Source organism: Bombus flavifrons, chromosome 14 (assembly GCF_040668555.2).
Source record: "Bombus flavifrons isolate JBK064 chromosome 14, iyBomFlav1_principal, whole genome shotgun sequence".
NCBI lineage: Eukaryota > Metazoa > Arthropoda > Insecta > Hymenoptera > Apidae > Bombus > Bombus flavifrons.
The window spans coordinates 9,752,030-9,820,203 of NC_138455.1; the positions used below are offsets into that span (position 1 = coordinate 9,752,030).

A 68,174-nucleotide genomic window follows, 5' to 3' on the forward strand; every position below is an offset into this window, starting at 1 on the left:
CCTTTTTATGTTATTTATCTTTCCTCCTTGAATTTAATTCCAATTAAGATCGAATTTTAAAGAAGCTTCTTTAAATTCCAATAATTTCCATCCACCGATTCAACGTCCTTTGTAGACTTTTTATTGAAAGAATGTTAATTATTAGTATTATCGTTTCAGTGTGTAGCAAGATTCTTTTTCATACACGTCTGACGCGCCATAGTGTTCGTAAGAACGCAGTGTCGCATATGTGACACGCATAGTTTATCATTGTCTGATCGTACAAATAAATCAAGTCTACGCTGAAATACCTTAACGATAGCAAAGTATCACACACGTGTCTCATTATATAACATGTTTGTGTCTCCAATACACGTTGCGCATACAATTTTCCGACGCATTATCAAAGCAAATGATAAAATTCTAAAATATTACAAACATTAGTGACCCAATGACATCAATCGAGAGTTAGAAATTCAATTGAGAGTTAATATGGTGGACAAGTTTCCTTGCCATATTAAACGTAGCTATTTAGCGTTGTGTACAATTAAACGATCAAACACATTTGCTGCGTTATTTCTTCGATATTTCCAAGAAAACGATGATCGTGACTGGAGTGAAATTATTTTTGCAAAGGGTGAATTGAACGCTACAAGATATCAGGACACGTGACATGGTAAATTATTGCCTTTCATCACTGAAACGGCAGACAAAAAGACAACTTTTTAACAACACAATGCTGCTATTCATATGACTGCCACTGTAAAAAAAACTGGTTTCACGTTTTTTCGTAATGGAATTATTTAACATGGTCAGCATCGTGTCTTAATCTGAACGCCATCGACAACCCGTGGGGAATTCCAGCGAGAAGATTTTACGACCAGGGAAAGCCACCTATAGGAAATACAATAGAATTTAAAAACAGACTAAAACCTGCGAATGTTCAGAACGAAACACTAAATAAGCTAGCGGATAGTGTACATAACAGATTCAATCAAAACATAGCAAACAAAAATAAAGGAAAATTCATTAAACGTTGAATAAAAGCGTTACAAAGTTAAGCTCGAGTTTATGTCTCCTGACAGCCGAAAATACAGAAGAAACAAGAGAAAATTACATTTTCTTTTCAAAAAGAGACAATTTTTGTGCTTCAGTTTTACTGTACATTATATTGGGCTGGCAATTAAATGATTGCGGATTTGTCAATGCCACCCAATGACAAAATCCGCAATCACATAGTTGCCAGCCCAATAGTATGAAATTATACAAACGAGTCTGTCAACTTTTCTTTCCATGTTGTAATCGTAGTGTTTTACTGTACATTATATTCGGTTAGCAACTAAGTGATTGCGGATTTTGTCATTAGGTGGTATTGAAAAATCCGCAATCACTTAGTTGCCAGCCCAATAGTATGAAATTATACAACCGAGTCTGTCAACTTTTCTTTCCATGTTGTAATCGTAGTGTTTTACTGTACATTATATTCGGTTGGCAATTAAATGATTGCGGATTTGTGAATTCCACCTAATGACAAAATCCGCAGTCACTTAGTTGCCAGCCCAGTAATATGAAATTATACAAACGAGTCTGTCAACTTTTCTTTTCATGTTGTAACCATAGTGTTTCACTGTACATTATATTCGGTTGGCAATTAAATGATTGCGGATTTGTGAATACCACCTAATGACAAAATCCACAATCACTTAGTTGCCAGCTCAATAGTATGAAATTATACAAACGAGTCTGTCAACTTTTCTTTCCATGTTGTAATCGTAGTGTTTTACTGTACATTATATTGGGCTGGCAATTAAATGATTGCGGATTTGTCAATGCCACCCAATGACAAAATCCGCAATCACATAGTTGCCAGCCCAATAGTATGAAATTATACAAACGAGTCTGTCAACTTTTCTTTCCATGTTGTAATCGTAGTGTTTTACTGTACATTATATTCGGTTAGCAACTAAGTGATTGCGGATTTTGTCATTAGGTGGTATTGAAAAATCCGCAATCACTTAGTTGCCAGCCCAATAGTATGAAATTATACAACCGAGTCTGTCAACTTTTCTTTCCATGTTGTAATCGTAGTGTTTTACTGTACATTATATTCGGTTGGCAATTAAATGATTGCGGATTTGTGAATTCCACCTAATGACAAAATCCGCAGTCACTTAGTTGCCAGCCCAGTAATATGAAATTATACAAACGAGTCTGTCAACTTTTCTTTTCATGTTGTAACCATAGTGTTTCACTGTACATTATATTCGGTTGGCAATTAAATGATTGCGGATTTGTGAATACCACCTAATGACAAAATCCACAATCACTTAGTTGCCAGCTCAATAGTATGAAATTATACAAACGAGTCTGTCAACTTTTCTTTTCATGTTGTAATCATAGTGTTTCACTGTACATTATATTCGGTTAGTAACTAAATGATTGCGGATTTTGTCATTAGGTAGTATTGAAAAATCCGCAATCACTTAGTTGCCAGCCCAATAGTATGAAATTATACAAACGAGTCTGTCAACTTTTCTTTCCACGTTGTAATTATATTGGTCCAAGGATTGTTTCATCGTTTCTTCGACAAATTTAAAAATAGGATCGAGTTTATAATTATCCACGGCAGTGTAGCGTAACTATATTACACGACACGCGTAATCCACTGACACGAACTTTAAAAATTCTTCAAAGACTAAACCCTTTAGCCTTCGTCAAAGCGATTCAACGGTGATCGCTTGCATCATCGGTAATTTAAATACTCGCGGCGAGAGATCTCACCATTTGATCCTTTCCACGGACTTGCACGTTCGAATTAACATTTATCCATATCGAGGATGACGGACGTGAACCGAATAATCCTCGACTCACGAAGCCGCTCTCATTCGAACCGAAAGGTATCGCGTTCTGAAAATAAACATCCATTAACGGCGTGAAGAAGTAACAGCATCGGTTCTTTTTGCTTTCACAGGTGTTTGCTACGCGATCGTGGCGTTAACGCCAAGTCGATTAAAAGACCGCCTCCGTGGCCCTTGATGAGTAGGAAGAGAATCCGTTCGACTTAATGCCCGATTATTCAGCGCGCAAACGAGTCGGAAACATCGATGCTGGCCATCTTCCCGGTCATTAATCCAATACGGTAATGAAGTCGGTGGAAAAAACGGACAGACGAAGAGGAGAAAAAAGTAGAGTATCGGAAGATGCTCACGAAAACGATCGCTTCATGACTCGTGCAATCGTGCACGTGTTTCTTCGCGGTTTTATCGCTGTCGTAATTTAATTACTTCATAGACCAAATGATCGAATATCCGCAATTGTCTTGGCAAAGTTTCGCATTTTTTTATTACCAGACACGGACAACGTTTACGCAAAAATTCATATTTTTGTGAGCAGAGGTATAATGAAGTTTGAACAGTACTTTGTTTCGTCTCTTAAATGCTATAATAATTAGACTACGAGGTTGTTGCGTTTGTAGAAAATTGTAGGAAAGTGTACCATTGCACGGAATACACGCAACTTGTATAAAAAAAAAAGTATAGTATTATCTATAGTGCTTGATAGGTAAAAGAATTTCCTATCGAAAATTTACTGTTTTAATTATACGTTCAAAGATGTGAATTTGCATAAAATCCACAGTCTGATAAGAATTATTTTATTTTGCATGTTGTATATGTACGTTTTTGAACATCATGCACGTCAGGCGTATTTCCTTTGAATTTATTTTCTTGCAAATTATTTACAAGAACTGTACTACTAAATTTGCAATTATTTCTTATTCTATATTTCTGTTATTCTACTTATAATACTTATTCTACTGTATTTGAAAAAGATTGTACATATAATAGAAAGATATCTATATTATGAAATTTGAAACAAAATATATTCTTCGAATGAAAAAGCTATCGAAATTCATAACAAGATTCGTAAAAGTGAGAACTCGACGTGAGTCTGTCTGAACGTAAAAGTAATTACTATGCAGGAATCGTATTAGTACCCGCATACCACAATAAACAGTGTACCTTTATCTTTATATTTTTTCCGAAATAACCAGATTTTCCCGATTTATCCGTCAAGGTTCCAGTGCAAGCTGTTTCCTACAAATCTCGTAACAAGTTCGAAGGCAACGGATTAAATCCGGACGCATAAATATTTGTCTGCTAGTTTGTAAACGACCGGTATAATGAAACGTTTCTGAATGTTTCTGTGTCGTCATGGTTTAATCCGTTCATAATTACCACCAGTTCTTCGCTGCAATATCGGACAGACTAATTTATGTAACTTTTTAACGACTCGACTCATCTGAGAAAATCACGAGGTTTTCAAGATTACTTTGGTTGACCATTTACGTTTGTGCATATAACAGTTGCTTATTAAATGGAAAAGTGATAAAAATGGATGAAATATCGCAGAAGCGTTTCAAAAGTGGTGTACACGGCTCAAACACGTTTTCCAGGAAAAGTAAAAAAAATTATTTGCAAGCTTATAAAAATGTAGTTTATTAGCAATAAGCACGCACTCGGACAAATATTATTTTTGCAATCGAAGCTTACGTTGATGAAGAAAATAAATTTATACAAAAATTGTTGCTCAAAATTCATTGAGAACTTTTCTTTTTCAAAATTATTCTTTTTATCTCCTCTGGCGGATAATAGATCTTATTCTGTAAAATAAAATTATTTCGTTTCGACTGTTTGCAAAATATTATAAAATAAATCCGTGACACCGTTGAATAATTGCAATTGCATCGAGGAATACGCTTTTCCGTGCTGTATCGCGTTGACACGACCAAAGTTGACATTCGCAATGAACCGTGAAAAATCTAAAGCAACCGTAACGAATCCACTTAACCCACTGTATCGTTCGACCTAACCCTTTCGACGTTCAGCTAGTCGATAACAATCGCACGCTTCCATCCAAGCATAGCCCGAGTGACCCATTTACCGTGACGCCTATAGGCGTTCACAGCACGCTCTGCACTTTTAGCGAACGAATTCTCCGCTGCAAAAAGTGCACGTCGACCGAAACTTCTCTGAATCGTTAACGGAGAAACTTGATCTAATATACGTGTACCGAATGCCGACAGGATTAGAACAATAGTTTGATTAAATGAAATGAAGCGAGATTAAGTCGAATTAAACTTAATTAAACGAACGCGAACGACGCAAATGCAAATGCTACGTGTTACGTGACAAATATTGTGAATTATTTATCAGATATGCCATTGTTCCAATAAAAAGGGAATATACATGTTGCAACACGTCTGCCTTTGTTAACATTTGCATTAGTTAACGAATGGATCGTCAATTCTTATTCTCTCGAAGGAAACCACGCGATCGGCTAATGTTTTATAAAGAAAAAGACTAGCTATATAAAATAAGTAAACGGTATGATAAATCAGCAATTTGCAATAATTAGAACCAATTATTTATTGAAATACAACAGAAATGACTTTAAATAAACTATTAAATTATTACTAAACCACACTATCGGCTAATATTTTATAAAGAAAAAAAGACTAACTATATAAAATAAATAAATGGTATGATAAATCAGCAATTTGTAATAATTAGAACCAATTATTTATTGAAATACACGAACAACAGAAATGACTTTAAATAAGCTATTTAAATTAAACTAATTAAATTTAGATATGAACTTTTGTTATATATTTTGATATAAAAATGTGTAATAAATTGTGTTGTAAAATGAGCTTACTTTCAAATATGCGAGGAAAAAGGTACGCAGAAGCCTCGACAAGATATTAAATTTAATTATAGCGATGTTTAATAGACGCTTAGATAAATACGTTTTAATCCAACGAAGCTATCAAAAGTGGTGTAGAAACGTGTGAATGGAGAATTAGAAAACTGAGATGTAAATAATACGCAGTTAGTAAATACGACGCATCTCGAGCAAGGTAACGCGTATTAACGTCGAGATTTTCGACAGTAGAATAGCACACAGCGTCACAGACACGCGTCGCGAATTCGGTGGGGTGATGTTAGAAGCATGCACGAACAGAAGTCGAACGACTTCCTGGAAAATTCTGATAGCTTAGAGAATGTTTACAAAAGAACATTTTCAACCGTGAGAATATTTACGTATACATCGTCTAACGTGCATGCATTCTACTATGTTTGCTATTTAAGTATCACCGCATGTATTAATATCGCATGTTTAACAATTATCATTTTTGTAGTTTATAATTCAGTTTCGAGATAAGGTAGTCGTCAAGTGATAAAACGATTCTAGAAAATTTCATAATTACGCGCAATTATTAATAAACATTCTACGTAATTATTACTCACGTAACTACAATGGGTATAATTCTCGCTAAAGAATTTACTATCGATACGTCAATACGTTAATCGCTAGACGCTTTAATGAAAAATAGCATACTAATCACCAAGTATTATACCACTACTTATCGCGTTAACAACGTCACCTATTCGCGACACGAACCAAGAACAAAAGAAATTAATCGATTAATCTGCGAGGCGCTGTTTCCCACTCGCAACCATCCAAGCGTCCCTTTAACCCTTTTAACCTTTGCTCGCTTCCCACAAAAAGATTTACACACAATTACCGATTACCATACCACGGCTCGTCCAAACGCAATCTTACTAGCAACGCCGTCTATTCGTAGCACCAAACCAATCTCCCAAGATCGGAAGAAATTAACCATCTTCGAAACACTATATATCAAAGGCAACAACTCGAGAGTCACTCTGAAGGAACTCTACCCTTCTACACCTTCCGCTTCGTCGTTCACATAGATTCGGATTATGAAGGATCCAGCGCGATGTCAGTCCGGAGAATCTGCCGTATAAAGGGGAATCATAAGGAGGAAGAAAGCAAAAAGAATACAAGGAAAAAAAAAGTAGCGAGCGAAGCAAGGAAGAAAATAAGGAAAGGGGATCGTCGGTCGGTGTGTTGGGCAGGGTGCCGACCGAGATGTGGGCAACAATATGGCCCGTGCTCGGTACAATAGCCTCGTATTATGTGCACAACAAGCGGCAATGGGGCCACGCTAAGGTTACATTACCGGGCCAGGTTGGCTCCTCTTCTCTTACAAAGAGGACTCACGGCTCGGTGCACAATGCGACCATCCAAGTGCAAGAAAGATACGAGACTCCTCTCTCTGTGTTCCCACATAAAGAGCATTCGCGTGTATGTGTATTTGGCCAGCGTATCAGCATACGTATACACGTAACGTACACTGGTACAATGGTGTGCGCATGCACAAAGGCCACGCAGACGGTTGCGAACGCGTGTTCCTTGCACGTGGTGGGGACGTTCAGGGCTTCCTCAGGCCTGAGAATCTTCCCACGTTTCTCGTAGCACGAGCCAAGAGTGTACAAGCGAGGAATTTCGGAGGCGAGGCGGCTACCCATTCTGCGGTGAAAGAAGAAGAGAAAGAAAGGAAGAGAGAGAGAGAGAGAATCGTGAACCTTGCGTCGGGGGTTCGCCATTCGACGAGGATGGGCGAGTCGAACGACGCGCGATTTAAAGCGAGAACGAACGATCTACAAGCGCTTTCGGTGCGAGAATGAAGAAGAGGGAGACGAGGAACAGTGCGGAACCGTTTCGTATACCAGCACGTTCCGAATTAGCGTCGCTGAACTGCTGCCGATGGTGGTGCGCCGGGTCGCTGACTACTCTTCTTCTTCCACCTTCTCTGCCGTGATACCGTGTCCCGGCTTGATTGTCTCGGTATATAGTAACACCGAACGTTAGACCAGAAGAGGGAGAGCCGAGCGGATCGAAGACGCTCTGCTGCTTTTTCGGTAAACATGCTGTTCCGGCGTTCGATGCCTCCTCGTACGTGCACTGGCTTCGTTGGACGATATTGATTGCCCCTTTCAGGTAACTCACTTACTTAGGCTCCTCTCCCGCGCTCTCTTTCTATCGTGCTGGTCTTTTTTCTTTTTTTTTTTTTTTTATTCTTTGTCTCTTTTTGTCCACGCAGTTAGTCACGCATCTTGCGTTTCTGCAACCTGCATATACCATTTCTGAATATTTTTGGATATTTTCGAGTACTCGGAGAAAGGTTCGAGCTACTGTTATGGTTTTCGAAGTTTAAAGGATATTTCATTTTTGTATGGTTACTTAGGACAGTCTTTGTACACCTTCTGCAAGGGAAATATACCAACGGTTTAGACAAATGAATTGTGCAGTATTTATTTATTGGCAGACGAAGCAACAATTTTGAATGATCGATCGTTAAACATTTTATTGGCCGATCATTCGAATGGAATTTAACATACGATAAGAATGTCAACGGAAACGTGACGATACGTATTTTTAGCTATATGTACGCTGCAATGTTAAATACTTAAACACAAATATTTAAAATACTTAATGCTTATACTAGAAAGATTTAAGCCTATTTGTTATATATACGTAATACGCCAGACTAAGGGGATTTGGATTTACTAGTTACGTAAGAGTCTTATCCTTACTTAAAGGATATATCTATCACATCACATAAATTTTACGACTTCAGAAAAATCCCTCTACTGTACTTCTACTTGAAATAGAAGATGAGAAGGAGAGCAACCAACAATTTTTTAAAAAATCTGAATTAAAACATCTCTTCGAAAAACGATATTAACAAGTACCATTCACGCATATACGATATTACAAAGTAGAGGATTAAATAATGTACAAATTGATTAATTTTTAATATTTCAACAAAGTTCTTCCTAATTTTAGAAAACTATATTCTTGGAAAATGCAGGAGAAACGAATCGATCCTTCGAAACATCTAAATTGGCATATCTCGTTAAAAGACGATATTAACATTGTACCAACTATCGTCTCGTACGATATTACTATATAGGGTGGTTGGTAAGTAGCGGTACAAGCGGAAGCGGGGTGATTCTACGCGAAAAAAGAAGTCGAAAATATAGAATACAAATTTTTTTTAATTTTCTTTTTTTCTTTTTCTTTTTTAATTTTTCCATCGGGACAACGATCTACAGTGAGATCCGTTATATCGTACCGCGCGCGTACCGAGCGAAAATTCAAAGTCGATTTTCTCGAAAGCAAAGCCTCAAACGAAAAATTTCTATTCTATATTTTCGACTTCTTTTTTCGCGTAGAATCACCCCCTTTCCGCTTGTACCACCAGTTACCAACCATCCTGTATAATTCACCTACTCGTCAATTTTTAATATTCCAACCTATCCCCCGAGCGTTTATTCTGTACGTATATAGCTTCTGGCGATATAATTTCGAGAAGCTATACCGGTGTAAAATAAAAGGGAAACGAGTCGATCATTCGAAAGATCTAAATTAAAATAGCTCGTGGAAAGAAGGGAAGAATAAAAGTGCCTGGCGAAGAAGAGGTTTGAATCCGATCGGCCGTTAGCATAGTATCACATCACTGCAGGGTCGTTAATACGATTAATAATAACGCAAGCCAGTGTGTCTCGATGATACCGGCGTGCCATCGCGGATAACGCTCGTTTTGTTCAGCTTAACAGGCACACGGTCGCGTGGACGCGCGCGCGCGCGCGACCAGCCACCACATCCGGCTCGGACGACCAATCAGTGTAATTATCCTACCGGTCTCTCTGCTGCTACGCACTCATGGTAATGCCTCGTTTTCGACGTCGCGTCGGCAGCATTATATCAGTCGACCTGGAAAAAGAATCGCGTTTCATCGCGATCCGAACGTTTAAAACCCTTTCAGTGGAGATCTCTTAGACCGGGATCGTTCTGTCACGATGAAATTAATGACGACGCGTGCACCTGTTTCGCGATACCGCGTTTAACTGCAAATTGATGTATCTGCGCGGTTTTATTGTAAGATCCTTCCCGGTTTTCAAGGAAAGGAAGCGAATGTACACTTTATTTTTGATACTAAAATTATTGGAGTGAAACAAACGAGCGATTCGTAATTTTTCGTAGAAATTTTTACGAATTTACGATCGCGCTATCCTGGGAATTTTATTAATATTCTTTAAAGATCGTAGGAAACCACAAGTATCATTCTATTGGTTTCTTCGATTTTAGTGCCGCTTTACGATTAACCCGTTAACGCCCGCTGTATTCGAAAAAGTTCACCCGATATATAGCATCGCGATAATTCCATACTTGAAATGGGCTTTTAATGGATAAATAAAGAATATTACGTAATTTTTCGTAGAAATTTTTACGAATTTACGATCGCGCCATCCTGGGAATTTTATTAATATTCTTTAAAGATCGTAGGAAACCACAAGTATCATTCTATTGGTTTCTTCGATTTTAATGCCGCTTTACGATTAACCTGTTAACGCCCGCTGTATTCGAAAAAGTTCACCCGATATATAGCATCGCGATAATTCCAGGCTTGAGATGGGCCTTTAATGGATAAATAAAGAATATTTTTATCCTAATGGCTAAACGTGGAGAGAACCTGTTAGGCTCCAAGATATAGTCAAACGATTTGGTTTTATAGTTATGCTTTGTGTTAATGAAAGATTTTAATATCTTCGATATTTTAATATTACGACGATGGAAAAATGGATGGAGAAGTATGCGTTCGGTTTTCGTGTCAAACAAATGGACAACTTTGATCGCCGATCGATATACTAAATTTTAGATATACTATTTCCTTATGAAAAATAGAAAATGTAACTTATCGTCTTCTTCTTCTTCGTCTTTTTTATAATTTATATACCTTTCCATACATCTTACATTCTAGTTTTATTGATGTGTCAGTGCAAGCCAAAGCCGTTTCTTCACCACGAAGAAATTAGTCGCAAATATACGTACATTTTAGTTTCTTTGAAACGAGTTTCATATTATAGACGCTGTTGTCTAGAAGCGTTAATTTATGCAGACTTTGATTTATACCGAGCAATTAGAGATTTCTGTTAGTTTTTCTATCTTCGTTTTAATATTAATGTTACATCGCCTGTACGTGTGTGATTAACGATGACGTTCTTTCTTTTCTTTTTTTTTTTTAGACATTTTTCACCATTAATTCATCGATCTTTTGTTACTTTATACTCTGTGAACGTTTGTTGCGCAATATATTGGATCTTTTAAAGATTTTATTCCTCGTAGAAGCTTATGGCAGGTAGGCAATCGAAGTTTCCTTCTGAACATTATATTCGATTCTTCTTCGTTCTCTGTAAAGATATTTCTCCTCGTTATCGATGTATCATCTTCTTGGAACCAGTGAAACATTAAGCAAGCGCAACATTGAGATATCGTAGTCGTCCGTAAAACGTTAAAATAAAATCGATCTTAAACTGGTTCGATTATAAGAATCACGAAACGCGATTCGAAGAAAGCCGTCGTTTTGATAAATTTCATCGCGTGATTCAGCTCGCAGTCTTACGTTTCTATTTTCAGATTTAAATTCATGCAAAGACGATTAGTCAGTCGATAACCGAGAATTCAAGCCGTAAAGTACTCCGATACTCCCGTTGCCTAAAAATTAACGCTCTTTCGATCTCACTTTCAATTACGCTTCCTCGAATTACTTTCCAGGAAAAATATTTTTCAGGAAACGATAGACGAATTACGTATCACGACGTTTTATTAACATTAGCATATCAACGCCGCGATCAACAAAATATCAGACATTGCGCGAGCCAAGGCATCGTTACAGGCATCGATGTTTTATTTATAAAAAGCAAAATGAATCATCGACCCTCGATTAATAAGAACGTAGCAAGTACGCGCTCGTAATCGACGAATAGAAAAAGATTTTAAAATTAAATTTGCAACGATGATCGAGTGGGCCATTGATGCGGGCGCATTAATAATAAGTAGATGACACATCAGTACGCAGTTGACGAAATTATTTCAGCGTAACCGAGCGTAAGTCCGGCACAATGCCAAAACGAACGCGAAAATATATTGTGGCGGCACCGGCACAATTGTATCGAACACTCGCGTGTCATAGATAATAGAGTGCAAGATAGGAGAGCTGAGACAGTGTTTCTTTATCTTTGGTTGCTCCTCTTGGTGCTCAGAACGCGTACGATACCTGTGATATGTGTATTTCCATATTTATAGAACACTATTCTACGATACAGTGATAAATCGTCTATCTTTTAATTTCCTGACTGGCATTCGTCGTGGAAGAGATACGAAAGGTAATATACTTCTGAGTAATATTTCGATGATTTTTTTAATATTTAACTCGCCCGACGAAGCTATTGATCGTGTACGTTTAACATCATCGAAGAGAATTTTTTAAGTTTATTTATAATTTCGTTTGGAGGATAGGTGAATTTGTTTAGGTGTCTATGTATTTTGTGTTTGTGTAGTATGCGTGTATTAAGTACACGTATATGTAAACTACGAGTTGCTGAAAAATGTGAGATACGAAGGTAAAACGCAGGTTATTATGTAACTGAGAAATAATTCCGCTGAAAGTGTCGACCTTGCTATTTCCAAGCAGATATTGCCATTCCTAGTTGGAGGAATCGAAAGATCGATATTTCGCTATACATGTTGCGACTCTCTCTGTAGCAACGATAATTCTACGCCTCGTGTTACTTTGTCAAAATTTTCTTTCGCGGTATTATCGTAGAAGCGATAACGACGCTTATACAGATTAAAAATGTCTTATCTTCGATCTCGAACTTTGAAGTAGAACACAGTCATGTCGAATGAAATTGTAGGGAAAAATTAATACGTTTATGCTATATTTGTCCGTTGCATTCGTTAAGTATAAATACATTTTGTGAAAGTATTTTGTCTTTTGACGTATCTTACTTCGTCAACTTTCTTTCGTCTATCGCTGCGTACGTTCATCAAATCATGTCGAACCTCTCATTCTAATTTTTCAATTTAACGCACATATAGTATATCGTTCGACGTTGAAACCAGAATCCACGCGAAGAGAAAGAGAATGAAAAATACGAGCGCCAAAGGATGAATTTCGACTGTTTCATATTTTCGAAACAAACTCTATCAGCAATCTCGTTTTGCAACAGAGACGTTTCTCTTGAAAACGATATACTGTCGTACAACGACTCGTAAAACGAAGCCGATCGCCGGTTTAAAAGTCCATCTCGTCCAGGTGTAGGAAAAAACAGCAGCGAAATTCTTTAACGAACGACAAACGGACACGATCGTTGCGGCCGATCCATGGCTCCACGAGATCGGCTTTCGCAGTTTAGAGGTAAAGCCTCGTAAATACTCGGCCGGCCCACTCGGACCCGTGTTTGGCCTATCGGTTTCCAAAAGGGCTAAACACCTCGTTAAGTCCCGCAAGCGAAACCTGTCCAAGCGGCCTGCGCCAGGGACGGGCTGCTGCTGGTCATTAAGATCGCACGCTTAATTCGAAAAATCGGCTGCCGAGCTGCACGATCCTGGCAACCTGGAAACCGGTTACTCATACCACAACCACGGCGAATCCTTTTCTAATGCCGGTCAAACGTGTCCCAAGAAAGTGAACCGGTCTTCTGTGGATCATCGGTGGTGCAAGCGGAGAACTTGGATTATCGTGCAATACACTTGGTGTTGTTTCTCTAGGGTTGTTTCCTAAGGGACGTTTAACGCGAGCTTGTCACTCGTAGGAAATTCGTGTTGGATGGAGGGTAGAATTCTGTTTTGTTCATTATTATCGGTATTATTACAGATTGTTACTGCTCGCGAATTTATGGAGAATTTGAAGAGCAGAAATATCACAGAATGCATGTCACGTGAAGATTATTCATAAAAATATGATTGTTTATAAATGCGTTATGCGTAGTTACAAATGCATAAATTTGACGCTGACAGAATTAATGTTGCCTTTTACTGTGACAAAAACATGAGGATATTTACGTATGCTCGTATCTAAATATTCATATTTAAAATATTTATGAGCATAACTAATGGAACAGCGCTTAAATAAATATGTATTTCTTATGCACTGATGAACTCGAATACGCAAATTCTATTGCACATTCATCTATATACAAGTAAATCTGAAAATGCGCGCCAGTTACGAGATATTTAGCTCAACGTACAACGTACGTACTTCAACGTCCAAATTTTCTACGATACTTTTGTTAAATTCGCCTAGCTATAATTACAAAACTATTAATTTTTTAGGAATTTCTCTAACAAAGAAACAAAGGACACCCTGCGCTATACGTACTCCTGTTCTCTACTAATCTTTCATTAAATAACTTACAACTTCTGCACGCATTTTCGGATCATCAAACTTGACCAATGCAACCGAGTCGATCGTATCTCATTACGACATCGATGAAATTCGGAAAATATTTCGTCTCGAGTGTACGATACGAACATAAAGCTTCGCTGTGATGAATATCGAAATAATTTCGCGAGCTAGTGTACCTCGTGCCAAATATTTTACTCAGCTGGTAACGAAGCTCGACCAGCACGAAAGAGGACGCGTAGCGATCACGCGACTATTTCAATTGTTCCACATCGAGTAGAATAGAAACTGGTCCAGCGCGGTGAGGTGCTCGATCGGCTCTCGGCTCCGCCAAGTCGTGATTCAGCGGCGCGGTCGGAAGCGGCGAGTGCCAGGAGTGGTGGCGACACGCGCGTACACGTGCTCCGCGTCGGTGGTATTCCAGTGAATCAACAAGTGTCGTGGCTCTAGCCGCGGCGATGCACCGCGACAACGCGTCGCCCGGATTCCGATAAACCGGTCAAAGCGACCAGGCTGTCGTCCGCTTAGCTTCTCCGCGTCGCAAAAACTACCGTCCCAGAGAACTCGTTCCTTATCGAAAATTCGATGTCGAGCGCCTGGCATGCCGACAAGTGCCACGTACTACTACACCGCGTCTCACGAGACGCTGCTTTCCCAGCGTCGTAAGATCCGCAGATCGCTAGATTAGATGGGAATGGCAATGACGTATCGCGAAGATCGTTTAATCATTTAATCGTCGAGATTAATGGGTAGAACTTTTTTTTTGAAGTACAGAGAAACAGAAGAGAATCAAAGAGAGTCGTCGTAAGATACGAAAAATAGGGACACGTTCCGTGAAATTATTCGGTTGGTAACTAAGTGATTGCGGATTTTGTCATTTGGTAGTATTGACAAAATCGCAGTCACTTAGTTGCCAGCCCAATAGTATGAAATTACACAACCGAGTCTATCAACTTTTCTTTTCATGTTGTAATCATAGTGTTTCACTGTACATTATGTTCGGTTGGCAATTAAATGATTGCGGATTTGTGAATATCACCTAATGACAAAATCCACAATCACTTAGTTGCCAGCCCAATAGTATGAAATTATACAAACGAGTCTGTCAACTTTTCTTTCCATGTTGTAATCGTAGTGTTTTACTGTACATTATATTGGGTTGGCAACTAAGTGATTGCGGATTTTGTCAATACCACCTAATGGTAAAATCCGCAGTCACTTAGTTGCCAGCCCAATAGTATGAAATTACACAACCGAGTCTGTCAACTTTTCTTTCCATGTTGTAATCGTAGTGTTTTACTGTACATTATATTGGATTGAATTAAACGGAGAATGGTATCGTTCGCGAGTATACGGATACTTTGATGGATTTCCAGCAACGATGTTTGAACTTGGTCAAAGTGTACAAATTTATAGTTGGGCCTCGATTTTGTACGCGTTTATGAGACGTTTAACGATACAAAAGCCGCGAGATATCGTGGTATGAGAGACAAATAGATGGCATTTTGTTCGTTCTATAGAAATGTGTGTTTGCATGAATATTCAAAGAGTAGTTTGAATGTTAAACTCTGGAATACCTCGCATACCAGTAGGAACGTAACGCTATTTTTATCAGTTTTGGAAATTGTTTAAGAAACAGTACAGAAATGAAGGAACCCGAAGGAAAAGATTGTTGGTGAACCGACAGACAGTTAGTTTCACAGCTACAAATGACAATATTATTATTGAACATTGATTTTTAAGAATTAATTTTATTCGAAATATTCTCTTAGACGTGAATGGAATTTACATTATAACTTGAGGAGTCAGTGGCTCTTGAGCTTCGTGCGTGAAACGTCTGGCTATGTTTTTTGTACGGGTTGGATCGTAACCTTTGGAAGGCTGGTCGTTAACCCTTTTCCTACGGTGCGCATAGTCGAAATTGTTTTGAGAAGGCATGTTATTAACATGATATCGTGTCTTAGGGATTCAAATGAACTTATGATATTTAATAAACTTCGCGACTAATTTATATCGCAGCTCTGAAGGAAAAATAAGGCGAAACAAAACCAGAAACGTTCAAGTTTCTAGCAAACATTTAACTTTTGCTAGTCTTTGTTGCGTTTTAAGCATTAATTATCAGAAACAGAAAAATGGGCATCGAAGAACAGCGTACAATTTACATTGCGATATGAATCAGTCGTTCCTTTATCCTACTTTGCAACGTCGATAATTATATAACAATATTTAGTTTATGTTTAATTATCAGGCAGTAAAATCTAAGAAAGCCGTGTAATTTTTCTCCGAAATTGAAAATCTGCTTGTCCAAGTAACCCAAGGACGTCGCTTCCGTCACAGACTTCATCCAACAATAACAATTTAGTCAAAATAATATTCATCCACGATATTCATTAAAAACTTCTTATTTAATCAAAGAATCTTCATAATAATAACAATAATAACGTATCTTTAGCGACCATTCGCATAATACACGTAGCCATAAACAGCGGCGAAGGACATTATACCGGTGTTCCGAAAGAGGCGAACGATTACCGCGAGCCAACGTTGCACGAACGTGTAAATTAAAAAAAGACGAATATTTCACGCGTTGCGACGGAATATTTCTTGCGAGCCAAGCTATTTGACGAGTTAATTACCACATCGAGTGGCTGCCAAAGGAAATGGATTATTCGTTGAGCGATACACACCGAAGATATGACAATTTTTAATTAACCTCCGGCGAAAGCGTTTTCGTGAAAGTCGCAAAAATATTGCCCACATTTTTCTTCTTTTCGTTCGAGTTACGTATTTCTGGATATCACCGACTATTTATTAAGAGGACATCGTCCCTTATCGATCGTGTTTGAAGCAAAAGTTAAGGCTCGTCGATGTTCGTTTCGTGTAATGAATAATCAATCAATCAACGCATTTCCCATGATAACAGTCTGACGTTGATTAACAAGTGTTTAAAGAAAAATAGAACGAAGAGATGGAAACGTGTAATGGCCTGTGACGTGTATTTCCACCGATACATACAGGTGTATGACTCTTACATGACACGAGAAAACAGAGCACTATCAAAATCAGCAGATGGAGAGGGAAAGTGTTTCGCGAGTTTCTTCACGGCCATATGAAATTCAGGATATTTTATTCATGAACGACGATCTTAAAAATAAACCGGCTAGTTGAAAATTTAAAATGCTGAATGCTTGATTGCGTTGTGCTTCGCGAATATTCATTATCGCGGTATTTTTCAACGACTATAAATGTTTTGAATAAAACTAAGAGATAATTGAGTGAAAAGAGACGAATTTACGATTTTATTCATATGCTCGTTTACCGCGAAGAAATAGCACAGCCAATAACAAATCTTACAAAATGTTCATCATCTTTTGTTACTTTCCAATCTCTGGAATATCATCTAAAAAAATTTCGCCAAGATCAAACTCATCTCTTTCGACAAATCTCTATCGATAACTTCGTGCGTTTACGGCTTTTCATGTGCAAAACAAATTTGTTACTGTTATACATTAATCTACTAGAAATATGTTAACGCATAGATGGATTACTTCCAAAAAGAATGTAAAAATTCGTTCAAATTTGAAACAGCTTTCTTAAGCAGCTTATCCTCTATCAATTAATACGGATCAAATGTTAAACGCTTCTCCCACGTGGGCTGAAATTCTATCCAAAATCGCATCCGCGAGCGTATTCGCGCTCGCGCGATAGCATCACCAACAATATCGTTCTCGGCGGCGACGAGGAGCACAGAGGCTCGAACAAAAGCGACGAACAAGAGAAGCGGCCAGAAAAAGCAAGAAAAAGCAAGAAGAAGAAGTAGAAGACGAGGCGAGCAGTAGCGGAAGAGAAGAGCGAGAGAAAGAGAGGCTGCGGGAGAAAGAGCGGGAAGATTGGAGCGTATCGCGCGGGTCGTCCTCGTGCTGGTCGCGCGTCATGGCGTGTGCTCGCCGCTTCTTTTTTCCCCTGGTCTTGACTGCCCTGCGCCCCGTATCGACGCGGGGGCCAGGGGTAAGAGTAGTAGGAGAGAAGCAGAAGCAACGACAGAGCGGCAGCACATCGAAGAGATGCCCATTCTCCTCACCCCGAGCCAGAATACGTGCAGGTGTGCACGAAAAGGTCCTCTCCCGCGCGCTCTCTGGCACCAACGAAGGGGCCCCCCTGCGCCACTCGACCGTGCACACTCAAACACACGCACGGATATACCGCGACACACGTGTACACTCACTGAAATACATAGACGCGCACACAGAGCGCCGGGAGACGCGTGGAGGGAACCTGTGCCGGGCCCAACAGGCCCCCGATCTGTGGGAACTGTTCGGCCCGCGAGCTTCCCACGATACGCTCCGGCTGCTGGCTGGCTGTGTACGGGCTGCAGGGTTCACTCGTGCGTCTCTCCCCCTTTCCGTTCCCTCTGTCCCCGTGGCCGACACCCTTCTCCCCGTGGCCGACACCCTTCTCCCCGTCAAGAGCCCACAGATTGCACGGAAGGGGCACCACGATGGGACAGTTGGTGGGAGAGATCGGTGAAGGGTATAAGTAACCGGTCGGTCCCCACCAGGGATTCAGAACCGTTGTGAACACGGCAGTGTACGCTATTCTCGGCACTCCGAGAGAACGCATACACACACACACGCACCAGTCATACATAGTATCTTGTAACGCATATTTCGTGTGCGTCATCGAGTTACTCTTATCGAACTGTATATTTCTGTCAATCTATCAATTGGAACGTTTCGCGTTCCTGTCGAATTGTTTCTGAAGGGTGGGCTGGTTTGTGACAAGTGGCAAGTGAGGAAGAGACTCTTATCGTTCTGAGAACCATGACACCGCATACCAGCTACACACCGGTTGGCGGTATGGAGTACGAAGAGCCAGTGTCGAGGACTTATCAGTACAGAAAGGTGATGAAGCCGATGCTGGAGAGGAAGAGGCGGGCCAGGATCAATCGTTGTCTCGATGAGCTAAAGGATCTCATGGTGACCGCTCTGCAAGCCGAGGGCGAGAACGTGGCGAAGCTGGAGAAGGCTGACATACTTGAGCTCACTGTTCGTCACCTTCACACGCTCAGGGCTGCCAGAAGGCTGACTCTGACACCGGAGAACAGCTACGCGGACAGATTCAGAGAAGGATTCACCCAGTGCGCGCAGGAAGTGTCGTCGTTCCTGTCGACTCCTGTGGCAGCAGCCGTTCATCCAGCCGCCGGTGCACAGTTAATGAGACACCTTGGCGGATGTCTGCGGCGACTCGAAGGACCAGCGTCGACGAACACCGCCACCACCACGGTGACCGCTGTCAGTAAAACGACACCCGCTGTCAGTCCAGCTGCCAGCGTGATGATCAACGTGCCACAAAACGTTTACACGCCGCCACAAAGTCCTGTCAGCGTGGTGAGTTCTTCGGGCGAATCCACGGAATCTTCTAACGCTGTTTGGAGGCCGTGGTGATGGAAAAATCAAGGAGCACCAAATTTCATCAATAAAGATGCAGATCATCGAAGATTCTGAATTAACAATTCGATTTGATTTGTTCCTTCCTGGTGAAGAAACTCTGCCGATTGTGGAGCAGAGGCGGCACAGCGAATGGGAGGAAAAACGACGAATCATTTGTCTTCCATATATCGAAAATTGTTACGCCTCGTTTATGTTGATCGAGGGCGTTTCCAATTAATATTCGTAATATTAATGTTGCTTTGTTAAGTAATCGAATATCATATCCGGCACCGTTTTCGAGAAGCTCTTTTTCTCTCTATTTCTTCTTTTTCTCTCATCTCACTGTATTGTAAATAGGTGACGAAGCTTTAAGTGACACGTCTGTGATAGGGTTCGATTTTGTACCTGACATATAAACTATATTCTCGTAAAGTAGAAGGATTATTATTATTATAGATTTTAATTTGTTATGTTTAAGAGACAAGATTTTCTTTAGACGTAACGATGTCCACACGGTGTTTTTGTTAAAACCGATCGCACATCGTGCAGGAATAAATAAACACATTGTTTCAATCTTAATCGTTCTTCTTTGTTCTTTCGTTTCATCGATCCTTTATCCTTGGTCCTTTAAACTCCTCAATCTCATTATCATTTCATTACGTCAATGTTCACTGCCTGTTTCATTTATATTCATTAATTTCTGCCTAAAAGAAGAGACAGAATGGTATGAAAACATACTGTTGATAAATAGAAAATATCTTGTATGGTAATCAGTGGTAAAATATAATATAAATAAAAATAAAATAATAATCAGTGGTACGTTTGGTTATTTCGTTAAAGTCGCAGTTCCTCTGTTATTTAACAATAACAGCTAGCAAAGAATACGATTTTGCTCCATTTCATCTGAGTAACTTTCAATGTAAAAATTATTTGGAAAAAAAATTGTAGGCAAGGAAACTATAAAATTTCCGTTGCAAGAAATTTGGAATTCTAAAACTGATGATCGAAAGAATTAGTCGTTAGAAAAATGCGCTGAATCGCACGAGAAGTAACCTCGATAATCGAATATGTGTTATTTTGAGGAAATTGTACGCAGTTACATTTTTATCCGGCAAAATGACATTTCATGTACGTACTTTCGTGAGAAACTGACTTCGTTAATAAGAAACCTGGCAAACAGAAATATATAAAAACTATGGACGTTATGTGCAAAGAAAGAAGATTCAAGGACTAACCGAAATTTAATGGAATAATTTATCGCTTGAAATTTAAATTGTCTCCATCAATCGCTGTGAGTTTCATCGGAAAGCCGGTCGATAGCTTCGTTTTAATTTATAATTTCGATGGAAAAATACAAGAGCATGGTGTCGCCCACCAAAAAAGGAGTGTGCTTCAAAAAGAGAGCACAGGTTTGGGGAACAGAAATTATGTCACTTCCATGGGAAGCATCGACATTGGTAAAATGCCGAACAACACCTGTCGTTCGACGATTTCGATTCCAGACACAGGAATCTGATTAAGATTGAAAAAAGAAGCTGATTTTTCAAGAAACGATAATACCTGATCATATCTGAATAAAAATTCCAATTTTCCAATCCTTTTAACATTTGTCTGAATTTATGTATCCGGGACATCGGGATTATTTTAAGAAATATGAAATATCAAAATAATTCGAAAAAAAATTAATTGCTTGTTCGAAGAAACTAACATGATTGTACCAAAACAACTGATCTATGATAAGATGATAAAAACAACTGATCTATGATAAGATGATGAAAACAACTGATCTATGATAAGATGATGAAAACAACTGATATATGATAACATGATGAAAACAACTGATCAAATAAGGTGGCATACGCTATCAGTCAAAAAACGTTGAATCTTCCCCATTTCTACCCATTTTGAATCTCCTGCTCCTGTTGTAAATTTCAATAGATCGTTGATAAGAGAGTCTTCCAAGATGACAAAATTCCAACCTGATTATTTCTTAAATTCCTATAATCCATTAAACACACATTGATCTCGAACTTTTCACTAATGACGTATATCATTTACATGATCACTTTTTCACGAATGTACTTTCTACGAACAATACACAAACACTGTATTTTACTTGTCAAAAATGAATACCGTGTCGTAATAACTCTGCTACTTACACGTACGACGTACGAATAATAAAACTGAGGCGTTCTCGCGTGCAATTAAAATTGTATCTCGTTAAAAACAAGGAAGTGTTCAGATAGTGTTTGACCGCTACCATATATTATGTATAACGTATCTTTCTTACCCGTGTTCTCGATCCATGTTGAATCAATTCGGGCGATTATTAAAAGCAAGAAAGAAAGAAAAAGAAAAAAAAGAAAGAAAAGAAAAAAAGCAGCGCGATTCCGGTGATAACCTAATTTCGACGGATCACTGATTCGCTACTTTCACGACACGCGGACCCATCAATCGTCTCTTCTCTCGAGCATTTCGCGCGGATCGTTTCGCAACTTACTATACAGGGTGTCCTATAATTTGCGATCCTGTAATTTACGAGATCATCGAAAGGACGGCGATTCCTTCGCCAAAAAAGGAGCTCGTCGACGAGAAAGAAATTTTCGACTGCAGACAGAACGAGACAGTGAGACTTGTTCGCGTTTTCCAGCATCGTTACAAATCCTTGTTAATGCTGCTGCTGCTGCTGCTGATCCGTGTAGATGAGTGTAGATGAACGAGAAAGATTACGCGCGAGAAGGTTAATCTCGAACGTTCTTCGTGTTATTAATGATAGCCATTTGAGACATATTCGGAGCTTCGTTGTATCTTTGATGAACCAGATAAATCCTCGCATCTTTGCAGCAGGGTTTGTTCACAGCTTTTGCAACGGTCTTTGGAAAGTATTTGACGGGCAACTTTTTTGAAAGCAATCGGATTGCAGATTAAATTATTATTTGTTTAAATTTAATTTTCCTATGAATTTGTTCCTCGTTTGTTATCTGTATATTCGATATAGTATCGTTACTATCGACGATTGGATATTGTTTTGATTAAAATATTTGTTGTTTAGGTTGCAGTCGTGTTAAACAAGTTAAGAATCTTATTAAAAGGACTGTGAAATATCGTGCTCCTGATGGTTTCAAGCAGAATCAGATAAGAAAACTTTCTTAACGTAATCCAAAATTTTACTTACATAATTATTTACGAAAGTATGAACCTATCTATCCGACAGACTGTACAGGACGGTACAAAATTCAATCTGTGAATAAATAAGCCACGAGATTAAACATTTACAACCGAGAATTTTCTATTTCATCTATGATTTATGATTACATTCGCATAAACCGTGAACTAATCCCTTTAGCGATTCAATGGAGGAAAGAGATCAGACGCGTTTCCTGACATATTTAAAAAAACTCATGCGTTTGCGAGTCAAAATTAAAGAACACATACACAGCTGGCTTTTAATAATCAGTTACGTTTTTGTATACCAAACATACGTTTTACGAGCAATTCAAATCACTTTTCCCGCCAATTCGACACCCAGCGCGCCCCGTTCCAATCACACGCGTCGAGTTCCGGATTCACTTTCAACGCGCGATCCATAACCACGCGATAAATTACAGATGTGCCAAATGGATCGAGATCGCCAGGTTCGATTCATGGCGAGCGATTAAAAACTGTAATAACGCGAAGACGCGCAGATGTTTTTTCATCGATGAAGGGGAAAAAAAAGATCGAGGCGTATAATTGCAATCGCACCGAATTTCATCGCAGCTTTATCCGTTAATAGCCATCGGCCGAGTCTTCACGCTGCCTCTACGTTCTCGGAATTTTCGTTTCTGTCTTCTGTTTTCTCTTATCGCGCTTTTCCACGCGAATTCCAACGTTTCGCCCGGTTTGCCCATTTGATCGATGCATGCTATTACGCGAGTTGTTCGGGGTTTTCAGTCGCCATCTGTTTTATGGCTCGGACAAGCTTATTCCCTTCATTGGAAAATTCCGAATTACCTGTCCTTCCCGAGCTGTAAACCTAATGATTCAAAGATCAAGGAAAGACCCTGGAAAACCCGGGAAGGCACGATGGATGGTCGAGAGCTAACGGCTGGTAGGAAGAATCGGCAACGGTGCTAGGACAGTTCATCAGCAGATCGTCGTACAGTGCAGTTGAAATACTCGAAGTTCATCCACAGATCGCCGTACAGTGCAGGTGAAGTACTTAAAGTTCATCAACAGATCGTCGTATCGTGCGAGTGAAATGCTTAAAGTTCGTCAACAGATCGTCATAGCGTGGGGGTGAAATACGTTAAACCTCCTCCTCCTTCAGCGTCAAGTCGTTCGAAGAATCGACCGATGGGTTTGACCTGGCCGATTGCTCTGTAGTTGATAATTCTTAACAGAAATAATGGCGTTTACTTTCCTACGATATTACGAGATACCATTAGTCTTTGATACAATAGCGAAAGAATGGTAAAATATGTTTGCTTCGAGTCCAGCGAGAAAAGACATTAAGACGGAGACAATTTTTCGAATAAGCTTATGGTGGAGTCGTTTAAGCCAGGGAGGAAATATTGTACGAAAGCTAATAAAATAAATCACTAGATATGTAGCTAGGGAAATAAAGCACGCTGTCGAATTATAGTAATTACAGCAGAGATTGCTAATGTTAATCTGGTTACTTTTTGACGGATAGTTATAGAAGTGTAATCGCGAAGCTTTCAATGTGTTTCGTCGGGTAAATCCTTGCGTAGCCCGGAATTAATCCCTCGGTCGAGGCGGTCACTGGCTACGTCAACACAATTAGAGTTAGGCCGCAATAATCCTAAGGAACTGTCATAAAAGGAGACCTTTTGATTTACCGTTAAGGCCGTTAAGTAGTACAAAACATACTCGAATCAAGAGGTTCCTTATGATTATTGCTCTACCTGGTGAAATTTCGGGAAACGTAGGTGTTCCCATGTTTCCCTGGATTTCACCCGCAAGCGACCACTGGTTGGACAATCTCCACCGAGCAAGAGTTTTCTTTTGCAACAACATTTTGCAACACCGGATTTCACTCGATCACGACTACAGATCAGTCAACATCTCTGCACTGATTGTGCAACTTTAGAACATCTCTTACAGGCTTTTCACGCGTCAATTATTCATCCACTTCGTTCATATCTACGCACCAGCGTAACTAGCTTCTATATAAAATTGTCGGAAATGAAAGAACATGAGGGCCTTTCTTTTGGAATTTTTGGGAAGATCCTCGATACTTTAGCCTAGACTTCTTATTATAGCTCTCCTTAAAACAATTGTTGACCCGAGGGATACAGACCGCTACAGAGAAGAGTATATAAGTGCAGTTCCACTCGAACTGAGACTCATAAGTTGAGTTCTAGTTGTACCATGCACAAGTAAATTTAGTTACACTTCAATCGTGGACAAGTTTAGTTACACTTGAATTGTGGACAAGTAAGTTCTTTTCGACTTAGATTTTGGAAGAAAGCGCATTTGCTATCCCGTTGATCGTATATTCGTTATTGAACCTAAGATCATTGTCATTAGCATCTCGAGTATCTAATCGCCACGGTTACCTGTCAAATTCTGTAATAGTTATTAAATATCATCTATATTGTATAATAACAATGGCTAATCCAAATAAAGATTCGTTACACGCCCCTCTAACCCCAACGATAACTCGACATATACAGGGTGGTTGGTAACTGGTGTTACAAGCGGAAAGGGGGTGATTCTACGCGAAAAAAGAAGTCGAAAATGTAGAATAAAAATTTTTCGTTTGAAGCTTTGTTTTCGAGAAAATCGACTTTGAATTTTCGCTCGGTACGCGTGCACTTTATCACGTCTCGTTATAACGGTTCTCACTGTAGATCGTTGTCTCGATTGACGTTATTTTTTTAATTTTTTATTCTATATTTTCGACTTCTTTTTTCACGTAGAATCACCCCCTTTCCGCATGTACCATCAGTTACCAACCACCCTATATAATATCTTGAACTGTTAATCAAGTGTTATACCGATAAAACCACCTCAATTATCCTAATCGAAATAGGGGATCGATCTGTTCGTGGCGTCGATTGTCTAATCGTAACGAGAATTTACAACTCCCGTTGACGCGCTTGCTCGCGATCGCGTCTCCCCGCGACTGGTCGAATAAACATAATGCGTATTACTTATTTCACTCTACATCGCGCCTTTTAATAAGAAACAGCAAGAAGAAATATAGATCGCTTAAAAATTCCCTCGTAACCGAATTTGGCAAATTACAGAGCAAGCTACTTAGGTCGACTCGAATATTCCACTGGCTCAAATAACCCCACTTTGCTCTAATGTACCTCGTTTTCCCTTCTCGTTTCCCTGCCCTGATTTTTCTTTCTTCTTTTTCCATCTTGCTCTTATTATGGGCTCCGTTTCCGATCGATCGATAACGAGGGCCGAACGCTGAGTGCAGAGGGAGCATGTCCCGATCCTATCGTGGCTGCATTAAGCCTCAAGAGTTGTTTTAATTGACCGGTTCGCGCGTCGTTCGTCTTCGATGCGGAACTTGAAATCGATCGATTTCACTCGCAGATAATTCGATTATAAACCAGTTGATGGTTGGCGATTTTTCTGCAATTTTTCTGAATATGGTGTAACGCTCACCGAAAGAGAAAATGTAGCGATTGATTGAGTTGTTGCAACGTCTTATCCTCGTATCTTGTCAACGCTTTCATGTCTAATAATACATTGTATATTAAAAATTATGAGGGATATTTGTATACCTATGTCATCGATGGAATTATCCTTGTCTCTTCGAAAGCTTATACAGAGCAACGTACGTTTAATTGCAAATCAACAATTGTTCCAACATTTTTTTGCCACGTCATCTAGTGAATTAATCCTTCCAACTTCTCAGAAAAATTCAAGTCCACTTCTCAGAAAAATTCAAGTCCATTTCGAAGAGCGAGTCGATGCTCTTGTCCATATGCAGTACATAGCTTCGTAATGGTCACACACATATACGGCATCGAGCATTACTTTATTATGTCGTATGCACTACTCTCTGATCGATAATGTTAACGTGGCCGTAGCAACGACACGCGAGAACAAGTTACCTGCATCAACAAGCCTCGAAAATAACCACGAAAGTAGCCAAATATCGTCATATATCACTTCACCCTTATTATCCCTTATTATCGACGTTCGATAACACCGAATGTATTTTGTCGCTCGAACGATAACTAGAAACGTTGGTGTTTGTTTCAGGTAGCCGCTCAAGTCCGTCCGCAGAATGCTGACAGCTGCCGTTTACATAATTTAAATAGGTAGGTGGGCATGTTGTGGGAAAATTGGTTAAACGGACTGATAACGCGTACGTGAAAGTCTCAACGATATTTAAAAAGTTATAAGCAATTGCGACGTGAGATTCACGCGAATGATAAACTTTCTCGTCTGGATATAGCTCATTAAGCGATAGCGTATAAACGCGGCCAACGCATCGATAACAGTTTTTACGAGCTGCCATCCTTTAAGGAGAATCATAACGATGTCCCTTCAATGTGCACGAAAGCCGATCATTTATTAAACCGCTGGTTTGCATTCGACTTTGTATCGTATGTTCTATCGTGTGAAAATCGAGCACGATTTTTCGAGTACCGACGAGCGAACACGAGCCGTGTCGTTCCGCGAAAGTTATTACGTCGCCGTGTCGTTTGCCACGGTATTATGATGAATTCCGTCCTCATTATCTGTCTCATTAAGCCTGTACCGTGCCTGCCGTTTGCTTGCCTTAAATAAAGTTCTTTCACCTTTATTTTTTCTTTTCTTAATTTTTTATTATCTGCGAGAAAGTCTCCGCCGGTCGAAAATCGAGAAAGAAGCTTTTTAAACGTAATATCGCGTGCGTGCGAAACATCTTCAAATTTCATTAGTACTGCGAAGCAGGAAGGTCGTGATTAACATTGTTTGAGTCTGAAACCAATCCGAAAATGTATCTAGAAATGACAAGATATTTATCGCAAACATACGTGTATTTAGTAAGAAATTAGTATTAATCATCCTAAACGTATAATAAGCGTTGTTAAGTTTGTTAATATAATGGATAATCGATCGTTTAAATATTTTATGATCTATATGAAATATATACGTATTTGCAATTTCCATATAGTTTGAAATCACGACACGTGGAGTCTCGTAGCATTGCCAACATAATTTCAAAATGTTTCTTGGAATACACGTAAATTTGGAAAAGGTATCCACAAAAGTTGAAACGCATTCGTGAAACTATATTTGATATAGCATATTCGTTCGTGAAACCTGTAATTAAAAACCTAACCGGAAGTTGTCGACCTTCGCGGTGACGTATGGTCGATATATCGCGAGACACCATAAACGGTCGACGTTTAATAGGTTGGATATACCGCAAAAATGACGCGAGACAACAAAAGTGAGGGAATGATCGTTAATCCGATTCATCTTTGCGCGAACTATTCGCGTAATGCCAATCCCGTACCGATCGAACTAAAGCCAAACATGTTTCACCATAGATGTTACAGATTGTCCAGGATGGACGTAATCGCCTACAATCACCATCACGAGATCGCGAACGTCGAATACAGTATCGATGACGGTGACCCCGAGAGTCAGAACGAGGACGAAGACGAGGAAATTCCTTCGTACATCGACATCGACCAACTGGTTCTACCTGTAGACCAGTTGTTCATGAACAATGGCGACAAGAGTGGCAAGACACCACTCAGGAAAAGCTTATTCTCCAATGTGGCGCCATACATCGTGTTCCAGTCGTTCGACTGCATGGGACCAATAATGCCCTACGAAGTAACCAAATACCTGAAGTGGCATCTCAGCACGATCACACCACTAATTGTACGTCATACCTTGACCAACTCAGGTTTTCATCTGATGAAAATATGCCAGGAGTGGTGTGGAACTTGGGGCAAGCACATGAAGTCGTCGTGCTTCAAGACACTGAAAGAGTCGCAGAAGATCAACCACTTCCCAGGCACCTTCCAGATCGGCCGAAAGGATTGCCTGTGGGTGAATCTGAGCAGGATGATGCTGAAACACGAGGCGAAAGAGTTCGATTTCGTTCCAAGAACCTACGTGTTGCCGCGTGATCTCGGCTGTTTTCGCCAAGTGTGGAAGAAACTGGGCAGCAAGGAGAAATGGATCGTGAAACCACCGGCGTCCGCCAGAGGCACGGGAATAAAAGTGGTGCACCGCTGGTCGCAGATACCGAGGAAGCGCGCGGTAATCGTGCAACACTACTTGTCCAGACCAAAGCTCATCGGCGGGATGAAGTTCGATCTGCGTCTCTACGTTCTGGTCACGAGCTTCAACCCATTGAAGATTTACATCTATCCGGACGGGCTGGTCCGGTTCGCCTCCGTCAAATACAACGACGACATAAGCTACCTCAACGACCGCTTCATGCATCTGACCAATTACAGTATCAACAAAACCAACTCCACGTACACTGACAAGTGGGCACTTAAGGCGCTTTGGTCTTATCTAGAGCAGAAACATGTAAACGTTTCCGTGTTATGGGACAGTATGAAGGACATCGTGGTGAAGACGATGATAGCTGGTGAATCGAATATCACCCCTCTGACGAGGCTTAACACATCGTCTCGGTACTGTTGCTACGAGCTATTTGGATTTGATATTCTTTTGGACGAGAACTTGAAGCCTTGGTTGCTAGAAGTGAACATCTCGCCCTCGTTGAAGTCTTCCACGGGGTTAGACAGCGCTATCAAAGGACCATTGATCCAGGCTGTGTTCAACATAGTTGGCTATCAACTACCAAACTCTTTACCGACTAAAGAGGTCAAGAAACTAGCAGAGAAATATCAGTTAGACACAGTGTGCCAAGATTACAGGCTATATAAAACCACGTTGAGTTACGATGAACGTGTTAAACAGTCCGCTTATTCGAATCTGAGGAATCGAGAGGAATATTTGGAACCTATAATCAAAACTTTGACTCCGGATGATGCCAGGCAGTTGATCGTATACGAGGACGAGCTAACGCAGTTGAATACGTTTGAAAAAATTTTTCCAACGGCTACTAGCTACAAGTACCTGCAGTACTTTGACGTTCCAAGGTACTATAACCTGCTGTTCGATGCGTGGGAGACAAAATACGCGGAAAATAGGTCGGAAGGGATAATGAGATTGCAGAAACTCTGCCAGCAGAAATATCATTTGGAGCAGGCAACTGTCTATTAGGTGACTATGTTTACTCCACGGGCCTAAACCGATGCTGTTCTCATCGCGACCGCGTTGACGAAACCGTCGCGATGAACCACTAAAGCAAAAAAAGGGAGGAAAAGAAAATGGAAAAATGCCGGAGCCCTCTCTCTTTCTTTTTTATATATACATATATATCTATATACATGTATACTGTGTCGCCATCTTGTTGTACGCGAATGACCGATCTAGGGACGATATGTTACGAAATGTTCACGTCATGTGCCTATTTCACGGTTGTGCAATTTTTTTTTTTTGATGTACGACATTGTTTGGCTTAATAAATCATTTTACAACGATGAAAATGTTTCAGCGAATTGTTTGGTTATTTCTTTGCAGGATCTCCAGGATCAGGTTTTTGGATTTATGTCGACATAATTGGAAAAATACACAAATTTGTCAAATTCTTGTTTAATGTACTTTTGTGATACTTTTTATTTGCAGATTCAGATACAGAAGTGTATTGATAACTCGTTAATACGATGTTTATTGACACGTTCGGTTCTTATTGGATCTCTTCGTGAAATAATAACATTTATAAGTAAACTGCGTTAATGCATCAACGTTCTATAGCAACGACGGGCCGTTTTCGAAAAGTATGTTGATAAAAATATGTCTTAACATGTTCAGTTTTTATTAAACTTGTTTATGAAGCAAAAGTGACAGTTAGGTTGGAGTATTTAATTTTCAATTCGATAAAAAGATGGCTATTATCGTTGAGTTATGTTATTTGGAAATTGTACTGACAGATGTCATTGTTCATTTAGGTGAACTTGTTATCAGTGTTACAGTAGAACAAAACGTGTCAATAAACAAAATTGTAATAGTTAAAAGCAAGAAGCTTATTAGAATCTGTTGTCCAAATTCTCTATTTTTGTGAACTATATGTATGAAGTACATGAAATAAACGAATTAAATTGTCAATTATTTCCAGCTGTCGTCGTTCTTTCGCATCATTGTAATTCTTTTTTTAATTCCTCCATAGTAAAATAAAAAATATGCAGATTGATATCGAGATAGCATGTCCTAATTCTCTAGATCGCTCCCTTAACTATACTTTCGCCGTATATTTCCTTTAAAATATATATACAAATAAACGAAGCCAAAAAATATACTTTGTTACCTACTTATACTTGTAATGAAGCAAATAATTCGAATAAAAATTACAGAAATCGAAAATTAACGCGAATAAATTTCGCCCATCTCACGCCATTCAACGTCACTTCAAACCACCAGCTATCGATCTCACGAACGATGTGCCAACTTCAAAACACACGATAATCCAAAAAGATAAATCCCACAAACTTCACTCGTTTCACCCATCACTAACCTCTAACTTTCTCACTTTCGGTCAAACACTTTAAATTCCCAGTGACACCAATCCGGCTTCCAACTCAACTCGATTCTAACGGGACCACCACAACCAGAAACAGAAAAATCGCGAGGCAGTCGAGGCGAGAAAGGAGCAATGACAATTCGATCGCAGCGAGACTCCAGTACGAGTACCTGTTCCGGTAAATTATCATCCACTTACAATCTCGAGGACGACGAAATGTATTCTTACGTGGACATCACCGAACGCCTGATGATGGCCAGACCGTTTCGTCGAACAATCGTCGATCCAGTCGGTTCTGGCGACAAAAACTTGTTGCTATCGATGCGCTGGAGCTTGTTCGCCCATGTGCCGCCATTCATTATCTTTCATTCGAACGACACCGGCAAACTCCCTGATCAGATCACCAGACACCTGCTTTGGTGGAAGACAAAGAGAAACACGCCAAAAATCCTGGCCGCCGTGGTTCGTAACTCCGGCTTCAAGACGACCAACAGGTCTACAGACAACTGGTGCGGCACTTGGTGCAGCACTTCCGCTTACACAAAACTAAGGCGCACGAAGAACTTCTCCAAAGTGAATCATTTCCCCAACTGCGACGAGTTAGGCGACAAAATACTACTCTGCAGAAACTTTCGTAGGATGAGGAAGAAGTTTGGCGCCAACAATTTTTATTACATGCCAATGACCTTTGTTCTACCTAACGAGAGAGCTAATTTGAGGAAGCTGATGGAGAAGAATGGCGGAGTTTGGATCGTGAAGCCTCCGGATTCTTGCGCAGGCAGCGGAATAAAAATAGTTTCCAATTTCTATGAGATTCCTACTTATCGATCTTACGTGGTCCAAAGATACATCTCTTCGCCCAAACTGATCGATGGTATTAAATTTGATATGAGATTGTACGTATTGCTGACCAGCATCGATCCCCTTAGGATCTACGTTTATAACGAAGGTTTGGTTAGACTAGCTACCATCAAGTATGTTAATCGCGTGGACACGCTGTCGGATAGGTTCATGCACCTAACGAACACCAGCGTGAACAAGGTTAATCCGAATTTCAAACCTAACGACGATCCAAACAAGTGTAAGGGTAACATGTGGTCGTTGAACTGTCTATGGAAGTATCTGGCGGCGATGGACGACGTGGACATTCTTCAAATCTGGACCAAGATCAAGGACATCGCTATTAAGACCGTAATTTCCGCGGAACCATCTTTACACAGAGCCTGGAAGAGAACCTCGATGACGGCTTATAATTTCTATCAGCTTTTTGGTTTCGACGTTTTATTGGATAGACAGTATCGACCTTGGCTGCTCGAAGTCAACGATTTTCCTTCCATGGAACCTGATACACCATTGTGTAAGTTGGTCAAAGGACAATTAGCTGAGGATTACTTGAACCTAGTCGGTTTTCACGTACCTGACCTGTTGAATTGCAAGGAATTGAGGCTTCTTAGGCTGATTTACAGGAAAAACGCTATCTGTTACAATCGACAGTTGTACTCGAATGTGCTGACACGACAGGTTAGAAAGAAGCAGTATAATTTTATAAACAAGGCTACTAGGAAATATTATTTGAAATCGATCTTGAAACATCTTACGCCGGATGACGTCAGAGTTTTGATAAGACACGAGGATGAGATCGTGCAGACTGGTGGTTTCGAGAGAATCTTTCCTACGTGTGAGACGTACAAATACTTCCCTTTCTTCGAAGCAGTTAGATATTATAATTTGTTATTGGATGCCTGGGAGAACGAGTATACGCATAATCGATTTAGAGGCATCGAGAGACTGAGGAAACTTTGTAGGAAAAAATATCATTTGTCGTGAAGGTACTGTCTTGTGATTATTTGGTAAGCGAAATGGCAGCGTTATTCTGAAATTTTGTTCGAGGAAAAGCATTCAAAGGAATGTTGCACTTGGTGGTTTTCCGAGTAACGTGAAGCTAGTTCGTTCTCCTCGCGGATTAAAATTAACAAGTATTTCCAGAATCAGATTTAAGCAATTTATTACCAAGCGCAATTTCTGCAAGTGAAGTAAATTAATCGATGATCGAACAACGTATTGGCGATGAATGAATAATTTGAATGACGTTGATATTATAACAAAAAGGGAAACGACATTGTAGTATTTTGCAACCATAAACACAATGGAATGCTTTATGGGTTTATCATGAATTTTACATTATTTTGTAAATAATTGACGAAGTGGAACATTGGTATGCAACAATTTTTTCGACATTTTAACAAATTTACACAAGTTGTAACTTATCGTGTCTAGAAACAAAAGATATATACAAATAATTAAAAAGCTGTCAAGAAATTAATTTATTTGCCTTTCAGTTTGATCGACAGGAAATCATTTACAAATTGCTATTTTTTTTTTTTAGTCGAAACTATTTTAACAATAAAATTTGATAACAAGAAACGTATCGCTACACAAATGTTAATATTGCAGAATATAATATAGTTGTAAAGTATGCAGTATTTTCTTGATTCGGTGTAATCGACTGAAGAATTGTAAAATATTAAAATTTATTATACACATAAATGAATAGTTGTTTCAATGAAACGACACGCTAAATATATATAATTTTATGTAAATATATAATCAACAAGTGATTCACTTTCTAGCGACACTGTATAATATTATTAATTTAGTGTGTATCTTGAAACTATGACAAAGAATAATAATTGTACTTTGTAAGATGAATTAATTTTCTTTTTTGAGCCAACGGTATTCAATATTTCCTTAAATTACATCAACAACAAAAATCAAAAAAATACATCGCGTAACAGTAAAAGATAAAAATATATAGAGAGAGTAAAAAAAAGGGAGATTCATGAAAAATTAAAGATATAGTAGAGCGTGAAGAAACTTTCATCGATAAAAAAAAAACGATCTTAAAAGGCTATAAAAATAATCCGCTGTAAACTAATTGCTCGTTCTGGAGAAATTAAGGTATCAACGTCGGCGGAAGATTGGCAGCAAAGATATGGGGTAGGTAGCTATAGTCGTTGGCGGGTAATTGGAACGAAACAGACCTTCGAAGAGTTAAATAGTTTCACGGCTGTAACAGCGTCGGGTTTAATAAATCCGTACTAACAATTTAATGTCTCTATTGTGACCGCGACGGCCGACGATACCGGCAACTGAACTTGATTAGGTTAATACGAAAGGGGACCAGATTTCTTCGCTTCCGCCCTTTAAATTCAATTACCAGCCTGTGCTTCGTCAGTTAAAACATCGTATATCAGTTTTGTCCGGAGGAAGTACGATCCACGATCGGCCGACGAAATCAATTATCTCTCAAAGTCATTGTATCCAGTCCTTGGTACAGCTTTCATTTATTCATACTTCGACATTGATTACAGAGATCATTCGCCGATTACGTTCACGTTGCTCTCTTGCAGATGAAATCGACATATTCACTTTTTCTTCTCAGAAGATCTTCGCATCTTCGCATTTACAGCTCTCTGTAATATTCTTAATAATATTCCTTTGCAAGCAGGACAAACGAGTCCAATCAGCAGGAACCCAGTTTATCAGACATCGATTAAAATTTCGTTCCAATTGATGGACTTCTCTATCTACAGCGACTACGAAAACTCAAACGAAACCTTCCTTTATCGAGTTCTATACATTTCGTTTTCATAGTATCAAATTTTTGCAGCTACGCGAAGATACCGCTAAATTATACGAAATTTAATTTAACACTCGAATCTAATTTAATTAATTGGTATGTAAATGCCTATAATAGACACGATGATACGCCAATATATTTTATAGCCATTCTAGTACAAAGAATTGAAAAAATAGGTCAATAGCTGAATCAACTTGTGAAACATTCGCATCCATCGCTACTTATTTGTTACATTACAGGCTTCACAGCCTGTGCACAGGACAATGTACATACATATGTACATGGTATATTTTGATATGGGAGAACGAATTTCGTTTACGAAGGAAAAGAAAAGAGAACGGGCGTAGAGCGTGGCCTGTCAAATACGGCCAGCCAGTACACAGTCGTTTGAAGACAATGGGCTTCGCACAGTGCCACGACAGTCAATGAATTGATATCGTTATTGTAACAACATAATAGACATATTTTCTTATTGAGATTGCACTGTATGTGTAACGTGCGCGCCGCGTCGGTTCGCCTTTATGAATGCATTCATTCATGCGAGCCGTACGTGTGTATTACGCAACTACTACAAACATCGCGTGTAAGGCTAAGGACCCCATCTTCGCTTCGATTCGAGATCGCTGAAAATTTGAACTATCTTTTTATAATTACACGATGATTTCATGACCGAGAATGGAGAACCGAATATCTTATTTCTTTTTTTTCTTTTTCTATACGAATGTCGAAATTTTAATCAGTGAAAGGAAGAAATTCAACTTTCATTGGTAATTCATTTTCTTTGTATGTAGAATAAACTTAAGAAAAATATATAATTCTGTTGAGATTTTTGGATCTTAATAGCCGAAATAATGGCATAGGAACACTAAATTTACACTTGGAATTTATATTAGAGTTGTTATATATTTATTTGATAAACGATTTCAAAGATATTCATCGATACACACTTGCACGCGTCTCAGCACTTTCTTCCACGTTAACCGACTGAACAGTTTACGTTCCTTCGTTTTCGAGACGCTGCGCACACACACATTTCCACACACTGATATTCACATACAAGTATCACTACTACGCAGCTAACCTAGTCTAGCACATAAAATTATACATATCTCGAGAAATTATATTCTACTGTTTTATTTTTATTCCGTTTAAATTATATCTTTGTCTTTTGCTGTATTCGTCGCACATGTTAATCAAAACAGTCCCGACGCAGCAGAGAGTTTTCATTATCGCGATTAAAATCGAACGAACGTCACTTTATCATTATGTTTAATCGCTGAAAGACGTTCTGTGGATCCATTAACGATCACGCTTTGTCACTTGTTCAAATTGACCCCACGAAAGGGTCTAATGAGAGATAATTTCCTGGAAAAAGCACTGTCCAGAGTAATTCGTTATGGAAATTACACGTGACTGGACGATAATAGCAAAGCAGAGTACATATTTAGATAATTCAACAGAATGAAACGGCCACTCGTTAGCTTTATACAAGCCCTTGTTAGAATATTTATTGCTTACTCATGCTTCAAACTTAATCACACGTGTACCAGCCAGTAGATCTTCGAAATTGATTTTCCACGAAAACCAAGCCATAAACTTTAAACTGAGATGCAGACTCTTCGAAGGCTAAATGAAACAATTTTATCCTATACCCGTGACCCATTTTTGCACGATGAAAATCACCTTCCCCTCGCTTATGCGTACGATGCTTTCATGACCGTATGTATCTTTATCAACGATAATTGCAATGTACTCGATTTTTCACGAATTGATGAAATACTGACAGCGCTGCTCGTCTAGTGACGTTAATACGAAAGAAAGATCGCAATTAACGATAACTATCGTCGATACTCTATGTAGGTTACGTACAGTATTATAAACGGTGACGTATAAATGATACACGAAGAAGAAATATTAACTGCAAAGCTGAATTGTCGTTTTACAGGTAATATTTCTTCTTCGTGTATCATTTACGCGCTACCATTTATAATAGTAATACACACTGCAACCTCGTCGTATACATAAGGCCCTGTAATTGTACGCAAATCAGCTTTCACGTGTCACTTGCCGCAACTATTTAAGCCCAATACCGTAAATAATAGCTCGAGGCTGATTCTGCAAGGTGTACGACCACTTACGCACGATGTAACAGCGATAATCTACTTTCTTTTCTTTTTTTTTTTATTTATTTATTTAGAACCGCGTCCACCTTCGATGGTTATTTTATTCGTATTGGCGACTCTGTAGTCAGTTGCATACAAATGTACTTCACGGACTTATACAACGTTATATCAGACTAGGATCTTGCTGTTTGGTCATAAACACGTACAATATTTGCATTGTATTGGTCTACTTCTTGTCGATCGTAACACATCTCGATCGTTCGAACTTCGTTATCAACATCAGTTAAATTAACGCGATTTCGATTAATTAACAAGTTTATCTGGTTGAAGCGGTCGGGGAAAGTGTCGTACCGTAGTTTCTACTGCAAACGACACACTTTTTTTTAACACAGTCGCCTGCACGCGCAGAATATTTATGGTTCCCAAAGAGGGAAGTTAATCCTTTTTTCTCTCTTGATATGCCGAAGTACTTTTAACGAATGGAGATCACAAGCACTGATTAAGGAAGATGGTATTATACGGTGATATGAAATTTTGGTAGACATGTAACGTGGTCAAAATAAGTTATTAACAGGTGCTGCAAAATGACGTTATAAAAATTTCACGTCATAGTTGGTGATTTAAAGGAAATTTCAAGATAGGAAATCGGAAACTTCTGCAATTAACGCGATGATTTATGCAGTATCGCGTCTTGTAGCATCTATATACCATTATTAATTAAAAAAGTATAAGTAACGAGTTTCTTTTGTGTCTAAGAATTTAGATTTTGTCATTGGTTGTGATGTTGATGTGTGTTTAATATATCCTGTAATATTAAGATATTGCCCGATTTTATGACTTTCTTTCATGCTGAAAAATTCAGATTTCGTTGTGTCAGAGATCGGTGTGCTTTAAGTTTACAGCATCTGTGATACAATGTGATCTAACGTTTTCAAATTTTAGTTTGAAACCTCCAATTCGTACAGTGAATGATCCTTATATATCTCCTTGTAATAAAATTCGTAACAATTCCATCTCTTTGTCAGAAGCTCGTTGATTATTACAGAGTGGCCAATTCTGTCTGATAGTAATCGTCTTTTCCTTCTTGCTCGTATTATAATTACTGGTTAAAATAGTAAAATTAACTGGTTGATAGAATTTTTGTGTCATATTATATTTTGAACTTTGATTCTCTCAGTCATCGTCTCAAATTTATCGCATCTTTTATATCCGTGTTATTTTTGCTTTCATTTTAAAATATTCATAGCTATCCTATTTATGATACAACGACTTAAAAAGCGTTCGTCAAAATTTCTTGATATTACGATAACTTTGAAAGACTATTCGTTAGTCGGCACAAGGAATACGATAACTACAAGATCGGATCATGTAATTCCAATATATTAAGTAGAATTCTTATTGGAAACGTTCGTCGTAAATTTTTGGAACAACCTTCGGTACAACTGTTGACCAATACGGTAGTTAATCGCTACATGGGAATCATTTAGCTATGGCTTACGTGTATACGTGTTGGAGTCAGCTGTAGATCGGCGTATCTTCATGCATTTCTCAGTGATTTTTCCAATCATCGCGTAGCGTCGGTACCACGATATTTCAGGCAAAGATAGATCGTATGACAAGTATATTGATTTTCAACGAGGTGTGTAACGAGTATATTGATTTCCAACGACTCCTGTGAAATCGATACACAGTCGAAGGTTTGCCACTTTCAATCTATGTATTCTATTATTCATCCATGTCAGAATTTTTTAGATGTACAGAATCGAGCGTCGAAGCAATTAATCTGTGAAACAGCAGATTTATCTTGATATCTACAAGAGTACACAATTACATAATTTTACGTGGCACACGTATAAACCTAAGACATTAATTTACTCTGCAAGATTTATTCCATGTCCTACAAGTGATGTCAGATAAAGATATATGTTAGAGAATCGCTTGTTCTGCGCGTATAGTTCACCGTGCTGGAGCTTTCATGTATTCCATATACTATTTTAATGTATTTGATAACACGGTAAATTCATGATAAATTTTAATCCGTGATAATATTTATCGATTAGTTCATATCATTTATCAAGAATCGTACTAAGAGCGTACTAAATTTAGATACACGGTTCACCGATGTATCTGTCGATTTTAGTTCAGTTTAATTTTATAGACTACGAAAATTCATACAATTTTATATTATTACGAACGTTACCTAAGGATATCAAATTTACATAAACATTCACTACATGGCATTTTTAAATTGTCCATAAATTCATCAACACCCGTCGTTCACATTATCATATATTAATCTTAGAATCAGTCAGGTATGAAGCAATTCTCAAAAACCTACGCGATAGCATCTAAAGAAATCCGAAGAGATAACACGATCCAAAGAGAAACGAGGAAAAAAAAAGGAAAAAAAGGAAAGGAAAGGAAGAGGAAAAAAAGAGATCGGCAGCTTACGACCTCCAACCAAACATAATATACCGCGTGCCTAATATCTTCTCTTCTACCTGTACAACAAAACGCTGAAACAATTCGCCAAAAGCCACCAACCAGCGCAACTACGACCTCTAAAGAAATCCGACGAAATAAAACGATGTGAAGAGGAACGATCAAAGAAAAGAAAAAGAAGGAGCGGAATTCGGCGGCTTGCGGGGGCGTACTGGAGGCCGGGTAACGACTTAATAAACCGTTCGGCCGGGCAATGGGTTGGGTGTAGGCGCGCGGCTGGTCTCTGTCCGCGGAGAGGGGGCAGGGGCACGTGTACCGCGTGCGGTTGCGGCTGCAGCCGCAGCCGTAGCCGGGGTCGCGGTCGCGGCGATGCGGTGGCGGGTCGACTACGAAGTGGAGGGGGCTACGGTGCCGACGGTAGTCAGGTGCGTCGCGTGCCCCCTTCTCCCGGCACGTAGTTAGCTCGTGTTTTGTTTTGAGAAGGCTTAACAGCGTCCGTTCCCACGCTTCCGCACGCCGCCGCCACGGCCGACGATTTCGAATTCGTTGCGCGCCATGGATTTCGCGCTCGAACGTGCCGCCATCCCGCACCATCTAAGCGTATTATATATGTAAGTAAGTACTGTACTGTTTGAGGTGTCGTGGACCCGGCGATCGCGCCGTCATCCTGGCCGTTTTCACGGCCGGCTCGTTCTTGTAGAAATTGCGTGGATAGGTGGTCGGTCGGAGCAGGTTGCGAGTAGCGATGGGATGAAAAGTTCGATACGTAGAATCTCATTCAGTTTGAGGGATTCGATTGCCATTGACGAGAAGGTATACTTTATTTTATAGAGTAACGTAAGTGAAGGTAAACAGACGTATCATCCAAGTTAGTTTCGAATTTCTCGTAATGATGCTCCTGTTTCATAGAATCGTCTCCTATTTCGATATTTGAATGAATGAAATCTCGCGAACGTAGTGGTTGAACTTTGAAACACGATGCCTTGCAATATGCTTGATCCCATCACTGAACGCGACGTTTAAATGACAATGTGGTTTGAAACGACGCGTTGAAATAGCTGATGAAGACGTCGAAGAGAGTCATCGTCGTTTCTTGGGTGACTCTGGAGACGTTCGAGGAAGATAGGATTAAATCGCCAAGGTCATTTTCAGGTAATTGGGATGGTGATTGGTGACTCTGAGTTTCCTGGTGATGGCGTGAGATTGAGTTTCAAGGAAGTTGTATTTGTATGTGAGTATGACTTATTGATTTTCGATATGTATTTTAAATCAGTAATTTGGTTGCAGTTTTGCAACTGTTCTCCTTAAGCAACGCGTCTAAAAAATGATTGTTCGTTGCCTTTTTCTTCTGTCGTATAATAATAGGTTCAATTATTTTCTTGTAAAAATGAGTTGTCATAAATCAAGTTAATATTAAATCTACTGTTTTGAGAAAAGACTGCGTGATACGACTGCAAGGTGAAACCTAAGCACTAACTTTTGCACTCGTGTGTACACGAGATTCGCGCGTGCACGCCGCGCTCGTGCGACACGGCACGCTCTCCCTTATAACAGAGGCTACGTTCTTTTACATACAGAGTGGGCCATTGTTTCAGCATTACAATAATCTATCTTCTGACTTTTTGCCTTCTTATTTCCCCTTCTTGTTTTTCTCCTTTGTTCTCCCGTTTCTTGCTTACTTCCCGCCCCTCACACATCCTTCGCGTTACTTTGCACCCCTACCCTTTTTCATTTCTTTGCGCATATTCTCTTTTGTTCTCTCCTCCTTTTAGCGCAAGATTTCTATGTATTTTACCTTTTATCAGAATTACGTCATTTTTTACATGTTTCATTTATTCCAACATTCTGTTGAATCTTTCTTTCTTCAAATTAAATATTCTTGTAGTATCATTGTTGCTAGTTTATATTTTTATTTAGAAGTATCATATATGTCCTGTTAAAAGATCATGTAAAGACACCACAAAAAGTATGAAAAGATTATTGAAATCTTACTATACATCGAACTTCGTTTTCTAACCGATGAGCCAAAATATTAAAACTCAGGTTCCGTAAACAAAATTGTACCGTGATATTCCATCGAAATCTCGCTTCGTTTCTGTTCAAAATAAATCATATCATTCTTCCATTACTAAAATCAATCAAACCGAAAATATTTCGTCTCCATTACTTTTTCATTTTCTAATTATTTGGAAAATTTGACTAGTTCGAAGAGATCGGATTAACAGGCCAAGTAGAGATTCGCAAGCTTTTTACATCATCTTTCGTGAACGTTACTCCTGCGTAATATTATACGCTATACGCTATACACAGCCGGGAGCCAAGAGTGTTCCAAAGAAACCGGACGTTGGTTCGAATCGCAATGGACTTCCCACATACTTTCACGCGGCGTACTCGCTCATAAACCGTCTCTCGTTTTCTCGGGCGGGACGGTGAATATTGTCACGCACCATATTCCCATGTATGCGGCACAACCTCTCTGGTGAAGAGCGGCGCGTGCATACGGCACGCGTGCTCCCTGGAAATCGACGATAAACCGGATGCTCCATCAACTCCTATTAAAGCTCTGCAGTTTTATGCTCGTTCTCGTGTAATCGTGCGCTGGAAATCCTGACAGATGCGCGAATAGAATTTCCATTGTACGTTATTTCTTTTTCTCTGATTCGCCTGAGTGGAACGTAAAATGTTCTCATATATTGGGATCGTATACCGAAATACTTTCGTACAGTCGCCGTAAGAAAAATTATTTCACGTCAAGAAGGTTCCTGCGGATTAACGCTGTAAAATAACATACACCGATAAAAAAACAAAAATCCTGATGCGGATAGGACTGTACAAGACACATATTGAAATACTACAGCATTTTTTACTATCGTTTTTTTTTTTGTCTATATCTTTGTAGAAGAAGGCTACAGTCCGACCTAATTTCTAAACTCTGCTCATAAATCACATCAACAGATAAATTAGCATTTCTATTGAAGATAGAAGCATAAATCTACGTAAGATCACAATTCACGGAAATTTAATTGCTGTAATGTATTGACCATCTGAATACTGGTTTCAAGGTAATAATTCACTCTGGACAAATTCATCCTATAGAATCGATTCATTCTCTCCCCTCCACATCCACCTTAAGCTACATTATACTCGTAACACGATTTTTCATTTAATCCGTGCACCTTCTTAAATCACGTTGCGGTTGATGAGAATTTAGTGTTGGAGGCGTTCTCTTGCAACAGAAGAATTCCTCACCCCCAACAACGTGGCTGATCGACGAAGGTAATCTCTGTGAATCATCGCGTAGAATCTCGACGTTATGCTTGTGTACGTACGTACACACGTGCAAGCAGCGTGTTGAAAATAGTGGCGGGTCGGCGCCAGGGGGTTCATGATGAGGTTTACATCTATTTCCAGGGCTAAAGAAGGAAGGAGGATGCACGCACCCCACGCTAGCCACCTGACGCACCCCGCTCGTGGGAACCGAAAAACCGTAGGAATCTTCTAACTTTCACGTTTCTGTGTGCGATAGCGTGCGCACATGGACAGGGTGCGGTTGCAGGGATGCGTTTAATGCCCTTTTCATGTTTACAGAGCTTTATGGAATCTTGTAGGGTTGTCACGGTACGTAGAATGGTTAAAAAAGCAAATTTGCCATGGCGGACGTTGAAAGGAAGAAACAAACACGTTCGTTTTTAATTGCTTGTAATTATATTGCACAATTTTGGTTATAAAAAGTGAAGCAAGAAAAATTTGATTGCTCCTAAAATCGTCGATTAACAGATACCAAAGATGAAGTTAGAAAGGAGCTTGTGTCAATCGTCGGAGAGGTTTTATTTCGTCTGTACATTTCGGCTATTCGCAGACACGTTTTTGCCGAAGAATCGTGGAGCTCCATCGTGGGGGAGCATTCCCACCAGACAACAATTAACATTCGGAGGAACATTTCGACCAAGCTCGCGTCGGTTTATTCTACGCGCTTTTTTCCTCCTATGACGTCGTTGACCCGCTTTTTCAGTTATTAAAAAGATTTAATATTGGGATGCGACGGCCATGTTATCTTTTCAAGCAGACTAAACAAACATTTCACGGAGAAAAAAAGAAAGAAAAAGATAATGCAATAATAATATTTGCTCTTGGTAAATATTAAAAGTATAATGACACTGATTAACCCAAGGCCAAGCAAAAATTGCTTGTTCTTTATAGAGGCATATCAGAATTTGAATTTTAGAATATCAAAACACCACTAATTTTCGAACACTAAATATTAAATGCTAAGGATATTCTAGAAAAACTAGAATTCTAACTCGATTAGGACTAATATTTAGTACGTTCAATTAAGGTACGTTCGATAATTTCAAGACACAGAGGGACACAATATGCAAAATTCCAAAAACGCAAATTCCTATCTACGTTCCATTTCACTATTTATATTTCTTGAAGTACGAATTTACCTAATCATTCGGAAGATTTCCCAAAATAGACGATAGAACCGACCTAAAGTTCCATATAATCGACACTCCCTCACAGCACTTAAACATTCCAAAGCGATCACCAACTCCTTCTAAATGCTTCAAATTCTCACTCTGCCCACCCCGCCGGCCCTCCCCCCCCCCCAAAAAAAACCACCGAAACAGACTCCGAATCCTAGCAACGCCATCGCTTCGTTTTAACCCCCAATCGAACCGTTCCACACGTCCCCGAAACGTCTCGAAACAATCTTTCCTTTCTCCTTCTCGAGTAAGGTAAAAAAGAGAAAGGAAAAAAAACGGAAGAAAAAAGCGAACCTGTGATAAAGTTTCCCAAGAGGCCAATGACAACGACTCCCCACCCTCTTTAAGTAGCCTCGATTCGGTTGAGATTCGACGTCGAACAGAGAAAGAGAGCGAGAAAGAGAGAGGAATAAAGAAGAATGAGCGGCGGCTATACACAGGAGAAATATCTATATATACATGAAAAAAAAGAGGAAGAAAATAGGGGAGAAGGTCGGATGGCAGAGGCACGAGATCCTTCCCACGTCGACGAAACGTGCTGAAAGCGTGCTGCTCGCGTGGCCGTTAGAGCGGCACGTTGGGGAGGAAAGGAGAGGCATTGGTGCATCGAGCCGGAATCTTTCTCACGGGCGAGAAGGACGTCAGGTGCAGGACCTCCTTCAGGAAGTACAACGGTTCCTTACAAGGATTCGCGACTTCTGCCTTCCCACGCTCCTCCAGTTGTAACGGCCAGATTCGACTCTACTCTGCCACCCTAACCGTACACCGTTGCCTAGCACAGGGGAAACCCGAGAGCAAATACCTTTTCTTTTTTTTAGTTTTCAATTTTCATTGTTGCACCGTGCATACGTATACATTTGTGGGAAATATGGATGTGGAAAAATGTACAGAACGCATATGACGTGTAACAGTGTGCATGAAATAGGTTGAAAGTACACGGCGTTAGCTTCAACAGGTGGAACGTATTTCCATTTAGATTCTGTTTCTTTACGCGTATTTATAAAAGTGAAAATTTGCATAAGAATATACGGATGATATATACGACAAAAAATTACCTGTGACAGAGATTTTCAGTTTTGAAATGGTCTACGAAATTATCTACGATATAATAGTTGTTGTGTTCATTTAAGATATAACAAAATTAACTTTTCTCTTTGTCTTACCGATACCTTCCAATAAAATAAAATTATTCTCATTATACACCGACTCCTGTCTAAGTAATAAGTATACAACTGAGTAATATTTCAAACCATAAATTTAGACGTAGCATCTGTTATATTATAAATGGGAACCTTTAATTCCATATGAATTAAAATCAGCTAGTCGTTAATTGCGATCTGACTCTTAATAGATTTCGTACATGGTCCTTAAATCTGGAGAATTTACTGTATTTTTATCTTGTACAAACTTACCATATAGCAATATCTTTCATCCGTTTCTTCGTCTGTACTTTCTGTTCCTTTCTTTTTTTCGTAACACGAGTTCGGCTGATCGACGATTTCGATATGATCAAGGAAATGGGCAGAGAAATTATTATCATCCGCCGGTCGATGTTCTGTTCGTCAAGACCCATTAATTTTGCATATACAACTGCTCCAGTAGTCGCGAACCGTCATTAATACGCGAAGACACTGATTTCACGGTGAATTTATGTTTACGAAAATTATATTCGAAATCAAAGGGACAAGCAGCCTTTCAGTGACACGTGGAACTTTTATTTTAGGGATGGCTGGCTCCCTTCCTCGTAATTTCCTTCGCTAGCGTGCAATTTATCTTACATTTCGAACTACTTTTTAAATTACAGAGAGCCACGCGCGGTTTACCTTCTGCGCTATCTTAATGAAAAGGTCGATTTCGATTTATAAACCCGCTTTAAATTATCCTGCAACATGCTACTCTACAGATTTCATACTTTTAATAGCGGTATAATATATACGTTTGTTCACCTGTTTCGCAATTTAATTCGTTCCTGGTATTATTACCAAGTATCGTAACATATTGCTTATTTAAGAATTCGTAAAGAATTTCTAGAACGTATCACCGAGACCAATTTTTCACCAGACAAATGTCTCAGCTGATCGTTCTCGAAATATTCGAGAATGTCTTTTCCATTACCATTTATCGCGCTTATTTTGCCATATTAATTTTATATCCTTTGACGTTTATTATACTCGTCTATTACTTCATAAATGTACGTAAACATTGTGAATAACGATTTTTATCATGGACTTCAAACTGTATGTAACATCAGTTCAAAAACTCAAGCCTCTATCTTTACACTGTTTCTCCATTACGCGTCCTCTATCGAGTGTTTCGCATAAGACTGGCGTGTGTATTCTTACAGACTACTTTTCTCGAATAATTTATCTCGAGATATTAATTTCTCTGAGGATACGAGTTTCTCTGAACTTAATGATATCAATTCTAAATTGTAATAACAGCCCTGACGTACAAGTGCTTTGATACTTTGATCCATAAAGAACAATTCCTAAAAGATTAAAAAAGTGCATTAAGTAGTAAAAGTGAATTAATAGCAGAGAAGTGTAACATAGGATAATTTAAAACAAGCAGCAGTTGCTCTTCTCAGATGCACAATAACGTTAGACAAACTTAATATCGGTACATGCTCCGCCTCAGACTCTTCAACTTTCTCTTACAAAATCTTTTTCTATCCACGATTAATCATCTGGATACCAGAACTCCTAATGACTAAAAAATGCTGAAAAATTCGTCGTCGTCGTAGCCAGAAAATTTCCACGAAAACTTACGAATCGATTACTTTGACCACTCCGATGGTAGCAGTCTAGTCGAAGCTACTTCTTCTGCTTCTACGAAACGCTGTATGTACATTTTCATCGCAACAATCCTCGTACGCCGAGTAGCACAGGCGCGTAACTCGCATGAGAAGCAAGGGACGGTCAAAGAAGCACATAATAAGTCCTCGTATCCCCCGATATCGAAGAACGAGAATGGAATCTCCAAAGAAATACGCCAACAATGAATCCCGTAGCATAATGGAGCGCAACGGTTGCGCCGTCAGCATCGCGATTCCATCGTCATGGGAAAAATCGGTGTGGAAGGGAGAGGTTTTGGCCGAATTCGAACACCTGGATTTTCCAGAAATGAAAGGGCCACGCGACTGTGGGCACGCAGATCACGCCTCAGTCAGCTCAGAGTCAAGTGGCTCGTTACCGGATCGTGGGAATCCGCCGAGACCTGGATCAGAAATTCGATTCACGAAGCCAGCAGGCGGATTTCAGATTCGTCCCACTTGTTATCCACGCGACCGCCACGCTCGCTACCGACTTGCTATACATCCGTTAGCCTACGTCCAACGAGTAAACAGATGTGTCCATTAGCCGTTTACGGACCGCAAGCTACAAAATTGAAGAAGGTTGTACGCGCAACCGACTGCTTGTTGGAATTGCACGAGAATACGTAGTTCGAACGTGGGATAGCGTTACGCATGGAAACAGCTGATTTTCAAGTAACGAAACGCGTGGTCAGTGACAGTTAAGTATCTTCACTCATTAGGCACGAACGATATTTTATCATTGTTTAAGATCGAACGTATATTTTAACTGGTATTTAGGTTTTTGTATTTTTTATATCGTAAGCGTTTTATGCTTTTTATTGTGTACTATCGGATTACTGAACATATATGCACGATATGAAAAATTAATGAAACACATACGTTTTAATTAGTGTACGTTTCTGTGGCTTTAACATAAATTCCTTTTATCTTGTATTAAATTGTTCGAAGACTTTTCTGCAATGTTCAAGGCTAATGAAAGACGTGGATCCGTGTAAGTTGATATTCATCAACAACTGGGATAGTTCTCACTATTTACGTGAAAACATATGTTTTACTTAATATATATATATATATATTTTGTTCTTTTTTCATATTGCATACGATAGATGAGATGAAGAAGTACGTTGTAACATTAAAATGCATAACTCTGAATAATTTCACGATACGGATAAAATATCGTGATGTTATTTTCCGCGGAATAAATTGTAATTTTCATATTCATATATTATTCATATATTTAATAACGAATGAGAAATATCCCACGGTTGCAAGAAAACCTAAACTGTTATAAATATAATTTTATATTTAATATAAAGTTTATATCAAACTAAATAGTGAGCGAGGCAATAAAAGAGGAATTATTCGTTATTTATGGTGTAATAATTACACCATTAGAAAACATAAAACGAAACGTAAAAATATTTTTATAAATGTCTTACTGTTACACAAATCCCAACAACTAAATTAAATACATTGGATCGCTACTAAAGTAACTGTGAAAAGAAATGCGTTGCCATTTAAAAGAATACAATTTAACTCTCTTAACCCTAATTAATTGCCTGTATACGTCAAACAAAATTCATTACGCGGATACGAAATTCTTACTACGCAAACACGTACTCGTACATTAATATAAATGTAAATTGTCAATATAAAGTAAGCGTAGGTGTATTTAAAAATTATTATACCAAGCGAATAGAATGTCAAATTTGAGCACATAATAACGTAACTAAGTAAGTATCTACTTAAAATGCGTTTGCAAAGCGAGGGCCCACACGGTGGCGTAATCAAAAGAAGATATCTGGAATGCCGGCACGTATTACCACGTGTCAGCCACGCTTCACGCGAGAAGCAAAACGGGTTTGCCGTGTAATCCACGTGGCGTTTCTGCAGCTCGTACATGTCTCGTTTTCTCGTTTCTCGCTCGAGATACAGCCGTTTAGACGGTCTCTTTGAAAACCCTAGCCTCGTTTTATTTAGAACAATTATTTATCGTTATTTATAATATAGAGTAGGATAACATAGTTGCCATTAAATATACTAAATCTAACATTCACGTTTTCAATAGTATTCCTCTGTTTTTTAACACACTATATATACTCAACGTTGTGTCATACGTTGTTACAACGCTTTACATTAGGCTTGAATTAGATTATTTAATTTTATTCGATTTAAGTCAATTTATATCGCATCTGATACTGCAATGACATAATAAATTGATATAATTCGTATTTGATAATAACATATTTTGTATTATATATTTGTTCCTGTCATAGCGAGGGTAGTATACATTGCAAATTTAATAAAAAAAAAAAAAATTTGATCTTGATCGCAAATGGAAAATTGCATAATTACCAACAAGTTAAATAGCGCTGTTCAGTAGCCAGCCAAGGGTACGTTTTATTATAAATTCGATTTATTTCTTAGATTTATCAATCTCTCGAACCCATCCAAATAAGTAGCAGATAAATCGTAACTGGAATATTTCTGGAATTCGTGAAACACCATCGAACACGTTGTCCAAGTGCATCGAGCTAGTAGATTGAAAAATAAAAAATAATCTGAAGCTCGGATATTTTAAGCTGCGACTATAAGTTGCACCGAGTGATGCTACAAAGTTGCTTGCCCACGTGTTTACTGTCGACAGTAAATAATTTCCTACGAGTGTGAAGCATATTCTTGCACGTAAGCTACATTCGTAATTAGCAACACGTATTCCTTTATGCTATCTAACCACATTTTACGATCGAGTTATTACTTATGCTATAAATTACCACTTTCGATCCGCAATTAGTCATCCACCGTGCACTTTTATTACACGGTGTATTCTGCTACTATTACTAATTTCAAATAACTAGGAAGAAGGTTCTGTAATTCGTTAATTACTTGGAAGTCGGTGCAATAAATTATACTAAGTACCTATAATGCTATAAACGTTTTTTCTGACCGCCGAGATTAATTTTCTCAGGTATATTATCATAATCTTTTTATTATTCCATAGAGTGAAATACGTACGTAAATCATACCGTGAATAATTATTCGGTATAATGTAAATGCAAATATTATAAATATTAGTATTTTTAGATATGAATATATTTAAAGAATTCTATCTATTTGTGAAATCTAGCCTTGAAAAATCCAGTTATAGAGTAGAAATTGTGTAACCAGTTATGCAAATTATGGAGGATATAACAAATTACCCAAATTATTATCTACGTTATTTCGTATAGCTTATATACATATACATTTATATAACTAATATTTTGTAAGACGATCTCATTTCGTAGCCGACGGGCAAAAAATTAATAAAGTACTTATCTATCTGTCTATCTAGATATCACTCAATTAAGATTATAATAAAAGTACGATTACAGGGATAGAAATTGGTTAATCGATTATTCCAACTATCAACTCTATAGGTGTATATTATCCGAAAGAGTAAGTGCAACATCTCTGTTGCATCCGTTTTTCATAAATAACGCGACGCGCATATATTATTCACAATTTCTCAACATACGCCCATGTCACAGTATATCACTCCCACGCAGAAAACTTCATTTCTCAACGTCCTCGGTTACTGGAGCGTCTCCGATACATGTTAAAGACTTTCATCTCGTCGTCAAATCGATCCTCCTTTTCCTGCACCCGACATACGGAACCCAGTCATCATCAGTTCATTACCACGATCCGGTCAAACGTCTCCAGACTTCTCGACGAATAGATCAGCAGAATATCTGTTACACGAGCCATGTGTCGACTACGCTTCCAGCGACTCGTAAATCAGCAACAACTCGTCAACATCGCGTATACGTATTTAAAAATGATTTTCTTGACGAAATTGCTCGAGGCAGCGACGATAATAAGAGAAACGTTTGTACTCGATCGATCCGCTTCCGAATTCTCCATTCGCGTCTTTTCTACTTACGTTTCTTTACGTTTACGGCTTTACGTTTCTACTACTTTTTTTTTTTACAAGAAGATTAGTATTATTTCTTTGCAAAAATTGATTTCTGTAATCGTCTGTAAGCGTCGCACCTCGGGAAATCGCTTCGTTACACGAGAAGTTCCTCGACTTTGGGTCGTTTCGTTTCTAAATTGCAAGTTGCAAGAGAGAAGATTCTTTTAGATTAATAGGAACACTATGAAAATTGCTACATATTCCTAATTTTCCTCGGCATATCACAAGGCACATCCAGAGGACGCATCGATCAACCGCGTGAATTGAAAAGCAGAAAACGGTAATGACGTTGCAAACGCAATTTTTTCAATTTACCTTGCTATCACTTACGTCATCTTGCGTCGTAATAAATCGACTCACGGAAGCGATTTGTTCTTTAAAAATCGAACATTAATCGCATACTCATTTAATGAAATAAAGAAATTGTTAGAAAGCAGAATGAATCAAGTTGACCTCTGGGAGGCTCACGCGTCAAATTAATTTCACCTTATACTTATCGATTAGATCTCAACAACAAATAGCCATTTTTAAACAAAAATTAGCCATTTCTCGAACCGAGTCTGGGCTAAAAAGAACTTCAAAAACCTTGACACAGGCCATCTCTTAACTGGCAAAGTTCAGACGTAACAACTCCATAACGCTGCATTTATCCGCGCGTATATTCTCGTCCCTCCGCACGCGACCGTATCAACATCCATCTACCGCGCTGAGAGTCTGTTGACGCGTGTGTATAATAGCGGGAGGCAGAGATCAGAGTTGGCCTCGTGGGAACGAAGCGGCCGTCCGCGGTGAAGCGTTTCAGGAAGCTCTCGGTGTTCCGCTCCCGCGGTCACCAGGGCGTCCTTAACAGCTCCGTGCCTCCGTCCCGACGCCCCGGCGCGGCTCCTCTTCGAGCTCCAGTCGCCTCGACGACGCCCACGCTCCAATCGGCTTCCTCATCGACCGACACCGGGAAAATGGGAGCTGTCCTCCTCCGTACAAGTTCTCTTGTACTACGTGTTGCTAATGCTGCTCCGCTCGGACGGTTTCATACACGCAGCACGTTAATTAGCCACGTTCTACTCCTTGCTGATTGTATCGACCGCGCTTGCAACAGGGAAATGGCTAGAGATTGGTACCGTGTTCGCTTCTTCGCCAGGTTTTTGTGGAAGACACGTTACACTTTGTCGCCGATGTTACTTCGGAAAGAACGAACGTTTTCTTCAGTTATAACGTTCAGTATAGAACGTTTCTTCAGTTATAACGTTCAGTATAGGACGTTTCTTCAGTACGCGTTGCAAGTTGATCGGATTTCCAAGTTTTCCTCGCTGAATGTTACTATCGCTTTTCGAGTTAGCGATATCTGTATGTTTCTTCTGACGATTCTTCTTTTGTGCCGAACTTATTACAAGACGAGTGTCGGTTCTTTGGATTTTTTCGAAATTGGTCGAATAAGCGCGGTATTCGATAAACGATCGTTCGTTGTCATCTTTTCATTCGTTCGTTGTCATCTTTTCACTCGTTCGTAGTTCGTCTAAATTGTCTAAGGAGCAACGGTGATATTCCGGTCTAGATCCGTTGAACAGTTGATTCTTTCCTTGTTCGCGCGTGAGAGTAGATTCTTTTAACGATATAATTTAAAAGAGGAATTAGCACGGAAGAATTTGTTCGATATTCGTAAAATTGTCGAAGCTATCTTCTTATCTCGCATTTCTTTCGTGACTTTCATAAACCACATTCTACCAAACTGAGCGTCCGGTAATGTCTACTCATAATAGGATGTACAATATATAAAGTATGCAAAATATATATTTTCTTGCGTATATGTGGAGAAATAAAAATGTTGAATGGGCTATCATTTTCTCCACGTGTACACATTTTACTTAAGTAACGGGCAAAGAGTGATTCATTGTATTAATGTGCATTGATTCGTATGATTTATGCCTGCATGTCGACACAGCATATTCGCATGCAACATCTTTTGTACGTGCATCGCGTACAAAAACACAAGAACCAATGGACCAATGCTTGTAAAATGGTACGAGAGGAGTGATCTTCTTATAATTACCAGCGCACCGATGAACCGCATAAAATGTACAATTAAAGATAATGACATGCGTGTAACATGCTCGTTATGGCACGCATCGAAAAATTTGCAATTAAAAACTGAAGTCTTTAATCCCGAACTTTTAATAATACACACGTTTTACACTGAAAGCACGATTATTTACATATTTTCAATAATTATACCTTTAAATTGTTATAAAATTGAAAAATTAGGAAACTTTCACGTTAAATGAAGGCTACACTTTTCCTTTACAGTTATTCCATTCAGCAAGAACATAATTCAAAACCTAATTTGACTCTTCTATTAACGCATTCTTGACGAGACAGTTGAATCGACGTTTTTCATTTTATTCGATTTGATGCATCTCCCAAAAATATGCAGAAATCGGGGTGAAATTTATTTTACGATATACCGTCAACAATGTGTTTAATCATAACATTTTACATTTACAAATATATATTCCGCTCTGAAAATCCAACAACTATTACGTCCATAGCAATGGAAACAAATTGTCCTGAGTAGATAGACCAGCTATGAATAATTTCCTATTAGAAACTTTCTATTACAAATCAATTCTCTGACAAAACTTCCAGCTACACCATAAGTGTGCAAATTTTTGACACTACGTGAAATCGATCAGCGTTTGATTGCATTTACTTTTTAATTATCTATTTAATCATCTATCTTATTTGATTATCGTCATAAATCCATCAAGCCATTCGTATCGTACGTGACTCATAATAACGTAAGATACCAAGGTTTTGCGGTAAATATAACGACTATCCCAGTATTTATAGCCAATAGTATACATCACTATTATATTAAGCCATCAATATCGAGATTACAATAAAACCAGTAACTAATATTCGCCAATCGATATTTCAATCTGTTATCTGTACGAGATGTCAATCGGAACAATAAAAAAAGCAATTACCTCCCATGCTTCAATCATCGCGTTTACACTCGCGTGCATGGCGAAGAAGAAGAAGAAGTTGAAGAAGAAGAAGAAGTAGGAGGAGGAGGAGGAGGAGCGACAGCGGCAGTGGCAGCAGAAGAAGAAGAAGAAGAAGAAAATGAAAAAGTAGAAAAAGAGAAAGGAGAAGAAGATGAAGAAGATGAGGAAGATGAAGAAGATGAGGAAGAAGAAAGGAAGAAGCCAGGGGGCAACGAGAAGAAGCGACTCGCGCGAACCAACGTTACGAGCGTAACCTCGAATGTGTACCGGATGCATGGCGTATCGCAGAAGTTGATGTATGATCCTTTAGTGACGCGCACCTGCTCATTCGTGCTCTCGGTACTTTGACGGAAATCATGGAGGCTCCTCGCGATGCCAGGAGATCATTCAGGGAGCATTATGAAAAAAGACGGAAGAACAGGTCCGACGTCGAAATTTATTTTCGTGCCCCCGCTGGTACTGGTTGCTTGTAATCGGTGGACGTCGTCATCGAGCAATAGATCTTTGTTAAGAAGCGTAACGATCATGAGAGAAAGTCACGAAATTAGCCGTGACCGGTAATCACTGAAATTACTCCGCTTTTTTCTTTCTCTTTCTCTTTTCCTTCGTGCGGGCTTCTTTCCTTTCCTTCGACCCATTCGTTCGCTCTTTATCGTTGGTTTCATAAGTCCACGGTTTCCGATTCACCAGACACGATCATTTCCCTGGTTAATTAGGATCATTGAAATCCAACTAATTAGCGAATTCCACTCGTATATTATTCGATGTTTGGGTTATGGACTATACCGCGGATTTTTATGCAAATTCGTACGATCCTGAACATGATATTAAAACACGATGTCTGGATAGAACGCAGATGAAGTTTATGATAAATCATGTTTCTCGCTGCTTATAAACCAGCGGCATTCGGCACTCAAAATATATCAATAACCTTCGTTCGTTACATATAAGGTAATGTATTAATTAATAGTTCCTTGCGAGACGTCGTGAATTTATTACCAATTTTCAGAAGGCTTATGTCTTTGAATATACAGGGTGGTTGGTAACTGGTGGTACAAGCGGAAAGGGGGTGATTCTACGCGAAAAAAGAAGTGGAAAATATAGAATAAAAATTTTTCGTTTGAGGCTTTGTTTTCGAGAAAATCGACTTTAAATTTTCGCTCGGTACGCGTGCACTTTATAACGTCTCGTTATAACGGATCTCACTGTAGATCGTAGTCTCGATGGAAAAATTAAAAAAAAAAATTTTTTTAAATTTTTATTCTATATTTTCGACTTCTTTCTTCGCGTAGAATCACCCCCTTTCCGCTTGTACCACCAGTTACCAACCATCCTGTATAATGTTATTCCCTTCTGTATCATATTAGCATTATCATATTAAATAAAACATTTCCTTTTAATTACCAACGTATAAGTTAGAAAATCAAATGAAACAAAAATGGACTCATCATATTCTTCTTATACGCTCATCAACTACTTCACTTACTAAATATCAACCGAGTTACTACATTTTAGCAATGGAATTTGCAAGTAAGAAATAACGTTTCGAAGAAAATTAACCCTTAAATAAACCCTCCCTAAATAGCTAATTTTCAAAAGAAGGAGTTCCCCATAAATCTGTTGCCTGTATGGCTCTGACAAATTGATCCGCTCCGTAACAATAGGTTTGTAGAGGCGTGATTTTCGAAAAGAACGAATACGAGTGGCCACCTGTAACCGACTTTCCGTTTCGGAATTCCCACGATCCAGGTGAATACGTGGGCACGTTCAGGAGGATTCGTAGTCGATAAACGTTCATGCATATTTATGATTCAACATTGAAATTGGATTTGGCCAGGAGCACATGGCTTATATCCGTTTCGTTCTCGTTTCTTCCTGGTTCTAGTGCGTATACACCCGTGTTTCATTCATGAAATCCCTATGCAGCTAGTGACCCCGGCCCATTTCATCCCCGTAACCAATTCATCGTCGAACCACCCCTCCTGATTCATGATAATTTTATTCGTCGTTCATTCACGAGGGGTTCGGTAAACAGAAAGAAGTCAAACGCGGAAGGGAAGCAACATTAAATGTCTCTTCGCATGTCTGCAATAACGACGTGCTGTTAGTTGGAACGGTTAAATCTTCTTTTGATGTACGTAACTGACAGCTGTAATTATTTACGACACGAGGAAGAGGGAATAACAGTATATATGCTTCTTTCTTTTCTTTCTTTTTTTTTTTGTTAACAGCTCCCTCCCTCCCTCTCTCTTGGAAATAAGAGTGCGAGCTTCGGGTGAAACGTGGATCAATTATTCCAACTTTTTCCATTGATTACTGTTTCCTTAAATCAATCATGCACGAATATGAGATATCATTTCGAGGTAGGACTGAAATTGCAATTTGTCTTCAACTGTTTTTTAAGAAATTTACTTTGGGTTAGTTAAGCAACGTGTTTATTGGTCCTCGACACTTTGATGCAGTTTTTTGTATCGTAACGGTACGTTTAAGTAGACCATTTATTTCGATCCTCACTACGTGATAATATTGGCACTTTGTGCAAAAAGCATAAAAAATTTCCCAATTTCTAGTAATCCGGGGTTACATTTGCATTTAAATTTGTTTCCTATTAATTACCTAATTTGCTTTCTATTTTTACGTATCGTCTATTTTTCGTCCTTGAAAGTTGTCAAAATATCGTTAAAATTCCATGAACTCGTACTTGACGAGCTTCGTCGTCTACTTTTCTATGCGTCTAAATATAAACAATTATATTAACCCACTTTCCGTTATTCTACTGGCAAATGTTGCTTAAAAAGTGTACAAGTCTGTCAAAAATTCCTTCCACAGTTTTTACGTGTCATCTTCAATCTGTCATCGAACGTTCCGCACGAAACGTAGAAATCTGGCGAAAAATTGACGGACCTATATTTGCCGATATCTTCGGGGTTTACGGTACCTTCTGGTTCCTGCCGAAGCAATGAATGACCAACGTGGAGCGAAATTCCTTCATTCATCGAAGCTGAAAAGGAATACGGCATTGAATTGCAGGCCTCGCTCGGTCCGTGACCAGGTCGTCCTTTTCGCGACTTGCCGGACCGGAAATTGAAACCTTGCGTGAGAATATGTACTCCTTTCCTGTTCGCTACTCATTGCGTAGCAATTTGGGATGGTTGTTCGCGGAAGTGCTTCCAATTCACGATCGCTTAAGTATCCTCGAATTCGCTGCCGTTTACAGGATAATGCATAGTTAACCGGCGCAATGACACTGCGAACAACGGCCTCTTGTAAAGAAGTATGGTCAAAAAGCACGTGTTATTTTTCGCAAGGAATAAAATATTCAAACTAAACGTTTATCCTTCCGTTTATTTGAAATTGACGACAATCATATAGCGAATACTTTTGATCAGTGTCATTGGTATAAATTATTGCTTGTGGTATAGTAGAATAAATGATGCTCGTATGATGAAAATTGCTATATTTTATTTCGTGTATATGTTTACGTTTTGTTAAGAAATTGTTTTACTATATCAACTATGGTTGTTTTTTACATTGTTTAATATATTTTCTCTGAATCATAAATCGTTTTGTTTTATCGTTTGCTTGTATCGTATTTTATACGATTATTTAAGAATTACAGTTATAAAATTATAATAGATGTTTATACGAAACTTTTTACAGTGCTGTATGGTATGTGCAAAGAGAAAATTGTCAGAAGATTGTCCTGCTTGTAAGATGATCGTGTCGCATTTACTGAAAAGACCTTGCCCAAACGGAGTCGTCCATTACATCGTGGACAATTTTGTCCCATCCAGTAATGACTTCCTTTGACGTTTTGAAAACGAGAAGCGGATAAAGGCCGGAAGAGTGAAATAAAAACTGAAAAAAGCAGGTAGGACATAATGACAGGTATAAGCATATAAGTCCATAGACAAAAACATAATTACATGCTAGGCAAAGAAAGGTGGATCATGAGTCATGATACTTTTGAACATGTTACTCATGTCTCTATACTTTTATCCTAAAATTTAAGGGTACGGAATATTTATAATAATTTTGGCTAATAATTAACAGAAAGCTGAGCCAAATAAGAGTTAAAATGAATATCAAGCTAAAAAATGATCGAAAAACAATTTATACGAAAAGAATTTCGCTAGGCCTTCTACGTATTTTTTTTAACGAATTTCATTCGCCATTTAATTCAACATTTTCGAAAGTTTCGGGCGACAAATCCCTTACAATGTTCAATTTTTCTTCTTCCTTTCACGTTGCAACGATATTCTCGTATAGAATTATAAAAATATCACGATGAAAGTAACTAAAATTAATTAAGACATAAATAAATCCTCTTTTGAAAACTTCACATAAATTTCCAACTTCTTAAAAAATATGCTACATCAATCCCAAATTTCGCCATTTTATTCATTATCGTCGAGAGCTTCGAAAGAAGAATCTCTTTAAATACACACAATCTTTCTTTTTCCGTTTCACCTCTTGGTTAAGGACTTGTTTATATCCTCGCAACAATATTCTCGTAATCGTAAAAATGTCACCAGTAGAAGAGCGAGCACGGAAGAAAGTACAGTTCCCGTTACAGTTGCCAATGTGTGATCCATTGTAAATCGTCGATGGACGTTTAAACGTAGCACCAAACAGCATTTCACCAGGTAAACTGAGCGCAGTATATCTGCCAACATTCGATCGAAGCACTTACCTACAAACGAGCCCATAATTAAGCCATAAGACGCCGGCTGAATATAATTTGTTCGTACGAATCTACCGAAAGTAGGTATTCTCTGGTTCTGCAGGTCGGATTGAAGCTTCGTTAAAAACATTATGGTCGCTTTCCCTGCGTATCTTTATTTCGTCGTGTTTCACAGGACACGTTTATACTGCGTAGTTACACGGAAATTTATTGCTTGTATTTTTATATACAAGTACGTTGTCTGGTAACGAACAGACGCGATCTGGTAACCCAGAGAGTCGCATACACGTAATGTTTGTCTGAGGAACTTCTTGCTGGGCCGTAGTTAAACAACCACATGCTATACGTAAGTTAACAGTTGGCCGGGTATCATGATTTTAAAGATAAATTTTTATGAGAACTTGCAGTATCGTTAATATTAAATCGGTGAAAAGTAAAATATAAGTTCTGTTTGAAAATAAAGTACGTATGGTAATAACAATAATTTATTTCTGTCTCTTTTGAAATTTAGGTCGATCTCCTTATAATATACTTATGATGTACTGTTACGTTCTTTCGGTTCTGTGAAAAATTATTCGGTAGAAAGTTGTTGCATTTTTATCGCATTAAGAACGACTACCGCACTTTTATTTATTTTTATAGACTAAACTTCAGCTAATCGCACCAATATCTGCCTTACGGTCAATTGCTCTTCGTCAATTAGTGAAATATATTTTCTGGTCACCCAGTAGATATGTAATAATCAGATACACATGTATAAAAGCGCTGAGCAAGCGTGGAATTTCAACCATCAATAACCAAACTGTAGGGAATTTATAGCCGGCAGCCGCGTGAAAACCATATAGGATACGAGTAATTACGAAAGTAGTACAATACAGATCACACATCTGTTAAAGAGTAACGGAAGTAACATCAGTTATAACCCTTATGAGGCTGATACACCTACTTGTTAAGAAATTTCACTCGGTTCGAAAACCGTAATAAGACGATGAGAGAAAGAGAACATTTTATTTCGAATAAGCTCGCCTAACTACAATTTTTCAGTGTGTAATCAAAATATACAGCAGTTGATTTCGAAACGAGCCACACAATTAATGAGCACCGCTTTATTTCAAATCAGCGTTCATTTCATTTCTGCAAGGTTTCAATTGCTCGAATGTTAATAATCGGCTTGTTACATCAACAAGACCAGAACTACGATTCAATCTTGTTATTTTTTATATTTCAATTTTACAAAACTCTATCTACCATACGTCGGAAATTAGATATCCTTTTTTCACAGTGAAACTACTACCAACCCTCGCACAGTACATACGCACCGACAATTTAGGTTCAATGTCCCCGAAACATCGCTCAACAAATCATCAACCATTCTCAAAACCTACCGAAACCCGGTCAAATTTAAAACCATACCTGGCATGAACCCGAACCTTGCTCACCCAAAAGACAATAAATCTTACGCATCCCACTAGCCGGAATGTTGGCTACGATAGAAAAGCAATGTATCGCGGCGCACTAAATCGGAGCCTAGGAGGACGCGTGCTTGCCACGGTACGCACGCGCTTCCTCACACGCGAGCGATCGAAAAAGAGAAAGAAAAGAAGGAGGAATCGGTTGGCTCACTCGGTCAATCGCGAGAGAAGAACATCGTCGTCGTTCGGAAGAGAGAGGGAGGGGGTAAGAGGGCCCCTGTCGGAGGCTACCGTGAGAACGAGGCAAGGCCTCATGTCCCAGACGGACCCATCGACCGGCACGGGGTCCGACAGACAAAGAGAGAAAGAGAGGAGCAGAGCAGCACGCGAGGCCAACAACGGGAGGAAAGACAACGACAGGTCGGGCCCCGGCCACAGGGCAACCGTTCAAGACCCGTGCTCACGACAGAGACAACGACAGGCGCGAGCCCCACACGCGACTCGCACACGTCCAGGGCTCGAGCCGCGAGCAAACCGCGTTTTTTTCTTACTGGACTATACACAGTGTCATAGAATATGTGGCGGATTATTCGAGCCACCTGTAAATATATATTATAAATAATTAGACGTAGAAAAAGAATTGTTCATATTCTACGTATGTCGTGGAACAATTCCAATTCAACATTTTTCCTATCGCAAACGCGTTAAGGTGCATGGCGAACAACGAAACATGAAAGATCTGGAAATGACAATGGTGAAACGAAATTGTTGGATGCACTGACAAATGTATCAACAGCAGCAGTTCTGTAACAAATGGTTCAGAAATACGAGCAGCTTCTGAACATTTGCTAGTTGAAACAGTTTAAACCTTCCATATGCCTGTTCCACGCTAAAATGAATGGAGATAGATACGAGTCAAAGTATGTACAATCACCTTCGAATATTTGCAACTTCGTATTTGTTTATTGTTACTCGTGGTCGATGGGAAATAAACGAGGAAGAGTTTTAAAGAACTCTGTGTCATTTGGTTTAGTTTGTGGACTACAGAGTGACACACATGGAATGTAGGGAAGATGAAGAGAAGAAGATTCTTCGACTGATTCATCGATGCTAATACTCTTCTAGCGTAAGATCAAATTGATTGCAATTCGTAAAATAAGCGTCAAATGACCATTTTGTACACGAACCTTTTTCATCGTTTTGATGACTAGGGTTGGTTCTATAAAACATACCCCACACACATATTGTGACACCCTGTATAGTGCCTACTCTCTCTCCCTCGTTCCTGGGCACACGCGACCTCGTCTCCACCGCTCTCCTTCTCACCTCACGTCCTTTCGTCTCTTTGTTCATACTCCTCTCCTTCTCGCTGGAATGATTGATGTTGCTCCTTCTGGCACGACGCCAACCCAGACTTGCGATTAATTGCTACCGGGCTGCGATGTCGCGGAACCGTTCTGGCTACCTCCAAGGGGAATTCTTTCCGCGGAATTTAACAGTTTTTTTTTTCATTAGCCTGGTTGCCAGTTGGGGACCTGTGTATAAAATATGTATGCAAAGACACGAGACACGCTCGAGCGTAGAAATATTCATAACGTAAGGTGAGCTTATTCGAGTTAAAATAAGTAATTCACCTTGTATTTCGTTAAGTTCTATCGTGAACAATTTTTAAGCGAAAAGTGGTTGGTTCCTTGTTTAGTATATTGACGGTTCGATTCACAATTTCCTACGTGTTTCTATATTTTCATATTAGCAGCATGAATAGGAAAAAGAAAGGAATATCGAAATAGCTTGATTCTTTGGAGGAATTTTGGAGGAAAAATTTGATCTTTCGCGAAGATCAAAGGCACGTTGAACTCGAGGCAATTGAAATTTTGATAGATCTGTTTGTAGACTAAAGCAAAGAAACAGTAGCTACTGATCCGAGCTAAAGCCAGACCATTTTATTCATTTTGTACATGAGCTAGAGGACAATTCGAATCATATTGTTCTTTTGTCTCGGAGTATCAACATCGTTAGGACATACATAATGCAACAATAAATAAACTCCGGGTAAAACAGTCTCAGTCTCAGCTCGCAGTCTCTGCAGTCAGCTGCAGTCTCAGTCTCGAGACTTTATTAGCGATCAATACACAGTCTTTAGCGAATCAGTTAGTACGAGCTCTGTATTTATTAATTATTTAAAAATATATTTGACGGTTCCAACATCTCGTCATTCAAACCACTCGACCAACCATCCTCTACAATTTCAAAGTCTCGTAGTAATAAATCGAAGACTGAGAAAGATAATCGAACGGAAGCGAAGAGAATGCATATTGCCAACGTTTTCTCATCTTACGCCAAAGTATCGCTGCATTTCTTCAACGTATTATGTTTCCAATGCAAACGTCAGACTCATTGAGCCCTTTTCACGCGAACACTTTCACCAGTCGGGCAACAGTAAGCCATTTTACAATTATTTACCGGAACGTCCATTCGTGCTTATACCAGACAGCAATTCCTGCCATTCACATGTTTCAAAATGATTTACCTACCACGCGTATCCCCCCGAGGTGGAAAGGGCATCCGGATTCGCGTATTATAAAGTCTCGTACGAGGTCTTGGCCCCGCAATCAGTTGTAATAAAACATTAAAAAAAAAGAAGCAAAGAAGAGGGAAGAGAAGGAAAGAGAAGAAAAGAGGAAACCCGACTGCCACTTTTTACGTGCACGCGAGACTTCGCTCGTAAAATCGTTCGAGAGTTGGATCGGGGAGAAAGGAAACGAGCACCAATTTTTGCACCCATCCGTACTCGGGGAGTAAACTTTCGAAAGGTTGCAAAGGACCAGCTCGAGCAACCAACGGCAGCGTCGAGTTTCGTTCATCTCATACAGGAAATCTTGCCAAGAGAATTGACCGGTTGAAACGATCAACGATATAAACGATGAAAAATAAAATATCATTTTTTCGATAAGAAAGGATATACATCCTAGTTTATAAATTCTTGGAGCATTGGTATTTTTATTCAAATTTCAGCAAAACTTTTTTCACGAAACAGAGATCGTTAAATTGAATGGACGAGCTCAGATTTTCGATAAAACTCAACGGTACATAAATCTTCTTTATTTCTTTATTTTTTTTATTCAACCCTAATCTGATCCTAACAACTAAAATTTAACCAATTCAACTAACTTAGCTAATATTTAATATAAAATTTACTTGTAATTCCCAATAAAGAATTAATTGTAAGAAACATAAAAAGAAAACATTAGTAAATTTTGAGAGTTTCGCAAGCTTCAAACGCGTAATGTGCTTCTTGCGTTCGACGTTAAATCTCCCTATGACGAAATATCTTTATTTCTTTATTTTTTTTATTCAACCCTAATTTGACCCTAACAACTAAAATTTAACCAATTCAACTAACTTAGCTAATATTTAATATAAAATTTACTTGTAATTCCCAATAAAGAATTAATTGTAAGAAACATAAAAAGAAAACATTAGTAAATTTTGAGAGTTTCGCAAGCTTCAAACGCGCAATGTGCTTCTTGCGTTCGACGTTAAATCGCCCTATGACGAGATATCTGCAACCTCGTGATACGAAGTAGAACCATATTTTACTATTAAGTCAATCTTGACGAAAAGCGTACCGATTGCTAATTGTTAATTTAAAACGTGTCATTTTATTCCCTCGTAATTAGCTACTCGTATTGTACGCGATTACATGGAAAACAATGATGGAAACAATTATCACGATAGAGAATAAAATGACAAATGAGAAGATTTCGACTGTTCCTATGTAAAACGCAAATTTATGACTTAATCTTGCCGCGTGTTTGCTTTTTACCGAAATGAGACGAGAAAGGAAAGCGTCGAGTTAATTGAATTAATGCGACGCACATTCGTAACATTTATTTGCACACGTGCCTCCTTCAGCAATAACGTTGACGCCTTGCGAGCGATTACGAAACGCAAAGGTTTGCACATAACTCTTGTCACCGCGGGGAACAAAATTGACGGTGTAATTTCCGTTGGAATTAAAATTCCTCTCAAGGGACACGCAATCGTGCAAATTAGTGGACAGACATTTAACGTTCATGTCGATATATCAATGATAAGTAAAACGAGGTGATCCGAACTTTTTAGTGAATATTAACTACAGATAGACTAATCGATAAGTGAAAATTGATGATTACTCATTTTGCATTGAACTTTAATGTCCGCTGAATATCTAATGAGTATTCATCTGACGATGAATTTGAATCTGAGTCGTATTCGAAAAGATTCGAATTTAGAAAAATTGGAGTATTTGATTTTCTAAAAAGTCTGAAAGCTTGAGAATTTAACAAATTTTTAATTCACAATTTTCAGAGCGTTTTGCTACTCGACTAGATTAGAGAAGATTATCACGAAAATGTATAGACGTTTACCCAGGGAGTGGTGAAAAATCAAACATATTTTTCTGTAAATGTTTTCCAAGAAAGCCCTATGCTCGAATTTAATAAAAAGATGCTTTGTAAGATAGATTTTGTACAATGTTCATCTATGTACATACACGCATATGTATATATGTATACTTCCATGTGGTATCAAACATTTCAATCTTCACGTGCATTCCTAGAATCATATTTTAATTGCAACTGATATTCTGTCGTAGACACTCGATCTTATCCTCTCCGTCTGCAATCACTCACTATTCATATCGAACTGTCATAAACTGTAAGTTGGCAAAGAAAATTGCGTTCTTATGCGACACATACATAAATTCTTAAAAATACATAAAAACTTGTAAAAATCACTTACGAATAAATTACGAGTAACATTACTAAATTGCAATGCATTTTCAGAGTGATTTAAAATTTGACCGATATAATCATGGCCATTGTGTCTAATAATAAACTAGAATATAAATAATAAAACAATAAAATATAGTAATAAAACATACGATATAAATTTAATAGTTTTCTACGCTAAATGTCCAATTACTTTAGCGAGTCACTGTGCATTATTTAAATAATCATTTTTAATGTATCTTATTCAGATAATACTCAAGTTTGCTCCAAAATCGAAAAAAGATATGTGCAAATACCTTGGGGAACAACTATGTTTCGTTTCAATGAATAAGCATCTTTTCTAAAACATCGTTTCTAAAATATCTTATTTAAACAACAGCCAAGTTTGCACTTAAATTGAGATACATAAGACACATAGGGAATGTAAGAGACAAGCTCCCTTTGTATTCGCCGATTCGCCGGTTCGTCAGCAAACGCGCGCCTGTCAATATGAACACGTAACGTCTTTTATAAGAATGACTGACACTCTCAGTCTCTCTGTTCCTCTGCCAGCTCCATTGACGGCACCATGGCATCAAAGATCGGACACGGATCGCAAACATTCGCACGCTTCGACCGCGAGCCCGTACTTTCCGCTCGGTGATAACGGTCTGCGTGGTGGCACAAACGATAAACGCTGGCGATAACTGCGCCCACGATACCGCACGGGGCTTTTGATGCCCCGGTGACATCATTAATTATTGTTTTCCTTCCTGGTATTCCGCCATGTACGTCGGAAAGTCACACGAGAACTGTGAGAGCAGCCAGAAGATCGGCCCTGTTGTTTCGATTGATAGGAAATCTGGCGAAACTGTTACGCGTTAGTTTGACGCGTATAAAATATCGCTTTAGCGAAATCTATCCACACTTACAGATCTCACGTGCTAATCTCATCGACTCTATCTTTTATTTCATTATCCATACAAGTAATTAACGTTCAATATCTTAAGAAATGATAAGGTAGAACTGGTTTTTATATTGTTGAGAAAAGAGATTATACATAGAGAATTCTGTATACTTTGTCATTTAATGTTAAGATGCTTTAGATTAAAAGCATCAAAGCATCGTTAATATACAGGACCTTCGTGTAATTTTCTTATACGAGAATAAATTTGAATAAAATGTGTCACGGCAGCTACCTGGAAATCGAACATGAATTTGCAACACTTAAGAAAGGCTGTAGACTATAGGATGGTTCATGTATAACGTCTAGACAATTTTCTTATTTTGGTAAACGAAGAAATTGTAACAATTCTATTGAACAAATGTTTTGATTGAAATATCGTCTTATTATTCGTTAAATATTTAGCAAAAGAACGTTTCCCGTTCTTTACAACATACACCTGAATATCTTTCTTTAAAAATTAATTAGTACATTTAAAAAGCAAAACATATGGAAGAAATATCTCGTATAGAATCGTATTTTTACCAACATACATTTCCATCGTCTTCCGTCGGCTTCTCAATAACATCCGTGTGCACATTTCTTTCCATTCGACTCGTTAAATCCTGGAAATTGTTGCAAATGCTAATTGCGGTGCTTTCACCCCTATAACGATGAATCCGTTCGTCTTAAATTACTTTTGTTGACACGAAACCTTTCTCGTTCGTGAATACTTATTCGCATGCATAATGCAACGAGCGAAAATGATTTCGTGAAGCGAATGTGCCGATATTTACATTGATTACCTTTTTTCAAGTATAATCTAAGATGTGGGGAAAGGGGCGGCGTTTAAAAAGAAAAGGCCCTTTTAACTTATTCTTTCAGATCGTTTCGATATTAGCGCACCTGTTTATTTACATTTCCAATTCGTGTTTTAATTAACCGGCCTTTTCTTAACGAACTAGCCGCGAGGAAAAGGGGAAAAGAAGGATTTATCCAGGCGATTATCGAGTGCAAGAAATCGTCAAATTATGCTTGGCCAATAAAAAGCCTGCTATTGCGAAAATTAATTTCACTTGAAACAGTCTTATATAATCAACGAACTGTTCTTTTTACAAAAATTCAAATCTAAGAAAATTATATGAAAACGTATTCGTATGTGTTAAAAAAGCAAATAAAAATACGTACGTATTTCTGATACTCAGCTTTTAACGGAAACAAAATTAGGAAAATTATTAAAGAAAAACAAAAAAAGGTTACTAAAAGGAACTCACTAGTCTGATAAATATATCATATTATTAATCACTTATTAAAGCGATTATCAAAGTGGATTGCCAAAAAATAATCAAACATTTCGAAAAGCTGGCATTTCCATAAAATTCTGACAAGTCGTCAACGCGCGAACAAACTTTATCTTCCTTCCACTCTCTCGTTTAGGGCGAATCGCTCGAACGTTCCGTGTCGAAAGCAACGAGTGGACAGCTATATCTGCGTAATTCACGCGGCTACAGATATTTGGTCGAGTTGACAAGAGATAATGTTAATGGGGGATTCGTCTGGTGCTTTATCAAACCTTCAGGAAGCCGGCTCTAAAATCTATAAAAATTCGATAAACCAACCATGCTTCTGAGAAGCTTCATGCAGGTTTTTTACGAGTTCCGTCGAAGTATCACAGCTGTTTATATCGATCTTCGTTTTACCTCTTCTCTTCTCTTCTTATGAAATTTCAACGAATAACTGAGGTTTCCTATAGCAATGCCAATTTGTTTACAAAACCACTTTTAAGCATTCTTCTATCTATCTTAAACATCGTAATACAATTACCATTTACACGTTACATAATTAACTCGCTCGTAACAACCTCGTTCGAATGTCACGAAACGTCAACGACTTAAAAACGGCGGAATCACGATGAAAGAAAAACTGGAACGTTATGTCACTCGTAAAAATTTATATCAAGCAGCTGAGACATTGTGAATTATTATATATTTTCTCACTCACTTTATGTATCTCTTATGTATGTAACGAAGTAGTTTGGAAGGCGTTAATTAATGACAAAAATTGTGTTACGCTCGTATTTGGAATCGCAATGCGAATCTTAAAGAGGAATCCTTAAAGAACGATTCAGAGCACGTTGATTACATTCGGCAGCAGTTTATTTTGCAGTAATTGCTAAATAAAATAAAGTTTCTCAAACAGAGAATATAAAAAGGTGTCTCATTTTCATTTAATGGAAGTGTGCGAGACGTGTTCGAAACGATCCGTGGACACGTTCAGTAGCTTTAACTGCAGCTTACAATGTGTTGAACATTTCTTATTAGCCCATGTAGGGATGCCAGCTTTCGGCTGTTCATTAACATTAATGGCGTTGTTTCGGCTGAGATATCTTTCTCTTGTTAAATAAAAACTATCTCTATACGCTTGATCCTGATCATTTAGATATCGATAATTTAATCTGTTCTACTCATTGACTTTACTTTTCTCTTACAGCCGATGTAACGTTAATCTCGTTCACTTTAGTGATTACATTAGTTCATCCTTACTTTCCTGCCTCGTCAGCTAACCTTTTCTATATTTAACATTTCTTTATTAATAGACGCGTGTTCCGAAGAAATTGTAATTTTCATTTCCTTCGCGATCTCGCAACTCGAGGAAATAATTATAATTATAGCGTTGATGAAGATTCGTTACCCTAACTAGTTATTAATTATACTAGAAATAGCACAATTTCCTTTCTCCATGTTCCTCTTAGGCGCAAACTATTTTATCTGCCAGTATTCTGCGGCCCAGATTTTACTATACGATATAAAGGTAATTTCTG

General features: G+C 38.7%; 3 protein-coding genes across 4 annotated transcripts; all 3 read left to right on the forward strand.

Moving 5' to 3' along the window:
- Positions 1-7,545: 7,545 nt before the first annotated feature.
- LOC138187073 (tubulin monoglutamylase TTLL4) lies at positions 7,546-30,065 on the forward strand. 2 transcript variants are annotated; one of them, XM_069127547.1, is made up of 3 exons: positions 7,546-7,845; positions 26,758-26,816; positions 28,038-30,065. In XM_069127547.1, exon 3 carries the CDS (start codon positions 28,057-28,059, stop codon positions 29,737-29,739), a length of 1,683 nt encoding a protein of 560 aa, XP_068983648.1. In that variant the 5' UTR covers positions 7,546-7,845; positions 26,758-26,816; positions 28,038-28,056; the 3' UTR covers positions 29,740-30,065. The 2 variants fall into 2 exon arrangements, with proteins under 2 accessions (XP_068983648.1, XP_068983647.1); XM_069127546.1 differs by lacking the exon at positions 7,546-7,845 and adding an exon at positions 11,884-12,077.
- On the forward strand, positions 17,655-20,106 carry LOC138186855 (enhancer of split mbeta protein). The gene has a single exon (XM_069127104.1). The coding sequence runs from the start codon at positions 18,919-18,921 to the stop codon at positions 19,540-19,542; it is 624 nt and encodes a 207-aa protein (XP_068983205.1). The 5' UTR covers positions 17,655-18,918; the 3' UTR covers positions 19,543-20,106.
- An 840-nt stretch (positions 30,066-30,905) lies between the features above and the next one.
- Positions 30,906-33,762, forward strand: LOC138187072 (tubulin monoglutamylase TTLL4). Its single transcript, XM_069127545.1, has one exon. It carries the CDS (start codon positions 31,229-31,231, stop codon positions 32,921-32,923), a length of 1,695 nt encoding a protein of 564 aa, XP_068983646.1. The 5' UTR covers positions 30,906-31,228; the 3' UTR covers positions 32,924-33,762.
- The last annotated feature ends 34,412 nt before the right edge of the window (positions 33,763-68,174 follow it).

Bases quoted from the DNA above. Each gene is read 5' to 3' on its own strand.
- LOC138186855 (XM_069127104.1), top strand. From the start codon at position 18,919: ATGACACCGCATACCAGCTACACACCGGTTGGCGGTATGGAGTACGAA.
- LOC138187073 (XM_069127547.1), top strand. From the start codon at position 28,057: ATGGACGTAATCGCCTACAATCACCATCACGAGATCGCGAACGTCGAA.
- LOC138187072 (XM_069127545.1), top strand. From the start codon at position 31,229: ATGACAATTCGATCGCAGCGAGACTCCAGTACGAGTACCTGTTCCGGT.